At 42.8% G+C, this 72,089-nt stretch overlaps 1 non-coding gene across 1 annotated transcript; it reads right to left on the bottom strand.

Moving 5' to 3' along the window:
- Nucleotides 1-70,665: 70,665 nt before the first annotated feature.
- Nucleotides 70,666-70,740, bottom strand: Trnat-ugu (transfer RNA threonine (anticodon UGU)). Its single transcript has one exon. It is a non-coding gene; the product is annotated as a tRNA-Thr (tRNA).
- Nucleotides 70,741-72,089: the final 1,349 nt, after the last annotated feature.

Below are 72,089 nucleotides of genomic sequence, written 5' to 3' on the forward strand. Positions count from 1 at the left end.
TGTTTCTCAATTGTCACACGTGATCAAAGGCTCTCGCCTACATTCCGAGAGCCAATGACCGACGTTAAGAAGATTCTTCGCGAAGCTTTTCGACGTGACAAAAGAGGCAACGACAGCGATGTTGTTCACCTCCAGTGAAGTGAAGTGAATAAGTACGCGAGACGCAGTGGGCCCGACAGGAGTAGCTTTCAGTTCAGTTCCGGTACAGTCGGTGCTCAAGACCGTCATGCAGGAAGATACTACATCGTACACAGAAGCACCGAGTCCGCCGCTGTAATGGAATAGCAAGCAGCCTCGGCGCCAGAAGACAGAAGGTATTTGAGGCCAGATTTTTATGTACCCGAGTGACTCGTGAGGACGGGAAGGAGACAGCGCACATCAGCAGTCACATCCGAGTCGTCACCGTCCGATTCACGACTTCTTCCTCAATAATTAAACGGACCACCTCGCGATGCGCGTCTCCAGTCAACTGGGCGAAACGGCGACACGAGATACACACCGCCGTGCGTAATCAGACGCCGCCGCTCACGCAAGCAGAAGGCTTCGCAAACGACACAGTTGCCAATATCCCAGCCAGAAACCCTTGTACAAAACCTTCAATAAAAGTTATCTTATGTAAAACTGCTGTTTCATTCTACCTCATACCTGAGCCAAGGATGAACCCACCCTGCAAAAATGTTGTTAAGAGAGAAAAAGTAATTTATTTAGTGTTTTTCACCCTGACATAATGCTTTAGAATCAAATGCCCTTTGCAGTAGTGCTCATCCTGACAGATGACCATCACAAACAGAGAAAACCCAGTTACAGTACGGAGTAGAGAGGAGCGGAGAGTATTCGTTGTGAAGGGGTGCCGTCGAGAATAGATACGATGTCTCAGGGGACGAAAAGCAGTTCGCTATAAAATTAACGAAGAATGCCAACAAGTTAGGAATTACTACAATAATAGTGATTGCGATATTTCTCTCGGCAGTTTAAACCGAGTAGGTGAGCGAGTAAGGTAACCAGGAAAATAACAATAGCTACAGTTGTATGCTATAGCATACAATGTAAAGAATTTCAGGCAAATAGTTTCAGATCAAGTAATACTACAGTTAACGGTAACAGTCGAAGACACTAGCAGGAAGATAATTACGGAATTACAGTTACAAGAACAATAGGTAAAGGCACAGAAACAGAGATAGTTGGAGAGTAGATGCAATTTCAAGATAGCATTCAGAGAAGGAGAGATGTTGCAAAAGATTAGTATTAAATTAAGGTGAGAGGTGCTAGGTTTTCGCTTTGGCTCGCATAGTTTCTCTTGATGCTGTTCAGTTCTGACACGTTTCTAAACGCATTCTTTTCAGGGGGGGGGGGGGGGGGGCGGTCTTAATTATGCTGCCGCCCAGAGTACATACATTCTGAAGGCCGAAATGGGGTGTGGCGTTGTTTTAAATCCTTAGATGGTCCTTTGTACACTCCTGGAAATGGAAAAAAAAAACACATTGACACCGGTGTGTCAGACCCACCATACTTGCTCCGGACACAGCGAGAGGGTTGTACAAGCAATGATGACACGCACGGCACAGCGGACACACCAGGAACCGCGGTGTTGGCCATCGAATGGCGCTAGCTGCGCAGCATTTGTGCACCGCCGCCTTCAGTGTCAGTCAGTTTGCCGTGGGATACGGAGCTCCATCGCAGTCTTTAACACTGGTAGCATGCCGCGACAGCGTGGACGTGAACCGTATGTGCAGTTGACGGACTTTGAGCGAGGGCGTATAGTGGGCATGCGGGAGGCCGGGTGGACGTACCGCCGAATTGCTCAACACGTGGGGCGTGAGGTCTCCACAGTACATCGATGTTGTCGCCAGTGGTCGGCGGAAGGTGCACGTGCCCGTCGACCTGGGACCGGACCGCAGCGACGCACAGATGCACGCCAAGACCGTAGGATCCTACGCAGTGCCGTAGGGGACCGCACCGCCACTTCCCAGCAAATTAGGGACACTGTTGCTCCTGGGGTATCGGCGAGGACCATTCGCAACCGTCTCCATGAAGCTGGGCTACGGTCCCGCACACCGTTAGGCCGTCTTCCGCTCACGCCCCAACATCGTGCAGCCCGCCTCCAGTGGTGTCGCGACAGGCGTGAATGGAGGGACGAATGGAGACGTGTCGTCTTCAGCGATGAGAGTCGCTTCTGCCTTGGTGCCAATGATGGTCGTATGCGTGTTTGGCGCCGTGCAGGTGAGCGCCACAATCAGGTCTGCATACGACCGAGGCACACAGGGCCAACACCCAGCATCATGGTGTGGGGAGCGATCTCCTATACTCGTCGTACACCTCTGGTGATCGTCGAGGGACACTGAATAGTGCATGGTACATCCAAACCGTCATCGAACCCATCGTTCTACCATTCCTAGACCGGCAAGGGAACTTGCTGTTCCAACAGAACAATGCACGTCCGCATGTATCACGTGCTCTAGAAGGTGTAAATCAACTACCCTGGCCAGCAAGATCTCTGGATCTGTCCCCCATTGAGCATGTTTGGGACTGGATGAAGCGTCGTCTCACGCAGTCTGCACGTCCAGCACGAACGCTGGTCCAACTGAGGCGCCAGGTGGAAATGGCATGGCAAGCCGTTCCACAGGACTACATCCAGCATCTCTACGATCGTCTCCATGGGAGAATAGCAGCCTGCATTGCTGCGAAAGGTGGATATACACTGTACTAGTGCCGACATTGTGCATGCTCTGTTGCCTGTGTCTATGTGCCTGTGGTTCTGTCAGTGTGATCATGTGATGTATCTGACCCCAGGAATGTGTCAATAAAGTTTCCCCTTCCTGGGACAATGAATTCACGGTGTTCTTATTTCAATTTCCAGGAGTGTAAGATCTTGTCTTATTGTAAGCCCTGCCCTTGCTAACTATTTTTTCTCGTGGCTGAAGATCTGCGTCCTTTTTCGGTGTGAGACAAATTTGACAATTATTGGATGAGATTTCGAAGCACCTTATAATCCACGTACCATCCAGTGTCTACCTTACCTATGTCAATGCCTAATATTTCTCGTGCAACCTGTATAATGAGGTCATCTGTGTCTTCCGGCTCATCTTCGCCGCCGGCTATTTTTCCTTTTTATGTAGACTGAATCGAGGAGAAAGGAAACGGAAGGAACTATTAAGGTAAGCTGCACTGAGACCTTGCGCGGAATCAGCGGCAATGAGAAAAAATGTATGCAACCCTGGAACTCGAACCCGGGGTCCGCTGCTACATGATTCATTGCTCGTAGAGGCGAATCAGTTATATGAAAGCGTGCTGTCCGTTTATTCAAACATGTCACAAAGAACAGACACTGCGTATCCCTAATATTTCGCCTTTACTGCCCTCTCTGAAATTCGTCACACACAAATTATTCTCGGGACCGAGAGCTGTATAAAGCTCTGAAATGTTTAGCGATTCGTGAAACGTGTAACGAAAAGACATGTTAAACGCCACTGATGGGGAAGCGTTTACCGAGGGCGACAAAAATGTTGTTTCTACTCAAGTCGGATTTCAGTGTGGCTGTGAAGTTATCTGGTAACGCACAACAGGTCTAGGTGAAAAGAAGGTAATTGTTGGATGTTATTAACGGCCTCCCGATTCCGTCGAGACAGAGTTATTCAAAGAAAGTCTACGCTCAGTAGTGCGGAAGTACCCAAATCGTGCAGTATTAGTTCCGAGCATAGACAAGGACACCGATGGATTCATTACAAGGTTTCCACATAAGTAGCCTTGCAGAGTACTGTTGAACATGTTTTTTCGAAAACTGTCTTGAGCACCTAGTTCGAGAGAGCACATACAATGGAAATACACACATAAAAAAAAATTGCGTGACCCCGGTTACCAGAACTCGGGAAGATAAACGTTGGCTGTGGATATCGTATCAGATACACAGTCCCTTTGACTTTTTAAAGATGTCACTAAGCCCGACCACAGATGTGAGCAACCGTGTATGAGCAGCGCCTATTAGACAGACGGGGTCCGACAGCCGATCCGTTCCAGTCATTCCACCACGAAGGAGGTACACGGCTCGTGTTGTCTGTAGTTCAACCGTCAATACAGCGGTCCGCATTGTTCGTTTGTGCCAGGAAGGGCTCTCAACAAGTGAATTGTCAAGGCGAGTCGGAGTAAACGAAAGCGATGTCGATGACATGTCTCGCTCAGGATGCCCGGGGGCGACTACGGCAATCGATGACCGCTGCTTGCGGATTATGGCTCGGAGGTACCCCGACAGCAAAGCCAACATGTTGAATAATGCCTTTCGTGCAGCCACAGGACGTCGTGTTAAGACTCAAACAGTGCACAGTAACCTGCACGATGCACGTCTTCACTCCCGACGTCCGTGGCGAGGTCCATCTTCGCAACTACGACACAGTGCAGCGCGGTACCGATGGGCCCAACAACATGCCGGATGGACCTCTCAGCATTGGCATCACGTTCTCTGCACCGATGAGTCTCATATATACCTTCAACCAGACAATCGTCGGAGACGTGCTTGGAGGCAACCCGGTCAGGCTGAAAGCTTTAAATACACTGTCCAGCGAGTGCAGCAACATAGAGGTTCCCTGCTGTTTTGGGGTGGCATTATGTGGGGCCGATGTACTCTCTCGTGGTCATGGAAGGCGCCGCAACGGCTGTACAATACGTGAATGCCATCCTCCGACCGATTTTTTAATTTCGTTTTTAGTGCAACGAGATCGGCAGTATACAGTATATGGCCGAGGCATTCGTCTTCATGGACGACAATTCGCGGCCCCATCGTGCACATCTTGTGGCTGACTTCCTTCAGGATAACGACATCGCCCGACTAGTGTGGCCAGCATATTCTCCAGACATGTGCCGGCCGGAGTGGCAGAGCGGTTCTAGGCGCTACAGTCTGGAGCCGGGCGACAGCTACGGTCTCAGGTTCGAATGCTGCCATGGGCATGGATGTGTGTGATGTCCTTAGGCTAATTAGGTTTAATTAGTTCTAAGTTCTAGGCGACTCATGACCTCGTAAGTCAATTTGCATAGTGCTCAGAGCCATTTGAACCATTTTTCTCCAGACATGTACCCTATCGAACATACCTGGGACAGACTGAAGAGGGCTGTTTATGGCCGACGTGACCCTCCAACCACACTGAGTGATCTACGCCGAATCACCGTTAGGAATGGGACAATCTGCCTTGATGAACTTGTGGATCGTATTCCACGACGAATACAGGCGTGCATTAATTCAAGAGGACGTGGTAGTGGGTATTACAGGTTCCGGTGTGTACACCAATCTGAGCAACCGACTCTGAAGGTCTCGCTATACGGTGGTACAACATGCCATGTGCCATTTTTATGAGCAATAATAAGGGCGGAAACGATGTTTATATCGATCTCTGTACAAAAAATTGGAATAGTTTCCGGAACCAACCGAAGTGATGCTAAACTTTTTTTGATGTAAGTATTTTAGAGCATGTAGCTACAAAGATGCCTGGACTCACCGAGGGTGTCACTACAGAGACAGGCGTTAGTGATAATGACGTTGCCGTAGCGACGATGGTTACTTAAGTTATTAAATCAATCAAGAAAGCTAGGAGAGTAGTTGAGCAGAAAAGCGGTTGTTAGAATTTCAAACAGTGAATGGACATTATTTAGTTCCAGTATGATGGGTGTAGAGTAATTATAAGCCAAGTTTGAACAGATTCTAAATCGTGCTGTGGAAAAGTATGTGCCTAGTAAGCGAATGAAGGATGGAGAAGATACATTGCGGAAAATGATGATGAAGCAGAGACTGTTGCACACTCAGTTCAACAGAGAGCACGCTAACAACAATTCAAGGTTAGTAGAGATTCGTGCGTCTGTGGAAAGATCGAAGCTCGAGCATGAAGCTGCCGCCGTCATACCTCAACAAATTATCTTGAAGAGATCGCGAGACTATTCTGGTCCTGCGTAAAACCGCTGAGTGGGGGGCGAAGCTTCAGCCTGGTGTGCTAGTAGAAAACAACAAAAGGAATGCTCAAGTTTTAAATTTCATGTTTAAGGAATATTTCACGCAGCAGAATCGTAGAAACATGCAGTCGTTACACTCTCGTGTCGACACCACGGTAATGGACATTCCTAGCCTAGAGAAGCAGCTGGAACATTTGGTAGCAAATAAGTCGCCAGGTCCTGACCGAATACCGATTCGGTTTCACAAACAGTACTCTACGGCATTGGCCCCTTACTTAGATTGCATTTATCGTGAATCTCTCGCATAACGCAAAGTCCCAAGTGACTGGAAAAAAGTGACTCCTATGTACACTAATGGCCATTAAGATTGCTATACTACGAAGATGACCTGCTACACGCGCGAAATATAACCGACAGGAAGAAGATGCTGTGATATGCAAATAATTAGCTTTCCAGAGCATTCACACAACATTGGCGACACCTACAACGTGCTGACATGAGGAAAGTTTTCAACCGATTTCTCATACACAAACAGCAGTTGACCGGCGTTGTCTGGTGAAACGTTGTTGTCATGCATCGTGTAAGGAGGAGAAATGCGTGCCATCACGTTTCCGACTTTGATAAATGTCGGATTCTAGCCTATCGCGATTGCGGTTTATCGGAGCGCGACACTGCTGCTTGGTCGAGATCCAATGACTGTTAGCAGAATATGGAATCGGTGGGTTCAGGAGCGTAATACGGAATGCCGTGCAGGATCCCAGCGACCTCGTATCACTAGCAGTCTAGGTGACAGACATCTTATCCGCATGGCTGTAACGGACCGTGCAGCCACGTCTCGATCCCTGAGTCAACAGGTGGGGACGTTTCCAAGACAACAACCATCTGCACGAACAGTTTGACGACGTTTGCAGCAGCATGGACTATGAGCTCTGTTACTCTTGACGCTGCATCACAGACAAGAGCGCCTGCGATGGTGTACTCAACGACGAACCTGGCTGCACGAATGGCAAAACGTCATTTTTTCGGATGAATGCAGGTTCTGTTTACAGCATCACGAAAGCGTGTATTCGTCATCGCCATACTGCTGTATCACCCCGCGTGATGGTATGGGGAGCAATTGGTTACAGGTCTCGGTCACCTCTTGTCCGCATTGGCGGCACTTTGAACAGTGGACGTTACATTGCAGATGTGCTACGACGGAAAAAATCGCAACACCACAAGCAGTTGTGAGAGATAAACGAAAGTTGGTAGGCGTGTTTCTACAATTGAAAAATAGTGTCGATTTAAATTTCGCGCCAGTCGCATAAGAATGGTGTTAGTAGGGGGGGGTGGGCACTGTGAGGGTGCAGATCAGGTCTGCTGTAAATACACGCCGTGGCGGTTGTGAGCGTTAGTTACCTTCTAGATTGGACGTGGTGGTTTGATCTTAGCCAAGAATGCCTTTGAGGAGACAGAGACGCCATTACGATCATCTTAACGAGTTTGAACGAGGTCGTGTAATAGGGACACGAGAAGCTGGATGTTCCTCCAGCGATTTCGCAGGAGACTTGGCAAAAATGTAGCACTGTATACTGGCAGCGGTGACCGCGAGAATGTACGGTTGCAAAAAGCTCGGGCTCCGACCGGTCACGTGGCGCTACCAAGAGGGAAGGCAGTCGTGTCTGGCGTACGTCTCTGGCACATCACATTTCTTCTGCAGTAGCAATTCGAACAGCAGTCGACGACATAACGAAATAATAATCGATTACTTCAGGGACAGCCCCGAGCCAAGGCGCCCAGTAGCATGCATTTCACTGACACCCAAACCACCGGCATTTGCGACACAAAACTGACATCGCACACCATTACAACACAATGCATGCCCGTTTCAATGTTTGCATTCAACATTCTGATCGTTACATCTGTTATTAACTTACCAGCATGTCACTTTTGCAACGGCTTATTTCGCGCTTACGTTGCCCTGTGATGCTGCAATGTTAATTACTTAAATATCCTACATAGACAGACGTATTCCCGAAATTTCATTACTCTACATGATTTTTTGTTCGTTTGTTGCTGTGATTTTTTTTTATCGCCAGTTCATTTGTCCAGTCGCGGAAGCCGTCAGGCTCTGATGCCACCCTGCAACATACCTCTGCCAGGCAGGCTGCATAGAGCGTAGCCCCTGTAAATCAGTAACTGCACAGTCCAGCGAGCTAAGAAAGTTGCAGCTCGGTCCGCAGAGGTCCTTCGTGTACACGAGACACTAGAACAGGTGGTGCACACAACCGCGACAGTATCACTGCTGCTGCGGACCTTTCGCTGCATCCACCGTGACTCGTGCGGCCACTGGAGTGTAAGTGTGCCTCCCGGGCAGTCCCGTCGTAGCCGACAATTGGTGCCCAGCATCGACTCCGACTGCACGCCGCCTTCGCTTCCTGTCCACAGTGTTAACTATACAGACGGCGCTTCTACGAAATCGGCAAAAAATCTCATACACCATTTAAAGAATATTATGTTTTTGAAGAAAACTACACTGTCAAAAATTCCCTTTAACTAACAGCTAAAATTAAAAACTTTTCCATTTCTGATGATGGTAATTCCGTATCCTTTAACGTAGTTAATTTACTTGCTAACATTCACATTTATGAGACTATTAAGATTACTGATGAGAATCTTCTCCAACACAAAAACCTAATGTACAAGAAATTAAAGATGTCATTAGGTTATTACTTCTGATACTCTCCTACAACTATTTCCAGTTTAACGCTGAAATTTTTTTTACGACCTTAAGCCTTTGCCGTGCCCATTTGTATAACAAGTACGCTTGCCAACAGTTTTGTTAAACACCACAAAAGGCAGTACTTTAAGAAATTGGTGTGACCTGAGCAATTTTCCAGTCTTTAGGTACGGATCTTTCTGTGAGCGGTTGTATATAATTACTAAACATGGAGCTATTGTATCAGCACACTCAGAAGAACTTGACTGGTATACAATCTGGAACGGAAACCTTGCCTTTAATAAGTGATTTAAGCTGCTTTGCTACACCGAGGATATATGCTTCTCATTTTGGCACTTTCTGTTGACTGGGCTTCGGGAATGCTTACTTCGTATTCTTTGCTGAAGGAGTTTCGGAAAACCACGTTTCTTAACTCTACTTTAGTGGCACTGTCATCAGTGACTCCACCGTTACTTTCGCGCAGTGAAGGTACTGATTGCGTCTTGACACTGGTGTACTCTATGCATGAACAGAATCTCTGGGTTTCTCGCCAGATTTCGAAACAGAGTTTTGTTGCGGAAATTATCAAGAGCATCTCGCACTGTAGTAACCGCTATATTTAGAACTTCTGCAAAACATTGCCAGTCTTGCGGATTTTGGATTCTTTTAGATTTGGCATGCTTTTTCGTTACTTCTGCAACAGCGATTTCACCCGTTTTGTCCATGGGGGATCAGTACCATCACTTATTAATCTATGTGGTATATATATCTCTCAACTGCAATCGATACTATTTCTCTGAAATCATTCCACACCTTTTCTACGCTTACATGATCAGATCGGAAGGAGTGGAGGCTGTTTCCTTAAAAATCGTTAAGAGCATTGTCAGCTTTTTTTAAACAGATGTACTTTAAGTTTCTTTTTGATGGTTGTAGGTGTTACACTATTCAGTGTACAGGCAACTGACTTGTGGTCGCTAATCCCTGTATTCGTCATGATACTACCTATTCATCCAGGAATATTTGCTGCTATGAGGTCAAGTACGCTTTCGTAACCATTTATGCTTCGAGTGGGCTCACGAACTAATAGTTCAAAATACTTTTTTTAGAAAGCATTCAGTACTATTTCAGGTGACGTTTTAAGCCTGCCGCCGGCTTTAAACGTGTAAATTTTCCACCATATCGATGATACATTGAAATCATCACCGACTATAATTGTGTGAGTGGGGTACCTTTTGAAATGAGACTCACGTTTTCTTTGAACTGTTCAGCAACTATATCCTCTCACTCGGGGGTCGGTAAAACGATCCAGTTTAGTCCGATTGACAAGTACAGCCTCCACCCAAACTATTTCGCAGGAACTATCTACTTCAGTTTCACTACAAGGTAAACTACTTCTGACAGCAATAAATACTCCAGCACCAACTATGTTTAATCTATCCCTTCTGAACGTTGTTAGGTCGTTTGAAAAAATTTCGGCTTAACATATTTCCGGCTTTAGCCAGCTTTCCGTACCTATAACTGTTTGAGCTTCAGTGCTTTCTATTAGGGCCTGGAGCTCTGGTTCTTTCCCAACACAGCTACGATAATTTACAACACCGATCGTTTCTACAACCTCCTTACTGTGTGTTACCTGCCCCCTTTTAGACAGACGCCATTTCTATGTTTTCCTGAGACCCTCTAACCTAAAAATGCACCCCAGCCGCCCCCACTACCCGTGTAGTGGACTCCTGCCTATTAAGCGGAATCCAGAAACCCACTACCCTATGGCACAAGTCAAGGACTCTGAGGCCTACACAGTCACGTAACCGCCTGAGCCTATGATTCATACCTTCCACTCGGCTTTGCACCGAAGGACCACAGTCGGTTCTGTCGATGATGCTGCAGATGGTGAGCTCCGCTTTAATCTCGCAAGCAAGACTGGCAGTCTTTACCATTTCCGCTAAACAAAAGGAGAGAGAATCTCCTCCAATCCAAAGCGACACAAGCCATTGGCACCGACTGGGGCCACCACCTGCAGTTGGGTGCACCCTGTACTCTTCATGGCATCCGGAAGCACTCTTTAGAAATCAGGACTGACTCCTCCACCTTGTGCACACTGCCATCCTTCCACACCTTGGCAGCCATGTTACTAAGGGGGCCCAATTACGCGCCTATTACTGGAGTTCCGAACCACCAGCAAACTCACCTTCTGTGAACACCACGAATTTGCGTTCCAAGAAGGTTCCTCTGGAGGCCCTACGATCGGCCCCTCGCAAAGTCTTTCGCTGCCTGCCATACTTTGGAATGATCTCTCACTCGACCACAGGTGAGGGATAAACCTCAGCGCTGCAGACCAACATAAATGTAGGATAATGACATCACTGCTGCTCAAAAATCTGCAGTCAGAGAAGACAACTCCAAATGCAAGGGGAAAAGACACAAGAATGCTATAAGTAAATATCAGAAACTTATCTATTATAAAGAACATTCCTAGATGTTGAAAGCGACCGAAATTGTTAATTCTACTTACGATGTTTTAAAAGAATTAACTTATATGGTAAAATAAACCAAGTCTGCTTTTCTTCATGGTTACGTGACGTTACGTATATATGTTTTGTATTTTTATTCGTCAATGCCTTCCGTTTAAGCACTCACTCAAGCTAAACAGGTCTCTGCTGCCAAGTCATTATCAATTGTCATTGATGAAGGGTGAAAGCAAAGGAAAGAGTATTCACTTTCTTTTGCCTGATGGCGGATTTAGGGAGTTGGGATGCATGGCAAAAGCGCATTCTTACGCGACTTTTATTTTTACCAAAGTACTTTTATACCGTAACAGCGTTGTGTACGTTGATTATGACTCTATGATCATACTGATATACTAAAAAGGACAACCAAACCAGCATCCACTGCAACGTGGATAGTAGTACGAAAAGATTTGTTTTTACTTTTTAGACATTACTCCTGACTCTAGAAAATTCGAAGCGCAAGGGACCGTTACAATCGAGTCTGCACAATTCGAAGTTCGAATAATTAATTCTATTTAACTCGACTTTACTCTAGATGAAATCAGGCAAAATCGAAATAAAATTTTGATTTTCTTTTTACTAACGTATTTCCAGTTTTCTTACATGTTATTTGCTTTAGTATTGGAAATGGAAGGTACACACAAATGTTCGAAAATACATACATTCAGCTTCATTCATTTTTCAATACTGAACAAACTGTTACGAATGGATGCATTTTGTGAACTAAATTTCTTATAAACCACCTTATGCCTTTGGATTTAGCGTGTCACTTCTCAGTTGTATCTGAGACTTCGGTTCCCAGACTAACCGTTAATGATTTAGCGTTCCGTTAAGCTATAACCTCCGACAAATACCTTTTGTACCCTGCATTGAGTAAGGCAATACTATAAACTTTCGTCTCGCCCGGTCTGCTTGCTCCCGCTTTTTAATACTTATGAGCAACATTATCTTTCCGCTCGATGATCGTTTGCAGCTTGGATGGTGGAATCCCGAAACAATTCGTTACCTGCTACTTCTCGTTGCATTCCACAGCGTCGAAACTCGTTTCTGTTTTACGAATGTCGGAAACTTCCTGGAAAATATCCTAAAGTGAAAAACGTCTACTTTCTCCGTGGTCGAAGTTCCTTGTGTGACAAAATGGCGTCAGATTTGAATCACTATTAATTACGAGACTGACAGTGCGCAAACAAAGGTTAAGTCCACGTGGTTGTCACTTATTGCCTGTATTGGCATATGCGGGTCATTGTTAGGAATCATCTTTATGTAAAATTATAAACTGGTGAAGCTGTTAGCTAGGATTCTCATTTGTGTGTCATTGCGATAAACAGCTTAGGGAGCGCCGCTAGGAGTAACAGAAAATAAAAATATTCGCTGGAATATAAACGAAAATCTATATTGAGTTTAAACCTACGACACATAGGAAGAGTTCGTCTCAGGACTTGTAAATATTCTCTAAATTACAGAAAACGTGAGAAAAGCCCTCCCAGAAGCCTAAATAGGGCAGCGCTGAGAGAAGGTGACAGCTCCCTCAGAGTCGGAAAAAAAGGAAGAAATTGCGCAACGCGATAACGTACTCAAAGGCTATATCGTACCCCAGCCACTGAAAAGTCCAAAATTGTGAGTGTGACCACTGTAATAAAGATATTGTTAACTAAATTTCATATTAATATGAAACACATGATACGATTTTATCCCGACGTTTTCACGAAAACTCTACGGCCCAGACCTGAACTGCACACACAGAAATTTATTTGCAACGGATTAATAATATGCTGTGGTATTTCGTGCACTGTTAAAACAACTGATGAAACAGACAGAATTATCTGGTGTAAGCTAGGCGTTGACTTGTAATTATAGAATGTCTGCGGGTCGTTTTCATATGACAGTCGCCTCGATTAGTGAAGAAGTTGCTTCGGTTTTCTCGAGGCATTTGGGAACAGGTTGAAACAAACGATTAACAACCGTCGACTGCATACAGTCGCAAAGGCTGATTTCAAATGTCTTTGGTAACTGTAAAGCTACTTCACCCTGGTAGGAGGGACAGCTACTAGTCGGAGGTAAACACTTCCCCCTCACAGCGTTCTAATGTTGCCGGCTACACTATGCCACTCAGCGTCCGATGTAAACACAGCCGACAACAGGAAGTGTGACAGGACTACCAGACCAAGTTCAGAGCAGGAAACGGCCGGGGTCCCCGGTGGTCTAGTGGTAAGGGGTCTGGAACGTTCCAGCGCCTCGGCTGGGGCTATTCGCCCCAGCCAGGCCGGGGTTCAATCCCCGGCCGGCGCTGGAATTTTCAGATTTCCGAACACTAGCCTCCACCTCTGCCCTGGCATGTGGCGCATGCCGGGCACCCCCGTGGGGTCCGTGCTTCGGATCCCACGTGGAGCTCACTCCCACACTACAAAATATACCTCATTATGCTGCTGCAATCACTTATTTTAAATTTTAATACGCACACTTTCTTCACCAGACCACATCTGCATATATTTTCCAGGTACTTTCTACATATTATATCTCACTGTCAAAAGAAACAGCATAGTATCATGAACATTTGTAGGATTACAACAATGAAATAATATCCTTACTAAAAAAAACTAATACGTTTTATTTTCGTTTTTGTTCTAAATGCTGCTAAGATAACTACAAGAAATTGGAAGCTGTTTTGGTATTTAATAATCAGTAATTAGAAAAATAAATTTGGCTATAATACTGATACATATATTACATATTTACTTAGTACATTCTCAGTGCAGGAACAGGATAAATTGTTTCAATGTCAAAAGAAATGCAAAATATTATATCATATTTTTTTTTTAATTATTCAAGAGTCAAAATGAGATTAAGATATGACACAGGTCACTAATGAGGTACTCTCTTTCTTTGTATGAAAGAGGATAATTATCCTGGTTTTATGTGAGCTAAATGTTAAATTAAACAGATAACATTTAACATTTAAAAAACTAATTTCTTGACGATTTTACTGACAGGTCTACATGTTTCATATTATATTTCTGACGGTAGTTAGCTGACATCCTCTCAGGCTCAGCTTTATATGAAAGTATCTTGCAGGTCAGAAAAGAAATTTTATTACTACCTCTACAGATTCAGTTGGTCTATTGTTGTTGTACTATTGTTGCATTGCGAGAGAGAGACTGCTACTATAGCGGTTTTCTTTTTCTATTAAATTCCGTGCCGTATCTCCATTCTAAATGCTAAAAATCGTGGATAAAACTTTTAGCAATACTATTTCCTTTTCACCACATCGCTGCTAGGTGTCGCTACTGGTCCCTCACACAGTCAGTTGTCTGTAGCGCAGGGCTTCGCTACCAGTGGACTCACTCTGCCGGGATTTGCTGCTTCATTCCTGAACGAGTACGCCGGCTGAAATACCCGCTAAATCCTCACACTAAACGAGAAGCGTAATAGCACCAATACCAAATAAGGCAACTCGTGGTCAGTGCGAATATTTTCAAACCACCACTATGATAACTCCTAGCTGAAAATACTGATACAAACTATTTGCAGAGGAATGGAGCACCTTACAGAAGCTGATTTAGAGGAAAATCAATTTGGAGGGTACAGCACCCATATTTATAACATCTTTCGATACAGAAAAAACTTTTGACGATGTTGACCAGAATATACAGTTTGAATTTAAGATGCAACCAGGAATAAAATATAGCGAGCGAAGCATTACTTAGAACTCCACCAGAAACGAGACAGCAGCTGTACGAGTTGAAGGACATGAAAGAAAGGAAATACGTGACAAGTGAGTGAGACAGGATTCTAGTCCATTCCCTGATGTTATTCATTCTTTATACAGGGTGTTTCACAAATCATGCTTCACACTACTCAGGGCTGTTCAGGGGACGTAACTGATGAAGTTTTACATAGGAATCTACTTCTGAAAACGTCATCCAGCGACGCTACAGAGCGTCAAAGTTATAGATACCGGTGCCTACAAAAATAGAGGGATCCCACGAAGATGTTACAACCTTTCTAAGATGATGCAGATGGAAAATGCATAAATTTGAGATTATGTCCTTGTACCGGAAAATTATAACAGAGAACCTTTCTGTTACCTCAGTATGTACCGTTATCGTTGTTGCTAAGATGTAGGACAGGAAACTTTCAGGTGTGGTGGTACGGAACGAGAGAAGAAAACAATGTGCAGTACACATAGGCTGTTACATGCATACATCAGGAACCATGAGCACTTGTTCATCTTCGCTAGCGTTCTTTGTAGGAACTATATCGCTTCTGTCCGATATTTTGAGAATGATACAATTATTTTTTCCTAAAACGTAGCAGCTGAATAGTGCTTGAAACGATATAAATGGTACTTATGATTTACGGTATGGAGACAGAAACGGTAGTTCACTTTAATGATAACAATATACAGCAAAATTCTGTAATGTTTCTGCAAAATGCCATAACACCCAAATCCTGAAATATAATCGGATATTTCGAATGTGGTACGACACCAGCTGTACAGTTTACTGGACAGATACAGAGTTTTCCGAAATTCTAGCACTTTTAGAGGGAACTAAGCGACAATATTTTAATTTGAACCCCCGTACGGAAACGTATACTTTCCGTGCTACAGCCGTTTGAATACATGTTTGCTACGTGGGTAGGCAACAGGGTAGCCATCGTGGGATGGCGGAAGGGGTGGGGGAAGATGCTTACGTCGGATGTCATTCACCGTCAGCCCTGCCACTCTGACAAGGTTCGTGCGTCACTCAAGTGTCTCTCAGTATTAGAGAAATATTGCGGAGTGCACTTTTGCCGAATACACCGATATGATCCTACTGTATGGCGAAGTTCGTCGCCTTTATCAAGCTCGTTCTCAGCAGCGTCCAACTTCACGGCATACGCTTTTCGCCACAACTGCGCAACGACTTTGAGATAATGGTGCGTTCACCGTCAGCACGGGTGACTGCAGTGCTACAAAGAGACGCAGCGCACCTAAGTTTCAAAAGGCCGTATTGTAAAGAAGAGTGTTTCTGAAAACTTATCAAGTTTCCTTTCAATGAGTGGAATTGTGGAACTATCGATGTACTGGGTCACAGCTAATGACTTACTTGTACAAGTGGTCGCGTTACTAACATGTTTTCCGACGGCTGTAGCGAGGAAACGGTGCGTTACAGGAGATGGGTTCCAATTCAGAATACGAGTATTGTGTACTCATTCCCCATCTACACTAGGAGTTTGTAACGGAAATTTCGGAACATCGTGCATGTTTCCGGTATATTTTACAGTTGTTGTTCCACCATAATAGAAATTTCGAATACATTTCATAATTTCTGAGAGCTCATCAGGCGCGACTACCGTGTCCGCAGTATAAAACCCAGGGGGCCACTTGCGTACGGGGGCTCTGACGCCCACGAGAACAACTGTAGGTAGAGAGCGCAACACAGCTTCTTTGATGGACATTTCACTCTAATGCTGCCAGATGTGTCTATTTTTAGAGGTATCTTGAACCGCATCGCACCAGCTTTAAGCTCAAATCCGAATGTCCCAAATTCTGGCCACTGCTAACATTCTGAAATACACTATCGGATCAAAAGTATCCAGACACCTGGTAGTGGACTTCAATATGCGGTATGACCACCTTTTGCCATTACGAGGGGTTAACCTCTGCTGGGAACGCTTTCAGTGTAGACGATATTTTATGCATCACACATGTTGAGAGTTTCATCTGTGTGTACGTACGTGACAATACACTGGCCAACAAGATCTCCACCTCTCTCCCCAATTTTGGAGCTATAAGGGATTCTCCTTGCAACCAGGTCGAGATTTTGACGATGTAACAAATCAATTGAACTGAATATGGTACGACATCCGTCAGGAGGACATCCACCAACTTTATCAATGAAGATCAAGTCGAATAGCTGCTTCCTTAAGGGCCAGAGGTGGCCCAACGCGTTATGACTTTCTCCTGAATGAGTCACCCAATTTAACAGCAATTGTTATCATTTGTTTGCCTTTACACGTACATCACATCTAACGATTTCCTTCACACTGGGATAATTTATTGGTGGTACTGTTTAGAGTGTAAATATGCAGGGTGTATCAAAAAGGATCAACCGATTTTTTTAAAAAAAGTAACTATTATGTTATTCGACATATGTGCGTGAATAGCGTACTGCTGGAAAGAGCAAACCCTACGGCTTTACATGGTTACCGCTTGGCAGCAGCACTGTCCGACCATTTCAGTCCTAGTAAAAATGGTGTCGCGGCGTCAGGAAGCGTTTTGTGTTCTGCATTTTGCGCAGTGTGGGCAGTAATAAGTGTTCGACGTGACTTTCGTACAAGGTACGATGATGATCCTCCTACAGCACAGAGCATTAGATGATGGCATCAACGATTAAGAGAAAGAGAAGGTTTGCGGAAAGGCGAATCGCCGGGCCGTCCCCGAATGCCTGACAGACGTCAAACGCATCCGCCACAGTTTAACGAGGGGTCCGCAGAAATCCGTTCGCCGTGCAGCTCGAGAGCTCAGCACGTCCCCGATGTCCGTCTGGCGTCTCTGCGTCGACGTTTATGCATCAAACAATATTAAATTTAGCTAATGCGAGCTGTTCGTGAGGGCGATACATCGTGTGAAGTTCCATAATTTCACTCTTGTCAAGGTGGAGGATGGCCGTTTTCTCCCACAGTTAGTGTTTAGTGACGAGGCAACACTCCATTTACACAGAGAGGTGAACTGTCATAATGTGACAATATGAGGTACGGGACAACCACATGAAGGTGTACAACATAAAATAGACTCTCCTAAATTTAATGTATTTTGTACAGTTTAGAGGGAAAATGTGTATGATTCATATTTCTTTGCCGGAAACACTGTTACAGTAAGCATATATCTCGATATGCCTGAAAACTTTCTCTTCCCACAGTTTGATTCGAACGACTTCATTTTCCAATGCGATGGGGCACCGCGACAGTGGCATCTGGAAGTGTGGGAATATCTAAATCAAACAATTGCTGAACGATGGATCGTTCACACTGGACTAAATCACTCACCCTTAGACTACTAGACTCCAAGGTCACCGCACCCGACTATATGTGATTATATATGTATGGTTTTGTAAGAGACTCTTTATGTACCTACATTACCAACAGCAATAAATGAACTGAGACATCGCATAACAGCACCTGTGGAAACTGTAACTCCAGACATGCTTGCTGCAGTGTTGGTACAATTTGAACACCGCATTGACATGTTCCGTGCATCTCAACGATGCATATTGAACACCAATGAAAAGGATGAAAATAACTTTTTTAGTTTTCGTACATCAAAGGACAAAATTCATTGTATTCATTGTATATGTTTCTTAGTTCCAGAAATATAGACGGCCCAGGTCGGATGATTGTTTTTGATACACCACGTATAGATAATGCACTTCAAAACCTCCCAATAATTAGGCCACTACCAAGATGGGAGACAACAAGTAGTCACACATGCGTCTTTGCATGTGTTGGATAAAAAGTGGTAGCACAATGCCATAATATGACGGATGTGAGTCATTCGGTACGCACACTTTCTGTTGCTGACAGATGGTGGGCTGAAGTAGTAAAGTCAGCAGCACAAGTCGTGTTTGAGTCAGTTGCAGTGTGTACTCTCTCAGAGTTGGAGAGGCTAGCTCGAGTGCCTTAATAGTATGTTTGGGAAACACGAAAAACGTGCTTGGGTGCAGACTGGAAGGGCACGTGGTCGGAGCGCGCAACAATCTTTCCCTCCAGTGCTGCATTCTACCAACTTACACGACGCCAAACGACGAGCCCTGTGCAGGAGCACCGCATACGTGGCAGCGGGACGTACTGGGACATCCACCGTATTCATCCGGTAGAGTCCCCCCAATTATGGCCTGATCACCCAAATGAACGAAGTATTTCGTGGCACGTCTTACAGCAAATGATAAGACACCATATGGCGGTCCTAGCGAGACATCATCACAGATGGATGCACAGACAGTGTATGACATCTTTCATGTGGGTGTGGAAAGTGATCGAGACGCGAGACGGAAATGTGATAAAGTGAATTTTAGTCAATGAAGACTGACATGAATTATAGCCAAACTGCCACTACTTTTCATTCACCTCCATGTATATTACCATACCCGTTTATTTTTACTCATAAAAATTTGTCAGTAATCTTGTATGAAATGTTTTCACAATTTTGGTTTGTTTTCTAGATGTATAGCAATTCGGTAAGAAAAATGGAAGAGTTTGATTTTTACTTACAATACTGCTCTGGCTGCACATTTTTCTGGGATCGGAACTGATGCCCTTAGCGTGAATGTACTTTGGCTTGCACCACAGCACATTTACTTGACGCAAAATACGACGAAATACTCTGCCAATACAGTTCGATTACCGTCTCGTAACTGTTGGACCTGGTGGTCTACCGGCACAGCGCGTGCCTGCAAATCGAGAATCTCGGGATCGAATCCCAGATGAACAAATAAATTTTTCTGTCTGCTTTTAATACAGCCTTCACCTCTCAATGATATGAGGAGTCGGTAGAAACAACATGTGGTGCGGATTCCACGTTAAACTGCCGATTCCCTTTCCCCGGTTGGACAACTGGAGTACGTTAATGATAAGCATGTCTTCAAAGTGCCGTCCAATTGAAAGACTTAAACGAGGGCACTGAAATAAGCGAAATTTAATATTATTATTACACTGTCCAGTCGCAGTAATCTGACCACGTGTTAAAATACGCAATAAACACCTTCTGCAGCACGAGACGCACAGGAATAGAGTCAATGATGTAACGACAGTCATAAGAAGCCATTCCTACCCCAGTACTTGTCATGCTGCGATAGAATTCTATCGATTGAGGATCCGTGGCACAAACTACTCGATCGAGGTGACCTTTCAGATTCTCGATTGGGTTTAAAGGCGGAAAATTTGGTGGTGAGGGCAGTACGGTAAATTCATCCTAGAGCTTTCAGAACCACGCACATACACTGCGAGCTATGTTACACGTGCATCTAGGGGTGTATTTGGTCCCCAAGGATAGGTGCGTACTAGGGTTGATCCATTGTGCCTTTCAGAACAACGAGATCACCCAGGGAGTGCCACGAAAACATTGCCCACACCATAACACTCCCTCAGGGTTGCAGGGCGTTTGCTTTCAATCTGTCCGATGGAGCACAAAATGTGATGAATATGGAGAGGCCACCTGTAGCACTCAGTGGACTTTCAGTTGTGGTACCGGCGTGCAAATGCAAGCTTTCAACGCCAATGAAGAGCAGTCAGCGTGGGTGCAGGGACCAGGTGCCCACTGCGGAAGCCCATAAGTTGTTGAGGAAACATTGGTGGCAGCCCTCGGTTCGCCTGGGCTGTCAGCTGCACAAAAGTTGCACGTCTTCTCGCCAGCACACACATCTGCAGCTATCGTTCACCTGTGTCGCCTACTGCCCGTAGTCCAACACACTTGCCTTGGAGCCGGATTAGAATACCGAGATTTTGCCACTCACGGTTTACTTTACATACAGTGGCATGTGAAAAGATTACAGATTTTGCCGTTTCGGAAATGCTTCCACCCTTGGGAAGAAAGCCAACGATTATGCCCTGTTGAACGTCACATAAATCGCCCCTTTTACGCATTATGACAACGACTTCACTGTTTCCAGCCTCCTCCCCCCACCCCCATTCATCACCTACTAATGCTATCTCCTGGAGTCTATGGGTTATTACACGTTGACCTCGAAAATAGGAGTTGGTCATATTAATATGACTGGATCTATTATTATTATTATTGAAACTTCCTGGCAGATTGAAAATGGGTGCCGCACCGAGACTCGAACTCGGGACCCTTGCCTTTCGCTGGCAAGTGCTCTACCAACTGAGCCACCCTAGCACGACTCACGCCCTGTCCTCACAGCTTTACCAGTGCCTCGTCTCCTACCTTGCAAACTTTACAGAAGCTCTCCTGCGAACCTATTATTGTTATTATTTCGTTGTTGTTCAGTTGCCTACAGTAATTTACTTGCTACAGTAACATTTTCTTTGCCTTTGCTGGAGTTGTCTTTCAAGTTTGCAGGGTCCGGCGCTACTGGACTGCGATATTACTGTTATTTCAAAATGAGCCGTTTGTTACTCTTAAAACTAACAAGGAGAGCCCCCAGCGGTGGGATCGACTTTTTGAATCCAAATAAGCCGTAGTGCAACTTAAGATCCCTGCATCCAGGTGGCCCTCGGTTTGAAAGTAACTGACGGAAAAGATTTCAAAATTTTGCGTGATGCTACATAGCGTGAAGGAAGTCGTATTCCACAGTCTGGTTACGTGTCATAATGGTTACGATAGAAGCTTAACCATGCCTCGTCAGGTGCAGTAATTTTTTTTTAAATCTTTATAGAAATGACTTTGATGTTTATTTGTACTCTATTTATTGGTTTAAATGTAATTTATTTCGTTCTATTCTTTTGTCACATCGTTTTAGTCACCGTATGAACTTTTCCATTTGTTTAATTTTTCTTCCAATCGGAATTTTTGTGAATGTGTAATTTATTATACCTATCTGTTTGACTATTGAATTACTTCAAAACTCCGATAAATGAATTAAAAAACAAAAGACGAAATAATCTATTTATATTGACTGTGCATTAATGTGAAAAACGTTTTTCTTTGGGAGACGTGCCTTTTTTTGCATGGTAATCGATATACAAATATTTAAAACATAACATAAAATCTTTGTGCACTATGGAAATTATAGTGTAGATGAGGACATAAATGAATGTTTTCTAAGTAAAATAAAATTCAAGCAAAGTGAGAAATCGATATAATGTACACAATAACGTAGACGAAAATACAGGGTAATAAAAACAGGAGACATTAAATCGGAATTGATACATGAAGATAATTAAAAGTTCACAAACAAATATTTCCAGTGGAGAAGGGATGATAAGAAGAAAAACTAGACCAAATGAAGAAGTTCATATCACTATTGAATCACGTGACCCAGGAGTGGAACTAAAAAAATAAATATATATATTTACATCAGTTGAAGGAATATGATTATCAATGTCACTTCGATAAAGACCTAAAATAGATTTATTTCTCTGGTGAGATTCGAACCCACAACCTCATGCATGTGAAGCTAGTATCCTTTCAATTATCCTCATAACCAACTTATGTCATTCGGCTTTCTTCATACTATCGAGTCTCACACAAAATTCCGAATTTCTTTTCTCGTCATTTCCTCGCTAACGTCGACTCACCAGGATGAATGGCTGCAGTGTGCGATACTTGGGTGCTTAACCTACATAACCGTATAGATGGTTCCAAAAAGTCGATCCTACCGCTGGAGATATCTCCTTGTAAGGCATGACGAAAGAGGGCCGCCGTTTCATTATATACCCTGATATGGTGGTGGATACACATTTAGTAGTGTAGCAATACTAACACAATCGGTCTGAAACCTGCACGATCTAAGCAACAAGGAACGACTTCATACTTAGTCCAAAGGAAAATCTCCAGAATTACTAGAAAACTTATGGCCAATGCATCGAGTCCCCTGCAGTCATTTAGTCCGCGGCGACTGCTGAGAACCTTCAGAGCAGTCGACTACTTCGATGTTACACGTTCGGTGTCCTACTCTATGGAGCTGAGTCATGGACTCTATTAGGCATTTGAAATGCGATCGTATCGAAAAATATTAAGGATACCATCGACAGAGGGGTAAAATACAGGGAGCGAAAGGATATTTACAATTTGTACAGAAACCAGATGGCAATTATTAGAGTCGAGGGGCATGAAAGGGAAGCAGTGGTTGGAAAAGGAGTGAGACAGGGTTGTAGCCTCTCCCGATGTTATTCAATCTGTATATTGAGCAAGCAGTGAAGGAAACAAAAGAAAAATTTGGAGTAGGTATTAAAATTCATGGAGAAGAAGTAAAAACTTTGAGGTTCGCCGATGAAATAGTAATTCTGTCAGAGACGGCAAAGGACTTGGAAGAGCAGTTGAACGGAATGGACAGTGTCTTGAAAAGAGGATATAAGATGAACATCAACAAAAGCAAAACGAGGATAATGGAATGTAGTCAAATTAAATCGGGTGATGCTGAGGGGATTAGATTAGGAAATGAGACACTTAAATTAGTAAAGGAGTTTTGCTATTTAGGAAGTAAAATAACTGATGATGGTCGAAGTAGAGAGGATATAAAATGTAGACTGGCAATGGCAAGGAAAGCGTTTCTGAAGAAGAGAAATTTGTTAATATCGAATATAGATTTATATATCAGGAAGTCGTTTCTCCGAGTATTTGTTTGGAGTGTAACCATGTATGAAAGTGAAACATGGACGATAACTAGTTTGGACAAGAAGAGAATAGAAGCTTTCGAAATGTGATGCTACAGAAGAATGCTGAAGATTAGATGGGTAGATCACGTAACTAATGAGGAGGTATTGAATAGGATTGGAGAGAAGAGAAGTTTGTGGCACAACTTGACTAGAAGAAGGGATCGGTTGGTAGGACATGTTTTGAGGCATCAAGGGATCACAAATTTAGCATTGGAGGGCAGCGTGCAGGGTAAAAATCGTAGAGGGAGACCAAGAGATGAATACACTAAGCAGATTCAGAAGGATGTAGGTTGCAGTAGGTACTGGGAGATGAAGCAGCTTTCACAGGATAGAGTAGCATGGAGAGCTGCATCACACCAGTCTCAGGACTGAAGACAACAACAACACCATCGACAGATATAGTCAAAAATATAGCGGTACGAAAATGCAGAAATTCTCAACAGCATCCACATAGCAAAACTCGATTGTTTTGGTAGCGCAATTTCGCAACAATAAATAAAACTTGTTGAAATTAATAATTCAATGAAACATTAATGGCCGGCCATTGTGGACGAGCTGTTCTAGGCGCTTCAGTCTCGAACCGCGCGACCGCTACGGTCGCAGGTTCGAATCCAGACTCGGGTGTGTGTGTGTGTGTGTGTGTGTTGTGTGTGTGTGTGTGTGTGTGTGTGTGTGTGTGATGTCCTTAGGTTAGTTAGAACTACTTAAACCTAAGTTCTAAGGGACTGATGACCTCAGATGTTAAGTCCCATAGTGCTCAGAGCCATTTGAACCATTTCTTTGAAAGATTAATGGCATACGTGACCCACGACGCACAGGATTATCCAGGCTAAATAACTCAGACCAGCAGTTTGGGTTCAGCACTGAATCAATGGTCTGAAAAACCATGGACGGACAACAGATCATGCTATCGATCGACAGTGTTACTGGAAGACGAGGCACTTAAGAGAGGAAGAATGACAAGGCAGAGAATGTTTAAAAATTACATAAATGCTCACCATTAAATCTAATAGTCCACTCATATAATCGCGCTAGCTGCCATTAAAATTAATCTGCAATTGGCATAGAGTTAAAATTTTTTGAACCTAGTGCTGTTAAAAGCATTCATGTTAACACTTATTTTGATCAATGTACGTATTTTTTGAGACATCCATTGTACGAGGACGTACAGAAAAGTAATGTTGACAAGTTTTGAGTGAAAAGTCACAAAGATTTTTAAATAAAACAAACTTCATGAACATTCTGCATCGGTATTCTTCACGTCAATAAATTTAGTTTTCAACACACTCACCCTCGGAACCAGCACAATTTCCCCAACTAGATACTATTTTGTTGACACCGTCACAGTATATTGTTTGACTATGTTAACAGAGCCACAACCTTACCTCTGCTTGCACCGCTTGAAATAATTGAAGTGCTCGAAGGTTTTCTTAGTTTTGCACATAGACGAAAATCGAGACTGTGTGTAGGATGATCGACGGCAGTGAACCAAGGACGTCGGCTTGCTGCAGATGCCGCAGCGATCGTGTGTAGTTTGGCACTGCCGTGCTCAAGGAGAGTGTGCTCCACATGCGGACGAAGTCTTCGAATTCGTGCTTTTAGTGTTGTGAGCTTTTTCTCACCCCCAACATAGTCACGTCACACACCGCTATGTAACGCGGTACGAAGCAGAGGGCTGCAGATATCCATAGTAAAGATGTAGAATGTTACTGACTTCAAATAAAACAGACCGAGTCATTATCTTCTCAGCACGCCGTCGTGTTATAAGCACAAAAATCCAAAAAATTGTTTCAGAGCAAAGTATGCTGTATTTTTAAGTGAAGATCTTTGTAACGTACATCTGTGGTAAACGTTATGCTTGTGATATATGGTGACAATTCGTATTTATATTTACAATGGAAAGAGATTGACCAGTGGCCAACAGACAACTAAAACGCAAGTTGCTAGATGGATATTAACTGCAATAGCGCCCACGCTGCCACGGTAAGTAGGTGTTTTGGTTTCGCGATACATGTCGCCGTTTAACTGCCGCTCGTGGCGATACATTAAAGAGTGCTCTGTCTTATTGTCAAAGAGCCAGTACCCAGATTCAATCTAAAGAAATAAAGACGCGAATTCTGTGCGCCACATTTTCAGATGTCCCTCAAACGGTTCCAAAACTAGTTAACTCGAATTAAAAAAAATTCAAAAAGTGGGTTGTGTCAGTTTTCCACATTTATGTTCAGTATACATTCACAGGCAGTTGAACAGTGGTTCCCAGCCTTTCTTAGACCGTTGCTCCTGAGTGTCATCAGACATTTGCCAGTACCCCCTGTCCTACCCCCCCCCTCCCTCCCTGAGGTCTGTGGCCTTCCCTCCCCCACACTATCACTAACTTTGGCACATAAATAAACTGTACAGTGAACAACTTTTCTAGGAACACTTTTATTTTCAAAATCATGAGAGGTGGAGGGTATTGTGTGGGGGCGGAAGGCGATATTAGACTGAACGACGAAGGAATTCGTGATGCATGTCAAGGGCTAGCCACAATTACTTCTCAGATAAGAAAGCTAACTATCCAAAATAAGGATAAACACATGTTCCAAACGCTTCTCTTGCTCAACCTCTCTACAGTACGGTACTTGCTTGATCTGCACGTTGCAACCTCAATTAAAATCAACCGAGCAAAAATGTGTGCACGTACTGTTCATAAATCACTTGATTGTTACGCTCCTTGCTTCTGAAATATAAGACTTCAGGCTTTTAAATCTTGGTATCCGAAGACAACATGTGAAGCTATTATCCTTTCCATTACACCTCACAACCAACTAACGTCACTCAGCTTTCTTAATGCTACGGAGTGTCACACAAAATTCAGAATTTCTTTTCTCGTCAGTTACTCGCAAACGTGGAGCCACCATTTTGAGTGGCTGCAGTGTCTTAACCTACATAACCGTACAGATGGTTTCAGACCAAGTGTTACTTGCAGAGCAGTAGGATAACGAGCTATCGGCCTGGCAATTGAGTTTGAGTTTGGCCGAAGCAACTTTAGGCACGAAGGGGATAATGATGTGTCCCTCCGAGAATAATTTCGAGTGGGCTGTAAGCGGCGCACAGCTCAGCGTTTACATAGTTTTCCAATTACATCTCACACAGGGAATATTATTATTAAGCCCAGTTTCAACAGCAGCGAATGGAAGCGAACTCAAGCGTACGAACATTTGCAAACCACTTGCCTGTATTCATTACCTTTCGTCTAAGAGGTCTGTTTAAAAAATTCCGGAACTTTGTCCACAAAAATTTTCTACGCTTACCTTCACATATTTGTATATGATCACCCCCACGACTGATAAACCGTTTCCACTTCTGGGAGCAGACTTGGTTCGCCTTTCGCTGGACCGTGCGTCTATCGTTACAAATCTTCGTCCTCTCAACTTGGTTTTCAACTTTGAAAATAAATGTCTGCAAGGGCCAAGCTGACCTGACAAGCTATTTTATATGTTGATCGTTCAGAACATTTCCCTACACATTGTGAAGATTGAACCTTCATGTCAACGTCATAACTGCAGACCCATCACCAGTTATAATTTTCTTAAGGAACATCTCGTTCTCATTTGGGTGATCCTAAGGCTCTTCTCAGATTGGGAGGTGGAGGTCTTTCTGCTCTTGACTCGTGAGCCGTGGCACGAACTTGGCGGCAACACGATACATTGCAAGATGCTGTATTAGGATTTCAAGATCCAACTGCAATGTTACATTCTTCTGCAATCTCTCGGACAGTCAGTCTTCGTTCAGCACGCACAGGATCGTTGACGTTCCTGACACAAGCGTTGCTGGCAGAAGTCGGAGGACGAGCGTCGTCTTTAGCTTCCGTCCGGCCGTTCTTAAACCGTGTGAACCATCCGTAACACCGAGTGCGGCTTAAGCACTCATCACCGTAGGCTTCCTGCATCATTTGGCGTGTCTCTGTAGAGGTGTTCTTGAGTTTAGCTCTTATGTTCCTATGGGACCAACTGCTGATGTCATCAGTCCCTAGGCTTGCACCACTTACACACACCCACGCCCGAGGGAGGACTCTAACCTCCGACAGAGGGGAGCCACACGAACCGTGGCAAGGCCCCTAGACTGCGCAGCTACCCCGAGCGGCGGTTTTCTTGAGTTTCACGCAAAATTTATTGCAGGCGCATTGCTCCTCTAACTATACCCTCTCGAAGTTCGCCAACTGTGCGACACAACGTTCTAGTCAATACAGCACTGAACAATAAGCTAACAGACATACAACAGTGAAACTTCCCGCAGTTACACATTAAGCACACGCGCGTGCAGGGATGTCAACTGCATTTCGCCCCAACACGCCATTGGCGCGAAATTACGAACGTTCCCAATTTTTTTTAACACACCTCGTATATTCAAAATTTACGGTATGTTCTAGAAATTTGGCAAGTAAGCTTTCTCGGGATAGCTTATGTGTATCTTCAGGCATCTCCCAATTTCTTCAGCATCTCTGTTACATTCTCCTGTGAGCCAAACAAACCTGTGCTGTCTTTATTATGAACAGTTCAATATCCCCTGCTACTCGTATATGGGACAGGTCCCACACCATGGAGCAATATTAGAGTATGGGTCGCACCAATAGTTCAAAAAAGATCATCTTTGTGCACTGATTATATTTCTCTTTAATTCTAACAATAAATTACAGTTCGCCACCACCTTTATCTTTGACCAACACGATGTGATGGTTCCATTTCTTACTTCGTTATCACCAATGTTAAGACTCTCGCTTTTCCCGTTTATGCTTCATCTCATCACTATTGTCTTTGATTTACTCTGACCCCTAATTCTACACTCATTATATTGTATATTTCATTCATCAGATCCTGTAGTAATTCACTTTCACTGACAACGATAATATTATCAGCAAACACTGTCACTGATATCCTTTCAACCCGTATTTCAGTGCGAATCTTGAACCTCTCTCTTATTTTCTTCATTGCTTCTTTGATACAAACATTGAACAGTATAGGCGAATAACTACATCAAAGTCTTACTCTCTTTTTAATCCTTGCACTTCGTTCTTGATCTTCCACTCTTATTTCCTCTTGGGTCTTGTACTAATATATACCCGTCTCTGCCTAGAGCTATTTTCTTCACAACTTAGATCTTGCACCATTTTACATTGTCGAACGCTTATCCAGGTGTAGAAATCGTTTGAGTTTTATTCAGTCCTGCTTCCATTCCGTATCCTTACAATGTGTTACACCGAGGTATTTGTGTGAGCTGACCGACTGAAAATGAGAGTTATTGATGCTGTAGTCATAGGACACTATGATTTTTCGTTTTGTGAACTGCACAATTTTAGGTTTTCGAACATCTAAAGCAAGCTGCAAAAACATCCGGAATTCTGTTTGAGTCTACGTACAAAAATGCATTGTTAGGAAAACAAACTAAACCAAGGAGGGACAAAATATCAGTAACGAACAACGTAGAATCTCTGTGGCTAATCTGGATTAAACTGCTCCATCATCTTCAGCAACAACCAGGGCACAATCCAAGGAGGGATCTACACCCACATGGATATTGTGCAAATCATATCTAAGTGCCAGGCATAGGGTTTATCGAATCACCTTCACAATTGTCTATTATTCCAACTTCATGTCTTGAACTGCCCAAGGTGTGGTGAAGACTAAAACGAGTCTGTCACGGAAGACTGTATTGAGTGTGATGTCTGCTCCCAACAGTGGCATGAAGAATGCACAGTTTACGAAAGTCATGGTGCATTTTCTTGTTATTGGTGTTAGTGCGTACTCTTGCCAGATGATGCAGCTACGAGCAGTGCCATATATATGACATTTAAGGTTTGGGTTAAACGTTACTCAGCTGTATCTGATAAATGTTGTTCCTAAATAAATGAGCAATGGTTTGCTACTTGTTTGTTTTAACTTTCTCATCAACTAGAAATGACCGACTAAATACTAAGCGCATACTCCTTCGTGAGTTTCCCCTGCAAAGCAAATTAATGAAGTCGAATAGTCCGTAGGAAGAATTTTTGTAGTTTCATGACTTTAGGATGGCATGACTGTGATGAGCTAAGAGCGGCTGACAAAAAATAATTGTTTTATTTATAACCTTAATGTTGCAATTGAGAATGGCGTGTCTGGTTGAAGTTTCGACATTAACTGAGCAACGTTCAACGATGCGTTTTCCCTTTCAGAAGGCAGAAAACGGCCGAAATATTTTCTCTAACGTTTTTTCAGTATGGTCGAAGCTGTGCGAAAGACGGAAATTTTTGATAAATACGTAGGACAGTTCAAAAACAATCTAACTTCAGTGACTAATAAAAAAACACCGTGGCCGGCCAATTGAACTGTCTCCTCCTTCGCTTAAAGCCGGCTCTGACGACATTACTCCTGATGGCCGACGTGTTGCAGTAGAACTGAATAGCAAAATAGCTGCATCACGCAGTGGCACAGTCCACAACGTCGTCATTGACATGCTCAAGTACAGCGAAACAAGTCCAACGTGGGTCCCGAGAGAATTCACACAACACAAGGAAACAAAGAGTGCTATGAACGTGAAAGTGAAACTTTTTCGAACGAGATTTTAACGTGTGATTAAACTTTCGTTCAAAATGGGGAACCCGACTCGAAAAGACAAGGAGTGAAATGGAAGCACACTAGTTCACCTGTCCGAAAGGAATTCAAACTCGAGCATCAGCGAGGAAAGTGATGCTGGCCATCATTTGGATGCCAAAGTAGTTGTATTTTGGTGATTATTTGGAAGATCAGCGTACAGGATGCAGCGCTGACCACTCACACATAGTGATGAGCAAAGTAAAGCCGAAAACGAGAGGAAAGGGTCGCCAATGTCAAAGAAAAGACGTGATACTATTACACAACAACGCTCGCCCAAACATAGCGCAGCTGATCCAAGAAACTACTGGAAGGGAAAAGAAACAGTAATGGGTTGGGAGACTCTGCGTCATTATCGCTACAGTCCAGATTTGACTTTCGTGAATTTTCATTTTCATATTGCTGATATTATGGAGAATGGAAGCTGTCTGCATTGTACTTGACTGGTAAGAAAAACTTCAAAAGTCAACCTCACTTGTAGAGCATTTATTGCTACCTGTTTGACCCGCTCAAGGACGCATCGCTTGGAAAGGATTCGGCGACAGCGAAGAAGTTAAAACAATTTCAGTTTTACTTGCTTCATTCGCATTTATCGCCTTTCTCTTGCCCAGCAGTATTTCGCAAAGGACTGGCAAAAGCGCAAGTTGCAGCCGTATATAACGAGATCAATATACATTTGCCTTCTGAATATTACACCTGTAATGGGTCCAACCTAAGGCAGTTTACAAAATCGCAGGTGACACTCGTGTAAAAGAAGAGTAACAGAAAGGATGTGCAAAATTACAGACATCGATTTTCTGCAGAATCCTAGAACGTATTCTAAATATGATTATAATAAATTTCCTAGACACCGAAAAGCTTACGTCCAGAAATCAGCACGGTTTTAGAAAGCTCGTGTGAAACGCAGCTTGCCCTTTTCGCACATTAAATACTGCGAACCAAGGATGAAGGGTCCCAAGCACATTGCACTCTCCTATATATGAGAAAAGCCTTTGGCACGGTGCTCCACTGCACACTGTTAACCAAGGGCCTCGTATGAGCATACGGAGTCGGTTCCCAGATATGAGAGCGGCTTCAAGTCTACAACAGATACCAGTACGTTCTCGACGGCGAGCGTTGATCAGACACAAGGATATCGTCAGGAGTGTCCCAGGAAGTGTAACAGACAGCTGTTATGCTGTATAGACATAAATGAGGTGACAGGCTGAGTGAACAGCAGTCTGCGGCTGTTGATGATGCTGACGTGTACGGGAGAGTGTCGTCATTGAGTCACTGTAGGGGGGTACGATTAACGGGAAGCGCGGACAACTGAGAAACGCGCAGGAGTCAGTGAGGTACTGAGCCATGCCGACGCCGGTGCCTTAGTTAGCTGCGCTACGTTTTTCGGTTGAGGACCCAGGATACGAAGAGCTTCATCGAGGTGGTCCCACATATTCTCGATTCCGGGAAGCCTGGTGGTCGGCGGAGTACAGCAAACTCATCCTGGTGCTTTTCACACTGCAAGCTGTGTCACAGATTTAGTTGTTCTGCTGGTAGATTCCGAGGGAAAAAAGACTCGATGTAGGTGTGGCAACGGTTCCGACCGATATTTCTGCTCATCCACTGTGCCTTCCAGAACGACTGGAGTGTCACGATAACGTTTGTGAGATCGTAACGATCCTTCCTCCTGTCCTAACCCTGCCGCCGACTGTTGCAGGGTGTTCACTTTCAGGTGAATCGCGCCCTACACGCCATCGTCTGTCTGTCACTTGGAAAGCCCGCAGGTCACCGTTCAGTGGACGCCCAGTCGCAGAACTGGCGTAAAAATTCCAGCCTTCGTCGAGGACGAACAGCAGTCAGCATAGGTGTGTGGACCAGGAGTCTGCTGTGGAGACCCACACATAGCATTTTTCGCTGAGTGGTCTTAGAGGAGACACTGTCGGTAGGCTCTTCGGTTCACGTGCATGGTCAGTTGCTCAGCAGTTGCACGTTATTCACCTGCGGTCTCCTTTAACTCCTGTCCTCTGTGGACCGTGGGGCACCACAACGGCCTCAGCGTCGGCTCTCGACAGCGCCATGCGCGGAGTGCTTTAAATATGGCAACACGCCAACATTTTACGAACTCTGCCGTTTCGAAAATGCATCCACCTGTGGCCCGAAAGGCAATGATCACGTCCTTTTGGATGTCACATAAGTGGCTGAGTTTCCGCGTTACGCATACCCTACTCATTAGCGTCGGACACAGGCGGTGATCACGTTAATGTGACTGGAGCCTGTGGTTAGAAAAAGGAAAGGAAAAGGAAACAGAAAGGGGAAAGGATGGTAAACGGTGCCAGGAGCACCGGAAATGTGGTAATTATACGAATTGCTTGTACAGGAACTCCGAACGGAATAGGAGCAGCGGCAGTTTAAAAATTGTAAATGGTAGAATCACGGCTCAACAGTAAGTTTCTCGCCCAACCTGACGAAACAGATGTGGAGATTGAGAAACGAATGCATAACTGCTGGGAAACAGTCTGCGGTGAGTAGACAGTGCCTTTTTTCGGAGGGTTTAAAGAGCAATTTCAAGATTTGCGAGATAAAGGTTTAGATTACGTCGCAAGTATAACGAATTATGAGAAAGACTGCACTGTGTAAGGGAAGCTTCTGGGATGTCCCATAACCGTGGCAGTAGTTCAGGGATTCGGCAGCACGAAGATATTTTGAAAGTGACTGAAGTTTTTTTGGAGACTGATAATAACCCTGTTCCTGACAAATGAATCCTGGTGATCAGTTACGAAGAAGGGGAGAAAATGTTTGAAAATAAAGCTCTTCTTATGGACGGACGTTTCAGAGGTGTTCGAAACAACTTGTTGATACCTGAGGCACGGAAGACTAGCTTTTTTACCAGAGGAAAGTCAAAATAATTGTGAAATATTTTTTCTCAACCGAGAAATGTCATAACTTGGTTGTCATTTAAAACTGCATTGCTTTACTTCGAAATGATTGCAAATGAAACTATGAAAACAGTGTTATCCGAGACATTTATTTTACAGTTGTAATTTTCATTTCAAGCAATGCCTGTGGAAGACATACAAGAACTGCGATTAGTGGAGCAATACAGGGATGAAGAAGTAGTTCGTTTGTCTTGCCGCACGTGTGCTGTAGAGTCCATCTTCCACCGGACTGCCTTGATGAAGCATGGAGAGTAACAGCGTAGCAAGTGCCCAGTGGCGTAGACTATTTAATCAGTCAATAGATGGAAAATGCTAGTACACAACCTGAAATGTGGAATTGGTGAAGACAGACAGCCGACTAAAATTATTTCGAAATAAATTCACTCTTAGGTTGGCTTCAGTTGCGTTAGATAATACCTCGATACCTAACACTACTGTATCAAAGTTATCTGCGTTCAGAGAATTTGTTTCAAAGTGATTTCGGTCAGCTATCTACCGTCATCATGTCGATGCACAGGACCATGAATGCTGTCGAAGTTTGGCATAGCAAACGATACTCAATAAGGCAAAGGTATCTTAACCTACAATTTCTGATCAATACGCTAAAGGAGAATGCAATAAAACCAATACCTGAAATTGAAAAAAAATCTGTTGGTCAGCTTCTTCAGTGAAAGAGGTAAAAGATACATATGTGTTGAAAAAGAGTTAAAAGATATTTTAAGAATACATAATGACTCGGTAGATTTAAGAAGTTTAAAATTTATATCATTCCTACGATAAAATGTGGAGAGACGTTCTTATTACAAAACGGCACGCAGAGCCTCCCCATTGTCGCGGCTTCCTTTGCACGTCGGAGAACCCGCAGCTAAAATGTATGTGGTCAGAAACACCGCGTTGGCTCACAGGTCGCCGAGTCCACGGCTGCAGAATCCCATGACACCCTTCAAGAGGCGGCGAGGCATCTTGTACAGTAGTTATTTGAGAGTGAATTTTTTCCTCGCTCCTCAAGAGACGTCATCAAACGGATCTTCCTGCTTCTGGAGTGTCTACGCGACTATGAGGGAATCCCGAAACGTTACATCTTATTTTAGTTCTGCTCTCCGTTCCATACCTTCAAGGACCCACTTGTTTTCTGTGGCACTCGAACACTTGTACTTCTCCGATGTCATTTTCGCGAGGGATTTATGTACTGTGCTTATGCTTTATTAAGAAAACACGGGAATTTTTTAAGTGTATAGGGGTGAAACGATTATCTTAATAACCGATAAAACAACTCCAGATATCGAGTATTACGTACCGGCTGACACTTCATTACAAAATGTTTACGTGCTGTCTGTTATCCCAGTCGCTTCCGTTTATGAAATGTACCGAACACATGAGCATTCTTCGATAAACAGTTCTGACATGGGTCTTGACAACACGATCGAATTACAGAGGTTCAAATAGTGAGATGCGACTGCGTGCAACTGCATAGGCAGATTTTGAGTCCCTGCATGTAATTGTAACGGAACTAAGGAGATTATAGCGACACGAACGTCAGCCGGGTAAATAAGTCGTACACTAAGTGGACATCCAGCGGACGCAAGTAAACACTTCCTGTTACACCACGCCACTGCTGCCTCGGTGTAAACACGGAGGACAACAGGAAGTGCTCTACGACCACTAGCTGGACTATGGAGCAAGAAACAGCCGGGGTCCCCGGTGGTCTAGTGGTAAGGGGGTCTGGAACGTTCCAGCGCCTCGGCTGGGGCTATTCGCCCCAGCCGGGCCGGGGTTCAATCCCCGGCCGGCGCTGGAATTTTCAAACTTCCGAACACTAGCCTCCACCTCTGCCTTGGCATGTGGCGCATGCCGGGTACCCCCGTGGGGTCCGTGCTTCGGGTCCCACGTGGAGCTCACTCCCACACTACAAACTAAACCTGGTTATGCTGGTGCAAGCATTTTAAATTTTAATTCACACACTTTCTTCACCAGACCACATCTACATATATTTTAAGGTACTTAATATATCTCACTATGGTATCAGTAATATTTGTAGGAAACTATGAAACAAAAACCTTACCAAAAAAACTGATTTTTGTTATCCTTCGTGTGCTGAATACTTCTGAGGTAAATACCCAAACATCTGCCATTTTCTTGTAGTTAACAATGAATATTCGAAAAAAGTTTATCATACTGATTCATATAATACATAATGTATTTTACTCATTCTCAGTGCTGAAAAAGCAGTAATTATTTCAAAGTCATAAGAAAATGCAAAATATTGTATCACAAGCCAACAAGGTGTTCTTTTTTGTATCATGATTTACTATGCGATTAATAAATTGTGTATAATAAATCGTTTCGTAACAATTGACAATACCTTTTAAAAATACATTGTTTTCACTTATTGCATTTTCAAAAACTAAAACAGGCCTTTTTTTCTCAAATTATTCTAGTGTCAAAATGAGATGTTTGATTTTACACAGGTCACTAATGACAAACTGTTTTTTTTATAAAAACGATATTTCTCGTGGTTTTATGTGAGCTGAATGCTGAATCAAACAGATAACACTTAAAATTAATAAGAGGAATTTCTTGGTGATTTTACTAACACGCCCATATAGTTCATATAATATTTCGATTAATAGTTACATGACTACCTCTCTGCCTCTACTTTTTGTAAAAGTATCTTGTAGATCAGAGAAAAAATTGTATTACTACCTCTCCGGGTTAAGTGCAGTTCAATGAAAGAGATTGTAAAGGCCGTACCGAAGATGCAGAATATTACGTTCTCTGCAAGGCATTTGCCATCAGTAATGAGTGAAACTGTAAAATAGAAATAAGGGCTGAAAAACGCCTATTACTGTTGTACTATTATATCACTAACGTTGCACTGCATAAACTTACTTACAGTTCTCGTTGCTGTTCAATATTCTTTAACTCACTATACCGTGCGATTATGTTGTTAACATTTAATGTAACAGTAGTCCTGTTCCGAGCCATATATCCATTTTTAATGCTTAAAAGTGTGGACAAAACTATTAGTAATACTAAATTACGAAGAGGGAATGATGAATGTAACATGCTGCGTACATTAATGTCGCTCGAGATGTAGTTTGCATTATATGTTATCAGAACAGAACTATTTTGTAATGTGTGAAATACACAAAAATACGGTAACAGACAAACCGAGCAGTGATGCCGTAATCTGTTTTGTAATAATAGTGTAAAGGAAGAAATAAACAGCAACTAGACATTTAAGTCACTCAATTTTCGCGGCCATTTTGCTGTTCATCACTTCGCTGCTAGATGTCGCTACTAGTTCCTCACACACTCAGTTGTCTGTAGTGCAGGGCTTCGCCACCAGAAGGCTCTATCAGCACCGGCGAGGACTCACTCTGTCGACGTTTGCTGCTTCACTCCTCAACATCTATGCTAACTGACGTGACTGCTAAATTTTCAGACTAAACGAAAAAAATAACACCAACACCAAATCAGGCAAATAGTGATAAGTGCGGATACTATCGAACCATCACTTTCATACGTCCTGGCTGAAAATACTGATCCAAAATATTTACACAGGAATTAGAGGAGACGAGCTAGAGGAAAATCGATTTTGAGAGAACACACTAGCCGCTAGAGATCGGTTGAAGAAATCCAACCCATATTTATAACATCTATAGATGTAGAAAATAACTTTTCACAGTTTTGACCAAAATATACAGTTTGAATTTAAGATGCAACCAGCGATAAAATACAGTGAGCGGCATGTTATCTAGAGCTCTGCCAGAAATCAGACAGCAATTTTAAGACTTAAAAGACATAAAGGAAAGCTGGCAGTTGATAGTTGAGAAGAGAGAGTGAGAGAATGAAAGTGAGAGAATGAGAGAGACAGAGAGAGAGAGAGAGAGAGAGAGAGAGAGAGAGAGAGAGAGAGAGAGAGAGAGAGAGAGATAATGGGAGGGGGGGGGGGGGCGGTTCGGTTCTAGCCCATTCACCCATGTTATTCACTTTGCATACAGAATGTTTCACACGTCGTGCTACACACTTATCGCGTCTGTAGAGGGGACCTACCAGATGAAGTTTTACATAGGAATCGATGTCTGGAAACGTCATCCAGCGACGCTACAGGGTATCGAAGTTACAGGCGCTGGAGTCTGTAAAATATGTGTACACAGAAAGATTCAATGAAGATGTTACCAATTTTCTATGATGATGGAGATGGATAAATGTATAAATTTGAGGTTATGTCCCTATAACGGAAAATTGGAAGAGAAGACATTCCTGTTGCGTGTGACAGTATGTACCAGTAGTGTTGCAGCTAAGATATAGGGCAGGAAACTTTCAGAGGTGGTAGTATGGACCGAATGTCCAGTACACATGGGCTGTAAAATGCATACCTTAAGAGCTGTGAGGACTTGTTCATCTTCGCTAGCATAAAACATATCTCCACTGTTGAACAAGTGCTCATAGCGCCTCAGGTATGCATTTTGTAGCCCATGTTTACCGGACATTTTTTTCTTACTTTGATCCATACTACCACCTATGAAAGTTAGCAACAACAGTACCAGTACTTGTATTCCGCCGTCAGAGGTATGATAACGATATTCCCTTGTAACTTCCGGAACATGATACATGATCAAATTGATAAATAATCACGGCATCACACTCTACTTACATACATTCGCCGGGGCTGGTGCCTGTATTTTGATGCTCTGTAGCCTCGTTAGATGACGTTTGCATGCATGAGTTACTAGGTAAAATTGCAAGCTCTAGAAATGTGAAACACCTTGTATAAAGAAAGCAACATACGAAATGAACAAGATATTTGGGAAATTAATCGAAGATAAGAAAGAAGAAATAGGAACTGTTTCCAAATCGACCTTTCATTTCGCTGCTGCTGATTTGAAATTTCGTGGCATTTATTCGCTCTGAAGAGGATCGTTCAAACGATGGTCGGAATGTAGTTATTTTAGTTGTTTCACTGTTTTATAATGACATGGCCTAGAACCCAAAATGATTTTCTCCAAGTTGTTTGTAGGAATTCTATCGCTTCTCACCGATATTTTCAGTATGGTACTGGTATTTTTTTTCCTACACCTACCAACTTTAATAGTGCTTGAAATGATGAAAATTGTCTCCATATCAAAAAGTATTAGGTACTGAGACGGTGCTTGGTTTTAATGATAACAATATACAGGAAAATTCAGCCATGTTTCCGCGAAGTTGCATTACGCCGAAATTCTGAAATACATCCGTATATTTCGAATGTCGTACAACAGCTGTAGGTAGGAGACGGGGTACTGCAGAAGTAAAGCTGTTTAGACGGGACGTGAGTCGTGTTTGGGTAGCTCAGATGGTAGAGCACTCGCCCACGAAAGGCAAAGGTCCCGAGTTCGAGTCTCGGTCCCGCACACAGTTTTAATCTGCCGGGAAATTTCATATCGGCGCACACTCCACTGCAGAGGGATCTAATTCTGGAAAGAACTGTATAGTTAGTGGAGAGATACAGGATGTTGCAAAATTCCCGTTAAAAACTTCTAGGGAACTGAGTGACGATATTCTGAAGAGGAGCCCATGTATGGAAAGGTATATCCGTGCTACAGCCGTATAAATACACCTTCGCTAATGTGGTATGCAACAGGGTTATAATCACTGGAGGGGGGGGGGTTACTTACGTCTGATCCTATGATGTCATTTGACGGCTGTCTCCTCTCTGACCTGGATCGAGTCTCGTTCATGTGTCTGTGAGTGTTAGAGCAACATTTCTGAGCACACTTTTGCCGAATACACCGACACGAGTATCCTGTGTGGCCAAAGCGCACAGTACTGGAAGAGCTGCTGGTCGCCTTTATCAAGATCGTTGTCCACAACGTCTGACTCCTCCCCACACGCTTTTCGTTGCCATTGCACAACGTCTTCGACTACGGGTGTCTTCACCGTCATCAGGTGCGTCTGTGGTGCCCCGTGGAGACGCAGCGCACGCGAATTGGAAAATATATTTATATGGATATTGTGTCTGTTCTTCCGGACATGTGCGAAAGGACGCTACGAATGTAGTGTGTGGACATACGAAGGTGAGAATGTGGGTCTCGCGGGAGGCGTGCGCGAGACAGTCCCTGTAGTCTCACTATCCTCTGTGCCGTCTGTGGCTCAGATGGATAGAGCGACTGCCATCTAAGCAGGAGATCCCTGGTTCAAGTTCCGGTCGGGGCACACATTTTCACCTGTCTTCGTTGATATCTATTAACGCCCGTCAGCAGCTGAAGGAAATAATATCATTGTAATTTCAAATTGGAAAACGCCCTCCTGTAAAACCAGTGTCTCTGAAGACCGATTTTTTTTATTCTTTGGTTATTAAAGAGTGAAACTGTAGAACAATAGATGTACTCGGTCACATCTACACTGAAATGCCAAAGAAACTATTATAATAATACGTATTCAAACACAGAGATATGTAAACAGGCTTAATATGGTGCTGCCGCCGGCAACGCCTATGTAAGACATGTGTCTACCGTAGTTGTTAGATCGGTTACTGCTGCTACAATGGCAGGTTATCAAGATTTAAATGACTTTGAACGTGGTTTTATACTTGGCGCAAGACCGATGGGACACAGCATCTACGAGGTAGCGATGAAGTGGGGATTTTCCTGTACGACCATTTCACGAGGGCACCGTGAATATCAGCAGTCCAGTAAAACAATAAATCTCCAACATCTCTGCGGCCAGAAAAAAAATCCTGCAAGAATGGAATCTGAAGAGAATCGTTCAGAGTGGCGAAAGTGCAACCCTTCCGAAAATAACTGAAAATTTCAATGCTTGACCATCAACAAGTATCAGCATGCGAACCATTCATGGAAACATCATCTACATGGCCTTTCAGAGCCGAAGGCCCACTCGTGTACCCTTGCTGACTGCACAGCACAAAGCTTTACGCCTCATTTGGGCCCATCGGTACGAACATTGGACTGTTGATGACTCGAAACATGATCCCTGGTTGGACGTGTCTCATTTCAAAATGTATATACAGTATGGACGTGTATGGGTATGAAGACAACATCATGACTCCATGGACCCCGCATGTCAACTGCGGACTGTTCAATCTGGTGGAGGCTCTGTGACGTTGTAGAGCGTGCGCATTCGGAGTGATGTGGGATCCCTGATACGTCTAGATACATCCTGTCTGATCACCTGAATCCATTCGTGTCCATTGTGGATTCCGACGGAAGTGGGTAATTCCAGCAGGACAATGGAGCGGCCCACACAACCACAGTTGCTACAGAGTGGCTGCAGGAACACTCTTCCGAGCCTAAACACTTTCGCTGGCCACCAAACTCCCCAAACATACTGTACGTTTCTAGTAAATTTTATAGCATTAACTAGCATATCTGGAATGCCTTGCAACGTGTTGATCAGAAGAGATCTCTGCTCCCTCTTACTGTTACGGATTTATGGGCAGCTCTGCAGGTTTCATGGTGTCAGTTCCCTGCAGCGCGACTTCAGCCATCAGTAGAGTCCATGCCACGGCGTGTTGAGGCACTTCTGCGTGCTCGCGGGGACCTTAAACGATATTTCTTTGGCTCCTCAATGTAACAAATTACTTATCAAAGTGACAGCGTTACCAACATGTTTTCAAGTGGTTCTAGTATACGGTACGTCTCGGGAGACAGGTTACAATTTAAAATAAGAGTATTATGTACTCAGTCCCCTCTACAAGTTGTAGCAGGTAGTGATGGGAATTTCAGAACATCCTGTACGTTTCCAGCAAACTGTATAGCCGTTGTCGTATTACAATTGGTATCTGCGAATACATTCCATAATTCGTGACAGATCGCGAGGCGCGACTGCAGAAATCCGTAGCGTTTACCCAGGGGGCGTCTCGGCTACGGCAGCTCTGACGGCTAGTTTGAAGGCCACTTTTAACTAGTGTTGCCAGAGGTGTCTCTTTTTAGAGATTCTACGACTCGCCCCACGTAAGCTTTAAAAAGGAAGACCAAATGCTCCAACTTCTGGCCTCTGCTAACATTTCGAAATACACTATCCTATCAGTGAGTGTACAGACACCTGTTAGTGGACATTAATATGCAGTGCGTCCACCCTTTGTCTTTATGGCGGCTTGAACTCTGCTCGGGACACTAAGTGAGGTGCCTACCGACAATTTACGCACCACACACGGATATCGTATCTACGTGTTTGTACACGCAAGGCAATAAATTGCTCAGCAAGATCGCCATATCTCTCATCAATTTTCAACATCTGGAGCACAATGGGCAGGTTCTTTAAAGCAGGTCGCGATTTTGAGGATGTAACGAACCAACTGAACTGAATTTGGTACGATATCCGTCAGAAGGGTATAAACTAACTTTATCAGTGAATGTCAAGCCTAGTAACTGACCGCGGAAAGGCCAGAGGTGGCCCAACACGTTATCGACTTATCAATTTGTGAAGCTCTTTGTCTTGAATTAATCATCCAGTTTTTCTTCAACTCTAATCATTCATTTGACCCTACACGTACAGTCATGCTCAAAACTATCATAACGCCCGAATTGAATTTCGCCTGATTCACATGCAACCCACATAGCGCAACTGTCTAGCAGGTCTCCTTATCGCTCCTTGGTACAGTCGTTTGACTATTGAAAATGGTTCCAACAAATCACCACAAGAAAACACTGTTCTGTATCGCAATAACTCAAGATGTAAAGTAATACCACGATACTACAAATATCACGGAACACCTTACCACAGATAAGACTGCCCTTAAGGCTTGTAGCTCACATTTATTACAATAAATGACATACCTGACATTTTACCACTCTCATTATTACGTCAGATAGGTAATACACGTAGTAAATTCGTCGTATTCATGATTTCCTCTTCAAAGTAACATACCGTACTTATCATTGAACACAAAATGAGATTAAAAATTGAAGTTATTCACGGGCAACCAGTTGAGAATATGTATGAACTTCAAATGACACGACGAACCGTCTCGTTCTGCTTATGGATGCAAACTCAGGTCATGCAGACTAAGCAATGATTTCGTGCCTGACGGATACTAACTGTCACTCCTGATTAGGCATACAGAGAGTGATATACCTCGATTTTAGACAGAGCCAGTTTTCAAATTTCAACTTTAAATTACATATCGCAAGTATTTTTGCCGGACGCGAATTCCTACCCAGCACCTATTTTCACTGTTAACGAACGACGAGAGATGTTGAATCTTGGTTCTTAACAAGTAACTTACTTGAATTGCCGTAAGGTAATGCTTTGTACTGGGCAGGGATTCGAACGTATATCGGCAGGCAGTAACATCTCTTAGCTTTTGGTTTGGCAGCACTCGACAGCCATTTCTAGGCGCAAGTAATAGAAGAATGGCAGCGCGTTTTTGTTATCAAGTAACGTCTTCATCGATTACTTTAGTTTTAATGTAATCTATGAGTAATTGCTGATGTTTGATATTAACATGAAAAGAATTCTGTAGACAGAGAAAGAACCTCTTCTTGGGAAACTACTTGTATAGTGACCAAAAGGCACGAACTTATATTCAAGTACAGTGTTCCAGCAGCGGCATGAAGAAAATGATAGTAATAATGTCGGTAATAATCCAATTATCCGGTAACTTCACACTTCCCAGTGGATCTTCACGAACTAAGAAAATATCTGAATTTGTGAACATTTCAAAATGGCTTCACATCGAGCCTATGATGCCTACAAGGGTCTTTACATCCTGCTGACATGAGAATAGCATAATCTCCGCGTCAGAAGCTTGTTTCTACTTAAACATTTAATAGACTCGCGTTTTATCCACCGTGACTACTTTTGTAAACTCAGCACATCATCCGTTGCAGCTCACTCCTGGGGCTGGGAAATGTGGGCACAGTGGCCTGGTGGAACTATCACAGGAGCAATGCGTGGGTTCAGACATTTACTTTTAAGAAGCACAAACAGATTTACTTTGCGTCTGGTAACCTCAAAAGAAAGACGTTATAATCCAGAATTCGCATTACAAATCACGTTCCATCATTACCAACTGGGCAGAGCCAGGTTACGTTGGGAAATGACATAGCGGAAGTCATCGTAAACAGAAATACAGTCGCCAGTAAACTTACTTACATTAGAAAATTTTATTTTATTTTATGAACCGATAGCCATTTAAAGGATGGGGCTCTTATTTTACTTGTAATTGATTCAACTAGAGACGTTGAAAAATTTGGTGCTGGACTGTGATTCGAATTCGTTTCTCCTCTTTCGAGGATCTGAATCTCTCGGGACATTATAGTTCAACCATTTCGTCCCTTTTCGCAAGACTGCAACCTTCTCTAGGTCTCCTCCAAAGGTAAGGATGTGGGTCCGAATCCTGATCCAATACAAAAATATTCATAGTTTCAGTTCAAGCCCTATAACGTGCACACCGTCCCGCTAGTGAAAACCAACGTGCGCTTTTAATGTCTATTCATGTGTTGCCAACAATCGCAATAGGTGTCATTATTTCTTGTCAAACACGCACACACCTTACCGTTGGTGAGTAAGCAACTGATATTTAAGCTATATTTGTGGATGCACGGTAGGCGTGTAGTTAGATTGTCACTTAGGTACAAAAGTTTGTATCCTTAGTTTAGATTCAAACACCTAGCAGCTGGTAAGGAAAACCGATACGTAACATTTGATTTTACTTAATTAACAATACGATTACGTGTTGGGTTCGTATCTCCGTCATATAACTTCGCATCATGCACTTAATCTTTAAATGCATGCGCACTTTGTTACTTGAGCTTGGAGGTATGTCAGACATCTTTCGTGGTTAGTTAACAGGGACGAAATTGTCTTGTTAGGAGTCCAGGTTTATTACAAAAATTGTCGTCTTTTATTTTCAAGTTTAGATTTCATTACTGGTATTGGCAAAAATTTCGGTAATTCATGACTCTTCATGGATAGCCATCAATATGATATGATTAGATTACATTAGATCAATTTTTGTTTCATAGATCATGAATACGATATTTCGTAATGATGTGTAACATGTAATTTTAATGAAAGATTTCTTTACATACCATGATTCAATTTCTTTACAACAATTTCTTACTCTCTCTCATTCTTTTTGATTTCTCTCTCTCTCTCTCTCTCTCTCTCTCTCTCTCTCTCTCTCTCTCTCTCTCTCTCTCTCTCTATCATACACACACACATTCTTTTTTTCTTTATTTGTTTTTTTTGCTCGACTACCGGCGAGGCATCAAAACGTCTCTGAATGAGCTTCTTAGTTTTTAGTACACTTACGAAATAAATATAAAAACAACTGTGAGAGTTACTGGTATATGATGCTTAGTTTTCAGTCAGTTTGGAGTATTATTAGTAACCACGCTCCAGTCCCTAAACCTAGTTACAGAAATGCGAATCAGACGCATTACGTATTCCAGGCCGTAGCAACCGCGACTTGGAGACACCAGCTATGGTCACTTCCCAGCCCGCTGTACGATCACATCGGTTCGTCTTCTTTCTGCTGGTACTGTAACTGAGATTTGACAACAAGGCAACGTATGTTTGGCAACTCTGTGATCGACGAGTTCCTTCCTGGTGCGCACGGAATTTATCCTCAAAGTTCACTTGATTTTACCTGTCATTTCCATTGAATAATCTGATTTATTATCACGTTAGGTGTAACAAAAGATTGTAAATTTACGGTTTTCAGCCCAGGAAAGTCGTTGCACGTGGAAATCGCAACTAATCTCGTCCTTTAAATAGCGGTTTACGAGTGCTAGACATTATCGAACTCGTAAGAGTAAGCTAAGACACGTACTTCTACGCCAGCTCTATGGTAATGCGCTGACCTGAGAAATAGCATCTGTTATGGTTCGCACTTCCAGTCTCGCTGACTGTAACGTTTTTATCCCTTCTGTGAAAGAGCTACAAGCAGTATGATAAAACATCGATAAGGAAATCGCAAAAAAATACTTTCGGCTCATAGTGCAATGGTGTAAACTTACAATGCTGCACAACAGGTAACTCCTCTTCCCGCAGCTGACAAACAAATTTTGGGTTTCTAGGAATACAAAACTTTACTTATGAACTGCGACATTTGCAATGCACGACGTTTTCAACAAAGAGATGGCGCAATACAGTAGCTCAAGTGGAAAGAAACACTTCCTTTTCAAATTTGTGCATCCTACACTGTTGGCTGTTCTGTGTAGGTGGCAGGTACGTGATTTTATTTCGGTGATTACAAAATAAAGTCGAATTTATGCACTGGGTAGTCGAGGCAGCTAGTTCATTGTGATTCGGTCAACCAAGTAAATGAATTTACTGAACCTGCTGCAAATTACTACAGGAAGCCTGTGTGTCAATTCTCATCCAGAGAGGTGCAACGGCGTTACGATAGAAAAATGAGCCACATACTTATAATATGCTTGTATATCTATGGACTGGGTTCGATTCCAACTTCTGTCAATGATTTTAGATAAGGAGAGACAGATTCCATTCTCTTCTGGCTACACCAAGTGAAGAAGATATAATGACATTGTGGTCTGAAATTAACATGAAAAATGATATTCCTTTACTACAAAGTAGACGTTAGGATGAATCACAATAAAGACTGGAGCGGCTACACGTAGAAACCTTTCTTATACTTGTTATTTATTTCTATTGACGAAACAAACGCTATGTAGGCTCACAGGACATTTAGTCCATATTTTATATGAGCTTCTGTATGTCGATAAAATCGGTTCTGATCTGGGAATGCAACTTAGACCGTACTTAACGCTGAATTTGATCCCTTCGTGAGAATACAGCACGTCTACAATTTGTTGTTTGTTCAGAACTGCAGATTCCTCAACATCTCCACATACTGCGCGTGAATGGGTTCGAATCCTGGCCCGGCACTATAGATTTCATTATGTATTATCAAGCTCTAGCATGAGAACACCTATCTGCTGGTGGATAATTATTTTAATGTTTAATGTATTTTCATTCGTTGTCAACACTAACGATATGTGACGTTTTTGACACCCAGTGAGACACAGAACTCTTTGCGAGATCACTGTAAGTTCAAGATGTTAGTCCGAACTGGACAAAAATTCGGAAGCTGACGTATCTTTGTGTGTAGTCAAAAGCGATATGATGTGTGGAGCTGTATTCCCAGTGAGCACTGAACTCTTCGTCATATTATTTCTAGTTCAAACACGCTCACATGTCGCTGCTGGTGCAACAAACCCATATTTAACGTTCGTTTTCTCTAGAATATAACAGCGACAGATGCCGGGTTGGAGTCTTGGGAAGGAAAAAAATGTATGTTTCGTCTCGTCATTTCAGTTAAAACATCTAGCTACTGCCGAGAAAACCCGAAATGTCACAGTTGTTTGTGCGTCGATATCTATCCGATTAAGTTCTGAGTTCGAACCCCTGTCCAACACAAAGCCTTACCTCACGGCAATTCAAATAAGTTACTTGTTAAGAACCAAGATTCAACATCTCTCGTCGTTCGTTAACAGGGACAATAGGTGCTGGGTAGGAATTCGCGTCCGGCAAAAATACTTGCGATATGTAATTTAAAGTTGGAATTTGCAAACTGGCTCTGTCTAAAATCGAGGTATATCACTCTCTGTATGCCTAATCAGGAGTGACAGTCAGTATCCGTCAGGCACGAAATCATTGCTTAGTCTGCATGACCTGAGTTTGCATCCATATGCAGAACGAGACGGTTCGTCGTGTCATTTGAAGTTCATAAATATTCTCAATTAGCTGCTCGTGAATATCTTTAATTTTTAATCTTATTTTGTGTTAAATAATAAGTACGGTATGTTACTTTGAAGAGTAAACCATGAATACGACGAATTTACCACGTGCATTACCTATCTGACGTAATAATGAGAGTGGTAAAATGTCAGGTATGTCATTTATTGTAATACATGTGAGCTACAAGCCTTAAGGGCAGTCTTATCTGTGATAAGGTGTTCCGTGATATTTGTAGTATCGTGGTATTACTTTGCATCTTGAGTTATTGCAATACAGAAGTTTTTTCTCGTGGTGACTTGTTGGAACCACTTTCAATAGTCAAACGACTGTACCAAGGAGCGATAAGGAGACCTGCTAGACAGTTGCGCTATGTGGGTTGCATGTGAATCAGGCGAAATTCAATTCAGTTCGTTCGGATACTATTGGGCATGAATGAACATCACGTGTATCGATTTCCATCGCGCTGGGGTAAGTCCTCCGGGATACGTTTATTCTCCTTAGTGTGTAAATATATTTGGAGCATGTCATTCAAAAACGTTTGAAACGACATAGACGGGAGCGGGTTGTTGTTAGGAGAGCAGAATGTATTAGACTCGCGGATCATGTGGTGTTTTTGGCAGAGAGCGAAAGAAGTATGACTGAATTGTTAAAAGAATTGAACAAGAGACGTGAGTAAATTGGAATGAGAAATAATAATAAAAACGCAAAATGTCCGGTGATAGGTGCAAGAAAAGCAAGAACAACTATAATGTTAGGCAGGAAGATACACAACAATTTAGTGTTTTTAGATAACTGCGACGTGCTATTATGGACGACATTGGAAGTAATAAGGAGGTGAAAATACGTATAGCAATTGCCAACGAGACGTTTCATAACAGGAGGCTTTTATGTGGGTGCGTTGATAGGGGATAAAATAGGCAGGCACAGTGAGAAATGAGGTGGTGTTGATTGGGAGAACAGAGAGAAATTTTAAAGGTAGCAGGATGAGCAAACACAATTGGCATGGACACTGAATGAGAAGAGATTGTTTATTGATGGTATGAAGGAAATGGTGAATGCAAGAAGAAGAAGAAGAAGAAGAAGAAGAAGAAGACGCAGAACATACCAGGTGGTGGACAGCGTAAGAACAGAAAATAGTTGTGAGAAAACAAGAGGGTAACAAATGATGGGACTGCATGGAGAACTACATGTGAAGACCTGCCCTAGGGCAGAACACTCATGGTGGTGGTGTTGATGAAGAGGAGACTTATGTAGGACATTTTGCAAAACGCCCATTTTCTTGTAATCCAAATTTAAACAAAACATAGGCAGCTTATAATTTGTAGTCTATAACCGACCGTGAATTGCGTGACAGATGGAACTTGCCAGTATACCAGTTATTAGGACTTATTCCCACTCCACTGACGTATGGAGCGTGCGAACCGTGGCTGCTTAAAAGCCTCTGTGCGTGCTGTGCTTAGTCTCTTCTGGTCTTCACGCTTCCTACAGTTACAATACGTAGGCGGTTTCAGTATATTCCATTCCTACTTTCATCATGTAACGTCAGTTCTAGAAACTTTCTAATTAGGTCTCCTCGAGATACTTTACTCTTCCACGGGATAGTCTGTGTCTATCATGAACTGTCCGTTAGTCAGTAAGTGGAATAACTGGTTTTCCGACACATGTCGCCATGTAACTGTCGCTCTGTCTCCACGCCAGAGAGACGGAAATTCTGTGTGCCACATTTGAAGATGAGTCTGTAAAGGTTACAAAACTAGTTAATGGAATTACAAATAGTTGAAAAAGTGAGTTTTTGCAGTTTTCCGTATTTACATTCAATGCACTAGTCACAGGCTCTAGGCGATCCTTAGGGGACAAGCTTAGTCGGTTGAGAGCGTGATGTGTCCCTCCGAGATTAATTTCACCTGGGATTTAAGCGACTCACCGGTCAGCATTTACAGAGCTGCCAACTACATCTCACACCGGGAATATGACCAGGATTGGTTTGCGTCGCAGCCTACGGAAGAGAACGCAAATCGAACGATCATTCGCAGTCATTCCCTCCATTGACTACCATTCGCCTATATTCAACAGTTAAGGATTCCTCCGGAAATATTCCAAGTAGACTTTCTCTGGATATTTTACGTTTCTTTCCAAGCGCCTGCCTGTTCAATTTGATCAGAAACTGTGTGACATTCTCCAACGGGTCAAAAAACCTGTGACCATTCGTGCCGCCCTTCTCTGTATACATTCAGTATCGCCGGGCAGTTGTATCTGATTAGGATCCAAGAATCTCGAGCAATATTCGGGGATGGGTCGCAAGCGTGATTTGTAAGCAATTTCTTTTGTACACTGATTGTATTTTCCTAGAATTCTAAAAACGAATTGCAGCCAGCCACCGTATTTCCCTAAGACTGCGACTATGTGACGGTTCCATTTCAAATCTCTAGAAATTTTTACACCTAGGTATTCATGTGGGTTGAGCGATAGCGAATTTGACTCGCTGCACTATACTCGTAGGATAAGGTTATATCGTTTTGTGAACCGAACAATTTTACATTTCGGGAACATTTAAACTAAGTTGTCATGCTTTGCACTACACTGAAATCTTATGAAGGCGTGACTTCTTTCAAACAGAACTTTATTACAGGCAACAGCATCATTTGCGAAAACACTGAAGTTCCAAATAGACCGCGTAACCACGGCCCCCTTCTCCCCTCCAAATTGCTGTCTGAAAACTGGGAGTCCCATTTGTAAAACACCTTCAGAAGTTCGTTCACATTCCGTATCAGTTAATGTGTTAAAAACTTGACCTGAAGAAACATAACCCTTTGCAGTTGAAGACGCTCTGTTGTAAGAGAAGCTAGTTTTTCGAAAACGTCTCAATATTTATGTACTGAACTAGGTGTTGTACAATTCTATAATTTTAAGGTACATTCGGCGACGTTTGTGGATACTGTCTGACAAATGTGTTGCGAATAAAGTGAGTAGTAAAGAAGTAATAAAGTGAAACATCAAGCCTGATGCTGACACCTTACTGCACGATCAGCGAAAATGTAGAAGTGATAAAAGTCTTTTTCCTTTCATCATTATGTCAGGGATGTCAGAGGGAAAAAAAGTTTCGCCAAGTTTCGAAATTATGTGTGAAGTTTGTTGGAAGTCGCCACGTGCTGCCTTTCACAAATGCTCGGTGAATATAGTCTCGATAATTTGCGCGCCATGAAATTATGCTGCCTTAGACGAGTACGCAGTTTTTAACTTTTAACGCCCGACTTATTGCGTAAACCTATGCCTTTAAATGAAGGACGGAAGGAGGATTGCATTTAATGTGCTATCGATGTCGAGGTCATTAGAGACGGAGCAGGAGTTGGCACTGCGTCAGGGAAGGGTAAAAGAAGTCCGCCGTTCCCTTTCAAAGGAACCATCCCAGCATTTACTTGGAGCGATTCAGGAAAGTTACGGAAAACGTATCAGGATGGCCGGATGCGGATTTAAACGTCATCCTCCCGAATGCGAGTCTAGTGTACTAGTTGACAGCTCGTCGTGTAGAAGCTAGCGTTGTTGGTGATGGGATTCCGGGTTCGATTCACGGCTGGGTTGCTTTCTCCGCCCGGGAAGTAGGTGTCTGTGGTGTCATCATTTCATCATCATCCGTGAAGGTGGCGAAACTGGACTGTGTAAAGCTTGGGGCTTTGTACAGGCACTGATAACTGTGCAGTTAAGCGCCCCAAAAACCAATCATCATCATCATCATCATACCATGTAATAACCACTGCGGCAGCTCGTTCGGTATACATTTAAATGAGCAGATTAAGTCAGCATTTTTAGTATTTACATTGACTTCGTTCTTCATAAATGAAAGCAGGAACTATGACAAGACAAAGGAATTGGGATAACGAATGAGAAATACCTGATTGTGCTTCTGTTTGTAGATGACATGATTCACGTTCACGAAATGACCTCCAAAGATCTATATACCACCTGAACGAAATATGCAATGAATACAACTTTAAAATTTCTAGGAACAAAACGAAAATAAGTGCACTCCGAGGAAAATACTCAGTCAGTTTAAAACTAGTTTTGGATAATCCTGCTTTAGAACTGGTCTCTTAATCTTTCATTTAGGCTACGCTGTAAGATCTGATTTTTACTCTGATACTTAAAATAAATTACACAAATTCTAAGCTGTTTGTGACACTATTATCTGAATATTGGGCAATAAAGTACAAAAAGATTGTCCCGAAATTCTATAACGTGGTCGCGGTTCCTGTATTATGCAATGAAAGCGAAAACATGGTTAAAAAAAAGCAAAAAAAATCACACGGCAGAGATGAGGTTCCTAAGAAATTCGAAGAGCTGCACAACAAGAAATGATTAGGAATGAAGATACTAGAGAAAAATTAAGTATTTTCAACAGAAACTAAAAAATTCAAAAATATCGTGAAGACTGGTGAGAATGCTACGTCCCAGACTTCCCCAAAATATTCTGAACTACAAGCGGAATGGAAGACGTGATATTGAAAGGCCTCGGACGTGGGAGCCATTTCGTTTGAGAGACTATCCCGCGCGGCGACTACTGAAGTACTTATACATTATAGAATTCTTAAGTTATACAACCAAAATAGTAAGTTTTAATGTAGTTTACGTTCACTGATGCAAAAAAAAAAAAATATATATTTCTTGCTTTTTAAAGTGGGCTATGTTCTTTCTAAGGGTTCAGACTGTCTCCATGACAAATTTGAACAATATCTGTTAAGCGGTTTGGACTCTAAAACGAAACAGACTGTGTTACAAAGTTGAAAAGCAACTGAGAGAAAGAAGCAGCGTCGGTTTCTGCAGGAGGCGGCCATCATTTTGTAGGACAATGTTCGGGCACGCTCGGTTCAAGTCGTGACTGATGTGATCGGTATATAGGGATGGGGAGCGCCGCATCACGCACCACACTCATCTACATCTATATTTATACTCCGCAAGCCACCCAACGGTGTGTGGCGGAGGGCACTTTACGTGCCACTGTCATTACCTCCCTTTCCTGTTCCAGTCGCGTATGGTTCGCGGGAGGAAAGACTATCTGAAAGCCTCTCTCTAATTTTACATTCGTGATCTCCTCGGGAGGTATAAGTAAGGGGAAGCAATATATTCGATACCTCATCCAGAAACGCACCCTCTCGAAATCTGGCGAGCAAGCTACACCGCGATGTAGAGCGGCTCTCTTGCAGAGTCTGGCACTTGAGTTTGTCAAACATCTCCGTAACGCTATCACGGTTACCAAATAACCCTGTGACGAAACGAGCCGCTCTTCTTTGAATCTTCTCTATCTCCTCCGCAAACCCGATCTGGTACGGATCCCACACTGATGAGCAATACTCAAGTATAGGTCGAACGAGTGTTTTGTAAGCCACCTCCTTTGATGATGAACTACAGTTTCTAAGGACTCTCCCAATGGATCTCAACCTGGTACGCGCCTTACCAACAGTTAATTTTATATGATCATTCCATTTCAAATCGATCCGCACGCATACTCCGAGATATTTTACAGAAGTAACTGCTACCAGTGTTTGATCCGCTATCATATAATCATACAATAAAGGATCCTTCTTTCTATGTATTCGCAATACATTACATTTGTATATGTTAAGGGTCAGTTTCCACTCCCTGCACCAAGGGCCTATTCGCTGCAGATCTTCCGGCATTTCGCTACAATTTTCTAATTCTGCAACTTCTGTGTATGCTACAGAATCATCCGCGAAAAACCGCATGGAACTTCCGACACTATCTACTAGGTCATTTATATATATTGTGAACAGTAATGGTCCCATAACACTCCCCTGTGGCACGCCAGATATTATTTTAACGTCTGTAGACGTCTCTCCAGTGATAACAACATGCTGTGTTCTGTTTGTTAAAACTCTTCAATCCAGCCACACAGCTGGTCTGATATTCCGTGGGCTCTTACTTTATTTATCAGGCGACAGTGCGGAACTGTATCGAACGCCTTCCGGAAGTCGAGAAAAATAGCATCTACCTGGGAGCCTGTATCTAATATTTTCTGGGTCTCATGAACAAATAAAGTGAGTTGGGTCTCACACGATGGATGTTTCCGGAATCCGTGTTGATTCCTACAGAGTAGATTCTGGGTTTCCAAAAACGTCATGATACTCGAGCAAAAAACATGTTCTAAAATTCTACAACAGATCGACGTCAGAGATATAGGTCTATAGTTTTGCGCATCTGCTCTACGACCCTTCTTGAAGACTCGGACTACCTGTGCTCTGTTCCAATCATTTGGAGCCTTCAGTTCCCCTAGAGACTTGCGGTACACGGCTGTTAAAAGGGAGGGCAAGTTCTTTCGCGTACTGTGTAGAATCGAATTGGTACCCCGTCAGGTCCAGTGGACTTTCCTCTGTTGAGTGATTCCAGTTGCTTTTCTACTCCTTGGACACTTATTTCGATGTCAGCCATTTTCTCGTTTGTGCTAGGATTTAGAGAAGGAACTGCAGTGCGGTCTTCCTCTATGAAACATCTTTGGAAAAAGGTGTTTAGTATTTCAGCTTTACGCCTGTCATCCTCTGTTTCAATGCCATCATCACCCCGGAGTGTCTGGACATGCTGTTTCCACTTACTGATTTAAATTGAGACCAGAACTTTCTAGGATATTCTGTCAAGTCGGTACATAGAATTTTACTTTCGAATTCACTGAACGCTTCACGCATAGCCCTCCTTACGCTAACTTTGACATCGTTTAGCTTCTGTTTGTTTGAGAGGTTTTGGCTGCGTTTATACTTGGAGTGAAGCTGTCTTTGCTTTCGCAGTAGTTTCCTAACTTTGTTGTTGAACCACGGTGGGTTTATCCCGTCCCGCACAGTTTTACTCTACACGTACCTGTCTAAAACGCATTTTTCGATTGCCTTGAACTTTTTCCAAAAATACTCAACATTGTCAGTGTCAGAACAGAAATTTTCGTTTTGATCTGTTAGGTAGACTGAAATCTGCCTTCTATTACCCTTGCTAAACACGTAAGCCTTCCTCCCTCTTTTTATATTCATATTAACTTCCATATTCAGGGATGTTGCAACAGCCTTATGATCACTAATCCCTGTTCTGCACGTACAGAGTCGAAAAGTTTGGGTCTGTTTGTTATCAGTAGGTCCTAGATGTCATCTCCACGAGTCGGTTCTCTGTTTAATTGCATGAGGTAATTTTCGGATAGCGCACTCAGTATAATGTCACTCGACGCTCTGTCCCTACGCCCCATCCTAAACATCTGAGTGTCCCAGTCTATATCTGGTAAATTGAAATCTCTACCTAAGACTATAACATGCTGAGAAAATTGATGAGAAATGTATTCCAAATTTTCTCTCAGTTGTTCTGCCGCTAATGCTGCTGGGTCGGGAGGTCGGTAAAAGGAGCCAATTATTAACCTAGCTCGGCTGTTGCGTGTAACCTCCACCCATAATAATTCACAGGAACTATCCACTTCTAATTCACTACAGGATAAACTTCTACTAACAGCGACTAACTCTCCACCACCGGTTGCATGCAATCTATCCTTTATATCTGTCTGTACCTTTGTAAAAATTTCGGCAGAATTTCTCTCTGGTTTCAGCCAGCATTCTGTACCTATAACGATTTCAGCTTCGGTACTTTCTATCAGCGCTTGAAGTTCCGGTACTTTACCAACGCAGCTTCGACAGTTTACCATTACAATACCGATTGCTGCTTGGTCCCCTCATGTCCTGCTTTGCCCCGAACTCGTTGAGGCTGCCGCCCTTTTTGTACTTGCCCAATGCCATCTAACCTAAAAAACCGCCCAGCTCACGCCACACAACCCCTGCTACCCGTGTAGCCGCTTGTTGCGTGTAGTGGACTCCTGACCTATCCAGCGGAACCCGAAACCCCACCACCCTATGGCTTAAGTCGAGGAATCTGCAGCCCACACGGTCACAGAACAATCTCAGCCTCTGATTCAGACCCTTTACTCAGCTCTTTACCAAAGGCCCGCAGTCAGTCCTGTCGACGATGCTGCAGATGGTGAGCGGTGAGCTCTGCTTTCATCCGGCTAGCGAGACTGGCAGTCTTCACCAAATCAGATAGCCAGGAAGGGTTTCCTCCGATCCATAGCGACACACATCATTGGTGTCGACATGAGCGACCACCTGCAAATGGGTGCAACCTGTACCCTTCATGGCATCCGGAAGGACCCTTTCCACATCTGGAATGACTCACCCCGGTATGCACACGGATTGCACATTGGTTTTCTTCCCCTCTCTTGCTGCCATATCCCTAAGGGGCCCCATTACGCGCCTGACGTTGGAGCTCCCAACTACCAGTAAGACCACCCTCTGCGACTGCTCGGATCTTGCAGACTGAGGGGCAACCCCTGGAACAGGACAAGCAGCTACGTCAGGCCGAAGATCAGTATCGGCCTGAGACAGCCCCGGAATTGCGCCCTTCTGAGCTCAGCTTGATTCCTGACGTGAAGGTAGCGTTCTCGCTTTCCGCGTCTGGGTTCCCGGGTTCGATTCACGGCGGGGTCAGGGATTTTGTCTGCCTCGTGATGGCTGGGTGTTTTGTGATGTCCTTAGGTTAGTTAGGTTTAAGTAGTTGTAAGTTCTAGGGGACTGATGACCATAGATGTTAAGACACATAGTGCTCAGAGCCATTTGAACCATTTGTCGAACTTTGGGGTATTCGGTTCGGAGCTGTTATGGAGATACGTCAGACAATAGACCGCTCCATTCGAACTACCTATACAACTGGCGTAGTTAGGGGTATCTTGCTCTTTCGACATCACTGGCGATGGCTTATATACATGAGCTGTTCAAAAAATATCCGACCTTTTTTAATTGTTGAAATCAACAATGGTATCAGGGCGCGCATAGGCTCATGTTTTCAGGCATATTTAGCACACATACCTGATTTTCTCCACTACTTCGGAACACTTGCAAGTCGTACACGTTGGATTTAGTATTCTGAGCAAAATGACGTCTTTACATCACATTTGGCTCCAAGCTTGGCGATTCTCAAGTTGAAACCATCGTGTGTTTGTGGACAAAGTAATGGGTACTGCAGGGCTAAAGGAGTGGTACAACCATCTCAAAGGTAGCCGCTAATCAATGAAGACAGAAGCCAGTTAAGGTACGCCCGCAATATCCGCAAATCAGGTCGTTACTGATCCCGCAATATTGCTGGTGAAGCAGAATGGACGAATCACTATCAGAGAAGTTGTAGTCTAATCTAAAAGCCGTAAAGTCAACTAACTAACTAGGTGTTACAATAACTAACGTCCGCCCGCGGTAGCTGAGTGGTCAGCACGACAGACTGTCAATCCTAAAAGACCGGGTTAGATTCCCGGCTGGGTCGGAGATTTTCTCCGCTCAGGACTGGGTGTTGTGTTGTACTAATCATCATTTCATCCCCATCGACGCGCAAGTCGCCGAAGTGGCGTCAAATCGAAAGACTTGCACCAGGCGAACGATCTACCCGATGGGAGGCCCTCGTCACACGCCATTATTATTATACAATAACGAACAACTTAAATTGGAAAGAACACATAGAAAATGTTGCGGTTAAGGCTAACCGAAGACTGCGTTTTATTGGCACAACACTTAGAAAACGTAACAGACCTACAAAGGACACTGCCTACACTACGCTTGTCCGTCCTCTTTTAGAATACTGCTGGGAAATGTGGGATCCTTAAAAGATCGGACTGACGGAGTAGATCGAAAAAGTCCAAAGAAAGGCAGCACGTCCTCCTATTATCGCGAAATATGAGAGAGTGTGTCACACAAATGATACAGGATTTTGGCTGGACATCATTAAAAGAAAAGAGTTTTTCTTTGCGACGGAATCTTCTCACGAAATTCCAATCACCAACTTTTTCCTCCGAATGCGAAAATATTTTGTTGACACCGACCTACGTAGGGAGAAACGACCACAACGATAAAATAAGGGAAGTCAGAGCTCGTATGGAAAGACAAAAAAAATGGTTCAAATGGCTCTGAGCACTATGGGACTCAACTGCTGTGGTCATCAGTCCCCTAGAACTTAGAACTACTTAAACCTAACTAACCTAAGGACATCACACACAGCCATGCCCGAGGCAGGATTCGAACCTGCGACCGTAGCAGTCTCACGGTTCCGGACTGCGCGCCTAGAACCGCGAGACCACCGCGGCCGGCATGGAAAGACACAGGTGATCATTCTTTCCGGGTGCTATGCGAGATTGGAATAATAGAGACTTGTGAAGGTGGTTCGATGAACAACCTGCCAGGCACTTAAATGTGATTTGCAGAGTATCCATGTAGATGCAAGTATAGGTGGTCACATTTTTACTATCCCCTGTATGTGCATATCGCTTCACACGACCTTTGTTACCTCAATGTCGATATCGGCATCATTTTCGAAATATGTGAGCTTTCTTATATTATCTGTAATGTTAATATACAACATGAACAGTAAGGCTCCCAACACGCTTCCCTCTGGGACAAGTGGTTACTTTTACACGTATAGATGAACTCTCCATTTAGGATGAGATGATGTGTCCTCCCTACAAAAATATTTTATTGGCCGTACTTTATACGGTGCAGGCAAATGGTCAACTACAATTGCTGTTTACTGTGAGGTAACCTCTAGCGTATCAGAAGCAGTTTAGGAACATTTTTTCAAATGAGTATACGCACTCGTATTTCGGCAGGTGCACAGTTTTGCCATTTCAATTTTTGCACGTTTCACAGATACCTTTTCGAAAATTTCGAGCAAAACAAATCGAAATCTTTATTACATCATGAAACAATGAAGAAGCAAATGCGGGTTTGTTCGCAAGCCCGAAGCAACATCTGGTACAAGAATCATGGATTTTAATAAAGTAGCTGTCGATAGGTTTTTTTTTTTTCGTTGCTTACAGATGTAACTGACAATCACAAACTAATGACTTCTCAAATAACTAATTGTGATGGAACAGGCGTCTCGGTTAATGCTAAAAACTAATCGAACATCGCAGCTTGCAAAGGGAACCGTCCAGTGCGATCGTTAACATCTGCAGAAAGGGGCGAAACTGCAACCAGGTCTCATTAGTACGTCAGCGGAGCTGACATTCCTCCTACGATTATTTTTCCACGAAAGAAGAAGCAGAAAGAATTTGAGTTAGGACAGGCAGCAGGAGGTTGCGCTGAGGTCCACAGCACAGCATGTATGGCCACAGAGTCCTTCTTTGTATGGTTTCCACAATTAGTGGTATTTTCTAAGGCATCAAAGCAGGTCCCAGTTCTCCTTATATCAGATGGCCACTCAGCACATACCACGAACATTGACGTTATGGACTACGCGAGGGAGAGTGGCGTTTCTTTACCACCACATTGCTCTCACAGACTTCAGCCGCTTGATGTTTGTTTTATAAATCCTCGTTATAGTGATCAGCTTCGAAAATGGCTACGGAACCATGCAGCGAAAGTCGTAACTATCTTTCAAATTTCAACGCTTTTTGGTTCAGCTTTCGTCTAAAGCGCAACAATGAAAACCGCTATTAAAGGTTTCGAAGCTACTGCAATATGGCCCACGGACCCATCCATATTCACGACGCACACTTCCTCCCGGCACACACAACTGACAGCGGACGTGATAGGCCGTCAGATAAAGAGGTTATTATATCTGAACAATTGGAATTGCCTTCACCTAGCACACCAGCTGAAAAAGACGACTCAAACGGGCTGGATAATCAAGGGGACGAGGTTTCAGCGAATTGTTACAATGAACTGACGACTAAGAATAACAAAGTTATTGGGGCTAATTGTTCTAATCTTGGGTGCTCTTGGATGACAACTGACAACACAACCTCCTCATTTCATATTTCACCTGAGATTCTGATTTTCTTGTCAAAAGTTAACGAAAGCAAGAAAAGAGCGAGACTGAAAAGGGGGAACAACGTTGTTTTAACTGATTCGCCGTACAAAAAAAGAGTTAAAAGTCATTAATGGGAGAAATAGAAAAAAGAACATTGACAAAGAAGAAAGAGCAAACAGAAAACTTTCTGCGAAAGAGAATAAAATTAAGAACTCAAAAAAGAGAGAAAGATTCTGAAGGTAAATGGAAAAAAGGAGAGAGAATACAATACTAACGAGAGTGATTATGAGGAAAGTTCTGACTGTCAATGTGTATATTGTGGTGGGTTATATTCAAAATCAGTTGGAAGTTGGGTCGCTTGTTCCACCTGCAAAAAACTGACACACGATTCTTGTGCAGGAATAGATAGCGAAGATGATGAGTGTCTCCCCGTGTGTGAATTTTGTAAACAGCCTCAAGAAAAGGATACGATTCATGAAAACTGTAGTTTGACATTAATACTCACTTTAAACTAAAAAAAATAACGAGCAAGCCAATATTTTCTGCATTTCGGATAATTTTATACGTTTTTGTAATCACTTGTATTTACCACCCCATTGTGACGCGTGGAAATGTTATAAATTTCTGTTTTTGAGTGAGAAAATATTGTTGTTTTATTTTATGGCAATGTTCTTGTATTTTTGTGATTAATACATCATAATGTGTTCATATAAAAATTTGTAACTCTCTTATTTATCAATTTTGTACATTTAATCAAAGTTTTCAACTGTGTACCCCATTATACCTTGGATTCCCCAACGTGTCGGATAAGAAAGATAAAAATACAATCACTACTCGTTTCTTCAACGACAATTTAAGCTGTGTTCTGTGGTTCCTCCCAGAGTTCATCACGATATATTCCGAAAAAAATCATAGTTAACGAACATTATAAATTGCTCTAGAAACGAAGGCAATCGCAGTTAACATTTAATAAGGCCACTGGTATCCTTCGAAATGCAACTAATCAACGTCATGCAGAACGTCGTGGGTCACAGCGGATGGGTGGAATCGAAATATGACATTTACCCACGATCGCTTCTTTTTGTCAATTTGTGCCATTAATTTCTCTGCTCCCTAATCTGATTTCGTATCTCCCCATCAGCTATTCGATCAAAACTTTTTTAGCATTCTTCTACACCACCACATTTCGGAAGTTTCTAGTCGTCTCCTGTTTGGGGAACCAGGCATGTTAACTACTGATTCGCAATATATTTATTCCGAAAGGCAAAAGGAACCCCGAAAACAATGAAAATAATTTTGTTTATTGGTGATTGTACCAGTTTTATTTACACTTAGTGTGAATATGAAAGTATTTTAGTCCAAATCCGTATTTGAAGGTTCTAAATGTCGGTTTAAATGGCAGCTTGCTATGTAAGACATGCCCACTTGTTTCTCTGTGCCATCTCTTCTTTGAGATGATAAGCCTAGGGACATTTTACCCGTAGCTTTGAGCTTTCACCTATTGAATACATTTTTTCTTGTCTCGTAGTCAGTTGTTTGCTAGAGTAATAACGTTTCTGAACAAAACAAATGCCAAGATCTACCCACAAAGTTTTCGAGAGAAGTTCTAGAAGACTTGCAAGAAATAAAAAAGTAAATATCATGAAACAAATGATATGTTTATGTACAGCATGCGTACTATTGGAAAGTGAAAGAAACTATGAATTTAAATGAGTGCATGTACGACGGTAAGTGCAAAACAACTTTAAATTTTCCGTAACTTTTCTAACTAAATGTACCTTTCCTCTCAAACCATTTATCCCAGAACCATGGAATTCTAACGACCAGTTTTCTTACTCGAGGGCATGAAGAGTCGAGGGATATGAAAGGGAAGCAGTGGTTGGGAAGAGAGTGAGACAGGGTTGTAGCCTATCCCCGATGTTATTCAATCTGTTTGCTGAGCAAGCAGTAAAGGAAACAAAAGAAAACTTCGGAGTAGGAATTAAAAACCATGGAGAAATTGTATTATAATGAACACTATGGTCTTTTAATTTTTGAAATTTGCCCGCAAAACCTGTCTTTCAAAATTTTTCTAAAAATTTCACTATTAATATATTATTCATGAAAAATTGTCAGCTTGTTGGAAAATAGTGGAAATACATGTAAGAAATGTTTTGTGTTTTACCGTTAATATAACACAACTTAGGATAAGGGTCATATAAATAGATCAGTTAACATGGTGGAGATGGAAGATACGTTCTCCCCGTGAATATTGTGTTTAAAAACAAATGAATATTTTCAAATCAACAGCTCATTTCATGAAGTCATAACTAGAAGTGAATAATCTCCACAAAAATTGGTAAGTTAATTACTTTGGTGCAAGAAAGTCTCCATCATTAAGGAGAACGATGTTTTCAATAACTTGCCGGCAGCCATAAAAAGCTTTACTACTGACAGATTTCAGTTTACGAGGAGCCTAAAGGATTTCTTGCTAACCATCTCTTCCGACACCATTAATGAATTGAATTACTTAGTAGAACAAGCGCGCGCGCGCGATTGAGAGTGTGTGTGTGTGTGTGTGTGTGTGTGTGTGTGTGTGTGTGTGTGTGTGTGTGTGTGTGTGTGTGAGAGGGAGAGGGAGAGAGAGAGAGAGAGAGAGAGAGAGAGAGAGAGAGAGAGAGAGAGAGAGAGAGAGAGAGAGAGAGAGAGAGGGGGGGGGGGGGTCAAATAATACGTGTACTATCAGAAGTGTGACCAAATTTTCATTCCTCGTTCATGATCAGTCCATTTGCGGTCTGTAGATAATAAATTAGCATATTATTTTCCCATTGAGTATCTCCCCATTATGGATCAATTTCAATGGAAAGTACATATAATCTAACCCTCTTGTCTGCCCCACTTCTGTTGAAGGTTACACATGAGACAAATACTTTGTTGTTGTTGTTGTTGTTGTTGTTGTCTTCAGTCCACAAACTGGTTTGATGTAGCTCTCCATGCTACTGTATCGTGTGGAAGCTTCATCTCCCAGTACCAACTGCAACCTACATCCTTGTGAATCTGCTTAGTGTATTCATCTCCTGGTCTCCCTCCTCGATTTTTACCCTTCACGTTGCCCTCCAATATTAAATTGGTGATTCCTTAATGTCTCAGAACGTGTCCTACCATCCGACCCCATCTTCTAGTCAAGTTGTGCCACAAAGTTCTCTTCTCCAGTATCCTATTCAATACCTCCACATTAGTTATGTGATCTACCCATCTAATCTTCAGCATTCTTCTGTAGCACCACATTTCGAAAGCTTCTATTCTCTTCTTGTTCAAACTATTTATTGTCCATTATTGACTTCCATACGTGGCTACACTCCATACAAATACTCGGAGAAAAGACTTCCTGATACCTAAAGCTATACTCGATGTTAACAAATTTTTCTTCTTTAGAAACACTTTTCTTACCATTGACAGTCGACATTTTAAATCACTCCTAATGCGTACTCCCAGATAATTTATGGAATTAACTGCTTCCAGTTGCTGACCTGCTATTTTGTAGCTAAATGATAAGGGACCTATCGTTCTATGTATTCGCATCACATTACACTTGTCTACATTGAGATTCAATTGCCATTCCGTGCACCATGCGTAAATTCGCTGCAGATCCTCCTGCATATCAGTACAATTTTCCATTATTGCAACCTCTCGATACACCACAGCATCATCTGCAAAAAGCCTCAGAGACTTTCCGATGTCACTCACCAGGTCATTTATGAATATTGTGAATAGCAACGGCCCTATGACACTCCCGTGCGGCACACCTGAAATCACTCTTACTTCGGAAGACTTCTCTCCATTGAGAATGACATGCTGCGTTCTGTTATCTAGGAACTCCTCGATCCAAGCACACAACTGATCTGATAGTCCGTATGCTCCTACTTTGTTAATTAAACGACTGTGGGGTACTGTGTCAAACGCCTTGCGGAAGTCAAGAAACACGGCATCTACCTGTGAACCCGTGTCTAAGACCCTCTGAGTCTCGTGGACGAATAGCGCGAGCTGGGTTGCACACGGCCGTCTTTTTCGAAACCCATGCTGATTCCTACAGAGTAGATTTCTAGTCTCCAGAAAAGTCATTATACTCGAACATAATACGTGTTCCAAAATTCTACAACTAATCGACGTTAGAGATATAGGTCTATAGTTCTGCACATCTGTTCGACGTCCCTTATTGAAAACGGGGATGACCTGTGCCCTTTTCCAATCCTTTGGAACGCTTCGCTATTCTAGAGACCTACGGTACACCGCTGCAAGAAGGGGGGCAAGTTCCTTCGCGTACACTTTGTAAAACCGAACTGGTATCCCATCAGGACCAGCGGCCTTTCCTCTTTTGAGCGGTTTTAATTGTTTCTCTATTCCTCTGTCGTCTATTTCGATATCTACCATTTTGTCAACTATGCGACTTCAAGAGAAGGAAGCACAGTGCAGTCTTCCTCTGTGAAACAGCTTTGGAAGAAGACATTTAGTATTTCGGCCTTTAGTCTGTCATCCTCTGTTTCAGTACCATTTTGGCCACAGAGTGTCTGGACATTTTGTTTTGATCCACCTACCGCTTTGACATAGGACCAAAATTTCTTACGATTTTCTGCCAATTCAGTACATAGAACTTTACTTTCGAATTCACTGAAAGCCTCTCGCATAGCCCTCCTCACACTACATTTCGCTTCGCGTAATTTTTGTTTGTCTGCAAGGCTTTGGCTATGTTTATGTTTGCTGTGAAGTTCCCTTTGCTTCCGCAGCAGTTTTCTAACTCGGTTGTTGTACCACGGTGGCTCTTTTCCATTTCTTACGATCTTGCTTGGCACATACTCATCTAACGCATATTGTACGATGGTTTTGAACTTTGTCCACTGATCCTCAACACTATCTGTACTTGAGACAAAACTTTTGTGTTGAGCCGTCAGGTACTCTGTAATCTGCTTTTTGTCACTTTTGCTAAACAGAAAAATCTTATTACCTTTTTTAATATTTCTATTTACGGCTGAAATCGTCGTTGCAGTAACCGCTTTATGATCGCTGATTCCCTGTTCTGCATTAACTGATTCAAATAGTTCGGGTCTGTTTGTCACCAGAACGTCTAATATATTATCGCCACGAGTCGGTTCTCTGTTTAACTGCTCAAGGTAGTTTTCAGATAAAGCACTTAAAAATATTTCACTAGATTCTTTGTCCCTGACACCCGTTATGAACGTTTGAGTCTCCCAGTCTATATCCAGCAAATTAAAATCTCCACCCAGAACTATAACTTGGTGGGGAAATCTACTCGAAATATTTTCCAAATTATTCTTCTGGTGCTGAGCCACAACAGCTGCTGAGCCTGGGGGCCTATAGAGACATCCAATTACCATGTCTGAGCCTGCTTTAACCGTGACCTTCACCCAAATCATTTCACAATTAGAATCTCCGTCAATTTCCTTCGATACTATTGCACTTCTTATCGCTATAAACACGCCTCCCCCTTTACTGTCCAGCCTTTCTCTGCGATATACATTCTAATCGGAGTTTAGGATTTCATTACTGTTTACATGTGGTTTCAGCCAACTTTCTGTCCCTAGTACTATATGGGCGTTGTGACCGTTTATTAATGAGAGCAGTTCTGGGACCTTTCTATAGACGCTCCTGCAGTTTACTATTAGCACATTAATATTGTTATTCCCTGTCGCATTTTGCCTACTCCTGCCTTGCCGCGTCTCAGGAGGCGTCTTGTCGGGCCTAGGGAGGGAATTCTCTAACCTAATAAAAAGCCCATGTGCACTCCACACGTACTCCGCTACCCTCGTAGCCGCTTCCGGCGTGTAGTGCACGGCTGACCTATTCAGGGGGACCATACATTTCTCCACCCCATTGCGGAGGTCGAGAAATTTGCACCCCAGCTCTCCGAAGAATCGTCTGAGCCTCTGGTTTAAGCCTTCCACTCGGATCCCAACCAGAGGACCGCGATCGGTTCTGGGAACGATACTACAAATAGTTAGCTCTGATTCCACCCCGCGAGCGAGGCTTTCCGCCTTCACCAACTCCGCCAACCGCCTGTACGAACTGAGGATGACCTCTGAACCCAAACGGCAGGAGTCATTGGTGCCGACATCAGCAACAGTTTGCAGTCGGGTGCACCCAGTGCTCTCTATCGCCGCCGGTAGCGCCCCCTCCACATCTCGGATGAGACCCCCCGGCAAGCACACAGAGTGAACACTGGCCTTCTTCCCCGACCTTTCCGCTATTTCCCTAAGGGGCTCCATCACCAGCCTAACGTTGGAGCTCCCAATAACTAATAAACCCCTCCCCCCGTGTGCCTGCTCGGACCTTGCTGAAGGAGCAGCCACATGTCCATTCACAGGCAGAGCGGGCGATGCCACACGGCCAGCCTCCACATTGACCCTCCGCCTCGTGCGCCGCGAACGCCGCTGAACCCGCCACTCCCCTTGGGGAGAGGGTGGCCAGCCGCGCCCGGTACCCGCGAAGATGTCTCGACAGCAGGGACAGTGGGTGAAGCATCTAACACCTGGGGTGCACCATGCGACGCACTAGACTCCCCACTGCCGCTACACTCCGAGGCAGCAAAAGCAAAAACACACGGAAGAAGAAGTGACAAGTAAGAAAAATACAGTTAATACTTAAATTAAGGTAGCTCGCTGCACAGCAGACGTGAAGCAGACGGCGGTTAGGGCGACACATGAACTTACAACATAAAAGTAATAACAGATAAAAATACATGTTCATGAACCTGAGAGAAAATCAGTCCATAAGTTTAAGCAAACGCTATCAGCAGTACAATGAGAATCAGCTTAATTTTTCAATTAACTCCTCGACAGAATAGAAGGAGTGACCCATGAGGAAACACTCCAGTTTCGATTTGAAAGCGCGTGGATTACTGCTAAGATTTTTGAATTCGAGTGGCAGCTTATTGAAAATGGATGCAGCAGTATACTGCACACATTTTTGCACAAGAGTTAAGGAAGTCCGATCCAAATGGAGGTTTGATTTCTCCCGAGTATTAACCGAGTGAAAGCTGCTTATTGTTGGAAATAAACTAATATAGGTAACAAGAAACGACAATAAGGAATATACATATTGAGAGGCCAATGTCAAAATACCCAGACTCCCTGAACAGAGGTCGACAAGAGGTTCGTGAACTCACACCACTTTTTGCCCGAACCTCTCGTTTCTTAGCCAAAAATATCCTTCTAGAATGGGAAGAGTTACCCAAAAACATAATACCATACGACATAAGTGAATGGAAATAAGCAAAGTAGACTAATTTACTTGGCGAAGTATCACTCACTTTCGGTACCGTTCGAATAGTGAAAATGGCAGTATTAAGTCTTTGAACAAGATCCTGAACGTGGGCTTTCCACAACACCTTACTATTTATTTGAACACCTAGGAATTTGAACCGTTCAGTTTCACTAATCATATGCCTATGCTGTGATATTAAAACGTCAGGTTTTGTTGAATTGTGTGTTAGAAACTGTAAAAACTGAATCTTACTGTGATTTAACGTTAGTTTATTTTCTACAAGCCATGGACTGAGGTCATGTACTGCACTACTTGAAACGGAGTCAATGTTGCACACAACATCCTTTACTACCAAGCTAGTGTCATCAGCAAACAAAAATATTTTAGAGTTACCCGTAATACTTGAGGGCATATCATTTATATAAATAAGGAACTATAGCGGCCCCAACACTGATCCCTGAGGAACCCCCTCCCCCTTGACAGTACACCACTCAGATCCCCCATCACACTGTATTACGTTCCCCCATTCCTGTAGATCGTTCCCTAATGCTCTTCCTGAAACACTGTACAACTTCTGATTCTGTCAGTTCTTTCAGGTCCCATCTCCTTAAATTCCCACCTTTTTCCAGTTTCTTCAGTTTTAATCTACAGTTCATAATCAATATATTGTGATCAGAGTTCACATTTGCTCCTGGAAATGTCATACAATTTAAAATATGGTTCCTAAATCTCTGTCTTACTATTATATAATCTATATGAAATATTGCAGTATCTCCAGGTCTCTTCCACGTATACAACCTTCTTTCATGATTTTTGAACCAAGTGTTAGTTATGATTAAGTTATGCTCTGGGCAAAACCCTACCAGGCGGCTTCCTCTTTAATTTTTCTTCCATTTCCTACTGTCGAATTCCAGTCACCCATTAATATTAAATTTTCATCTCCCATCACTATCTGAATGATTTCTTTTATCTCATCACACATTCCATCAATTTCTTCATCATCTGAGGACTACTTTTACGACTTTGGTAGGCGTGGGATTCGTGGCTATCTTGGCCACAACAATGCGTTCACTATGCTGTATGTAGTAGCTTACCCGCATTCCTATTTTTATTAATTATTAGACCTACTCATGCATTAGCTTCATATTAGCCTTCGTAATACTTAAATCTATATCAGATGTTAACAATGACGCTGGTGGATGGACTATCACGAAATTACTGACCGTCGAGAATGTCACAAATATAACCGACAAGCTAATGGGCCCTTCACAGGAAAAGGTTTTTTGCCAGAAAACGGGGAAAACTGGAACCCAGCAAATGAGTAAAAAAGTGTATATTCACTAACAAAAAAAATAGTGTACGCACACAACTTACACAACAATAGTCTGGGATTACTCTATTACGTAATACAGTTTTTGTGATTGTATCTTGCAGCTTTAGTTATTTTTAATTAAAAGAGGCTTTAAAAGGACAGAAAGAACGTGTTGGACTACGCTAGAGATCGTTCTGTTAGCATAGTCTTTACTTTGTAATCACTTTCGTTGACTTCGGCAACTCTCAACAGAAATCTCCAACCTAACCGAGACTATGTGCTACGATACAGCCGAGATCATGACAAGAGAATGGGCTACATCACACTCGAAGTAAATGTATATAGGTAAGGATCCCCATGACCTGTATACGTCTGTTATAAAAAATCTCCAAGCCACTCTCCTCAAATAGACCGCAATCTTCTCTTGACCTTCAACTGTTACTATTTCAGAATTGAAAACCAGATTCAAAGAAAATTTGGCTACAAGGCACAAAACTAGAAAAATAAAAATAATAAAAGTGAGAACGTGAAACATGTTAGCAATAACCATAAACAGGAGATTTTACAGAAAATAAAATTGAGAAAGGAAATTATTAATATTATCGACCGTTTAGGAACTCTAGGCTACGAAAGGGATGAAAACACATATCGAATAAGTGGTGGAAGAGTTAGTGTGTTTTAAGATTAAATCCAAACAAGAATTAGAGAAAAACATATCGACGCAAGGCCTCTATTACGAAAAATTGCTAAATCTCGAGACAAATTGTGTCCTTCTGTATTTGATGAAATGTTTTGGCCCCTAGTACGGATGAAACAGTATCTGCAATATCAACAGGAACTTCGGACATGTGTTTCATATTTCATCCAAGCCTGCAGTCTATAAATATTTAAACAAAATACTATAACAAAATACCACTACAGGGGAATTACTTACGGAGTAGTTCTTGGTAAAGAAACACAGGACACAATTACGTATGTGGGCTTAATACGAACTACAACTGTGTTTATAAATCGCTATAGTTGCCTTGGACTAACGACGAGCGAATATCAATATAACCTGTACGCTTTTCAAAGCTGTTATCCATGAAAAAGCTAAACCACGTATCGCGAACAAAATACTATTTAACACCGAAACAATGATATTAGCTGACAATGGGCACAGACTTTAGTCAATGGGCACTGTTGAAAATTTGTGCCAGACCAGGATTAGCACCCGAGTCCCCTGGTTACTAGGGAGAGGCAATGATCACTGTGTCCGAATTACACAGTGGTCAACAGAATATCACGAACTGCCCGAGCATGCCGTTCGTTAGATCCAAATTCTCAATTTCTCCATAGACTGCTAATGCACTGCTCCTTGAACATAATCCTCCTCCCCTTAATTATACAGTACATGGCCAAAAAAACAGACACCGAATATATGCAAACTTGGCCTTACGAACATTGCAGACGTCGTCTATGTAACACACGTCAAACTTCAAAGAATTTACCAATTCGTTGCATTGTTTACTATAGACCACAAATCAAGTAACGTAAAAAAAGCACTGCGTCTATTGAGCTCATGATTCAGAGTTAAAAAAAACTAATAAGTCGCCTACATATTACAGTTGCTGCCAAAAGAGGAGAACCATTATTTTCCCACAAAAGGAAATATAGTTAAAATGACGCTTCTATTTCGGTTAGTTTATGCGGTTACTAAAATTTGCCGTGAAAGTTACATAGTGGACTCTACCCTCCCCCCACCAGAAACGTAGTTATCGTGTCTGTTGTGAGACTTTTGTACACAGTTAGAGAAAGTGTGTTAAATGTGGCGCGGACGGAAACACTAGGCTACGCTACAGGGCAATCTGTTCGCAAAACGTTTAGTCGGCATTCATAATCGTTGGCGTAAACAACTCTCAATCAAATTACCACCTTCCAACCTAACTTAGATCTCGGTCTACACTACCAATCGGCCTGTCATCACAACCAAATATTCATTGTGTGGGGGTGGGGGGATTTCCTGTATCTCTAGGAAAAACTGTCAGTTTTGTCAGACTCAACAGCAAGATTTACCAATGGTAAACACTTTTTAGACGGCTCGTAATTTTAGAATAGTCCTCTTCGTCTTACTTGGCATAAATTGTTCGCTGGCGTCCCAGCAGCTAGCTCCCTCAGTGTCTGCTTCTGCCATCGCACCACGCCAGTCTGCTGTTGTCCTAGCAGACCGAACGCACCGCACATCCGACACCTTCGGAACCACTCACTGGCCAGTTAGCAACTGAGCGGAACACTGTTTACATCGTGAAAGGAAAACTATGCAAAGATGTACACTTAAATGGCACGACTGAGTAGCACACACACACAGTAATATCTGAGGAATGTCCTTCGACACGCGCAGAACGAAAGTCTTCTCGCGAACGTACAGCGTCTCTGAAAAAAAATCTAGTGACTATATTCCGGCGTTACAGCCAGGTTCTCATGCAAATGAGCAAAAAAGGGTAAATTTGAAATTTTTTTTGAGACAATGAAAATACATTCGAACGATCTGTTTGGGAATTACGAGTGACAATACTATGAGCTTAATTTTAGATTTTCAATAAAAAATGGCGCCCGTAATTATGATTTGATCAAGGGCTTGCGAGACTGGAGTACGCAGAGTGCGTGCAGTGTGGCACCTCAGATGTTACCTGAATTAAAAATGGGTAACATCAGTTGATACTACATTATTTCTCTGAACTTGAAAATGGATAACATCAGTCGATAATACATAAAATTAATGGGAGCGCATACCTAACCGCAATGAAACAACCTTAAATTTAACGATACAGTGCTAATTCGAACTTTGAGTTCGATTTTTGAGGGGTTTGTTTCACTCCTTATGCCTACACAAAAATTAGTTAATATTAACAAATGTCATATTATAGCTATAAGTTCCTAAGAAAAGTGTTTACTTTTAGGGGTCAGAGGTAGAAGTTAAGAGATCGAACCACTTTTAATTTATGCTGCATGCCGTTCTGAGAAAATCGTTACTCGAAAAAAAAAGTGTTCAAAGTTTAGGGAAAACATTTAGTTATATTATTACTTCGATTTGCATGAACTGAGTGTTACACATATATTCTTAATGTCGCTGAAAACGAATCTGAAGTCAGATTTTCAATATTCAAAACAGCTAATCCAATACGGAGGGCAAACGATTATGTTTTGACCAATTTTTACCAAAAATGTATTTTCGTTATTTACGTTTAGTCTGCAATTCAAGGAGTATTTATCAGCCCTTCCTCTACCTCTGATTGTTCCTAGACAGCAACTTCCTGTTCTTCTTGGCAGGAAAAGCCGATCTGTCTAAGCTGGATATGCAGCACTCGGCAGCCTGCACTTGATATTCGTCCGTATTTTCGGTGAGTATGTTTGCATGCATTCTGCAGTATGAATCCTTTTGAGCACGTGCGACACGGGACGAGTTATCATCTACATCTATATGGATACCCTGCAAAACACATTTAAGTGCCTGGCAAAGGGTTCATCGAATCACCTACACAACTGATAATTAATTGAAACCCTCAGCTGCCGACAGGTGTTGTTGATATACCTCGATGGGGACAGCTGAAAAGTGTGCCGCTACTGGGACTCGAACCCAGGATCTCCTGCTTACAAGGCAGACGCTCAATCCATCTGAGCTATCGAGGGCACAAATGAACAGCACGACTGCAGGAATTTATCCCTCGCACGCTTCCCGTGAGACTCACACCCCGAACCGCCCACAATCCGCATACGTAATGTACTTAATAGGTATTTGTCCATCCACTCATTACTGGCTCACACTAAGGTGACGATTCCCGTAAGATTTCCGGTAGCCTGTGCGCATTCGCACAGACGAAGGTCAATGGCTGGGTGACGTTTAACCATAGATATGAAGATAGTAACTGTTCTCGAAAGAACAGGCGCCACTGACGACCGTGCAGCTCTTCTAGAATACATGATAGACCGGCCGATGTGGCCGAGCGGTTGTAGGCACTTCAGTCGGGAGCCACGCGACCGCTACGGTCGCAGGTTCAAATCCTGCCTCGAGCATGGATGTGTGTGATGTCCTTAATTTAGTTACGTTTAAGTCGTTCTAAGTTCTAGGAAACTGATGACCTCAGATGTTAAGTCCCAAAGTGCTCAGAGCCATTTGAACCATCAGTCCGTATGTTTGCACACTACTTACAGTAACTTATGCTAAGGACAACACACACACAACCATGCCCGAGGGAGGACTCGAACCTCCAACGGGGGGAGCCGCGCGAACCGTGACAAGGCGTTGGACACATGGCGGGTACCCCGCGCGGCTCATGGCAGCCGTGACACTGCTTCAAACAATGGACTGTAGAAACTTTTGTAAAGCACGGATTAAAAAAAAAAACCTTTCCGTTCCAGGAGTCTAGACAAGTACACCTTTAAAAAATGCAACTACAAAGAAATTGAATTTTCGAACGGGGCAGGGCTTAAAACTTTGAAGAGTTAAATTTTAATGGCCGTTCTCTTGTATGCAAATAGTTTCACAGTAGAAATTTCTCTAGTTTTATTTATTTATTTATTTTTTGCTGTAGGTAAAGAAGGATAGGATTCTGAGAAGGGGGAAGGGGGGGGGGGGAGGAATCTCGCCTCTCCCACCTTGGAATTCTCAGTACAGAATTTTTATTCATTACGAGATTTTCAGCCACTTGCAGAAGTGATTTCGCGTGATTCTGCAAAACTTTTCCTTTAGCCAATCGTTGCAACTATAGGATTCCGTTCCTGCTGCATGACATGTCTCGGAACTTAAACTGACCAACTTATTTGCATAAATAGCTAGCTTATCATCCGCTTCTTTACTTACTTAGACCGTTCATGGTCTGCAAAGCATTTTTTCTTTAATCGTTTTTTTTATGTCTTTTATAAACTGCAACACTTTCTAAACTTTTCTAAACTTAACGCCGTTGAAGCATGGTCTTTTGCTGAATGACCAAAAAGCAATGCTGACAGCTGGGGTCCAAGGTTTTTGTTAATCAAGCCGTT

The sequence above is a fragment of the Schistocerca gregaria genome, unplaced genomic scaffold, assembly GCF_023897955.1.
Source record: "Schistocerca gregaria isolate iqSchGreg1 unplaced genomic scaffold, iqSchGreg1.2 ptg000371l, whole genome shotgun sequence".
NCBI classification, from domain to species: Eukaryota; Metazoa; Arthropoda; class Insecta; order Orthoptera; family Acrididae; genus Schistocerca; species Schistocerca gregaria.